The sequence below is a fragment of the Odocoileus virginianus genome, chromosome 10 (genome assembly GCF_023699985.2).
Source record: "Odocoileus virginianus isolate 20LAN1187 ecotype Illinois chromosome 10, Ovbor_1.2, whole genome shotgun sequence".
NCBI lineage: Eukaryota > Metazoa > Chordata > Mammalia > Artiodactyla > Cervidae > Odocoileus > Odocoileus virginianus.
Window position 1 is genome coordinate 3,731,299 of NC_069683.1, and position 72,089 is coordinate 3,803,387.

The 72,089-nt window shown below is 36.7% G+C and overlaps 6 protein-coding genes across 6 annotated transcripts; 4 read left to right on the forward strand and 2 right to left on the reverse strand.

The window, feature by feature from the left end:
- Nucleotides 1-4,250: 4,250 nt before the first annotated feature.
- On the reverse strand, nt 4,251-5,267 carry LOC110144560 (olfactory receptor 5T3-like). The gene has a single exon (XM_020904502.2). It carries the CDS (start codon nt 5,217-5,219, stop codon nt 4,251-4,253), a length of 969 nt encoding a protein of 322 aa, XP_020760161.1. The 5' UTR covers nt 5,220-5,267.
- A 12,567-nt stretch (nt 5,268-17,834) lies between these two features.
- On the forward strand, nt 17,835-18,767 carry LOC110144561 (olfactory receptor 5T2-like). The gene has a single exon (XM_020904503.2). It carries the CDS (start codon nt 17,835-17,837, stop codon nt 18,765-18,767), a length of 933 nt encoding a protein of 310 aa, XP_020760162.2.
- An 11,976-nt stretch (nt 18,768-30,743) lies between these two features.
- Nucleotides 30,744-31,709, forward strand: LOC110144578 (olfactory receptor 5T2-like). The gene has a single exon (XM_020904517.2). The coding sequence runs from the start codon at nt 30,789-30,791 to the stop codon at nt 31,707-31,709; it is 921 nt and encodes a 306-aa protein (XP_020760176.2). The 5' UTR covers nt 30,744-30,788.
- Nucleotides 31,710-41,741: 10,032 nt separating this feature from the next.
- LOC139037224 (olfactory receptor 5T2-like) lies at nt 41,742-42,698 on the reverse strand. The gene has a single exon (XM_070473720.1). It carries the CDS (start codon nt 42,696-42,698, stop codon nt 41,742-41,744), a length of 957 nt encoding a protein of 318 aa, XP_070329821.1.
- An 8,932-nt stretch (nt 42,699-51,630) lies between these two features.
- LOC110144579 (olfactory receptor 8J2-like) lies at nt 51,631-52,584 on the forward strand. Its single transcript, XM_020904518.2, has one exon. It carries the CDS (start codon nt 51,631-51,633, stop codon nt 52,582-52,584), a length of 954 nt encoding a protein of 317 aa, XP_020760177.2.
- Nucleotides 52,585-62,592: 10,008 nt separating this feature from the next.
- On the forward strand, nt 62,593-63,546 carry LOC110144580 (olfactory receptor 8J2-like). The gene has a single exon (XM_020904520.2). It carries the CDS (start codon nt 62,593-62,595, stop codon nt 63,544-63,546), a length of 954 nt encoding a protein of 317 aa, XP_020760179.2.
- Nucleotides 63,547-72,089: the final 8,543 nt, after the last annotated feature.

Here is a 72,089-nt window from a genome sequence, read left to right on the forward strand (position 1 = left end):
GAGATTGAGTCTCAACAACCCTTGAAGTCTTAAATGAATGTTGAGAGGTATAGACATATATGGTGTGCATGTATAATGTATAAAATGAAAACAATTTTCTCTAAACTCTATTTATAGTTGGTCCTAAAAGACGATGCTGTGAAAGTGCTGTACTCAATATGCCAGCAAATTTGGAAAACTCAGCAGTGGCCACAGGACTGGAAAAGGTCAGTTTTCATTCCAATCCCAAAGAAAGACAGTGCCAAAGAATGCTCAAACTGCTGCACAATTGCACTAATCTCACACGCTAGTAAAGTAATCCTCAAAATTCTCCAAGCCAGGCTTCAGCAATATGTGAACGGTGAACTTCCAAATGTTCAAGCTGGTTTTAGAGAAGTTAGAGCAACCAGAGATCAAATTGCCAATATCCATTGGATTGTCCAAAAAGCAAGAGAGTTCCAGAAAAACATCTATTTCTGCTTTATTGACTACGTCAAAGCCTTTGACTACATGGATCACAATACACTGTGGAAAATTCTGAAAGAGATGGGAATACCAGACCACTTGACCTGCCTCTTCAGAAACCTGTATGCACATCAGGAAGCAACAGTTAGAACTGGACATGGAACAACAGAGTGGTTCCAAATAGGAAAAGGAGTACATCAAGGCTGTATATTGTCACCCTGCTTATTTAACTTATATGCAGAGTACATCATGAGAAACGCTGGGCTGGAGGAAGCATGAGCTGGAATCAAGATTGCTGGGAGAAATATCAATAACCTCAGATATGCAGATGAAACCACCCTTATGGCAGAAAGTGAAGAAGAACTAAAGAGCCTCTTGATGAAAGTGAAAGAGAAGAGTGAAAAAGTTGGCTTAAAGCTCAACATCTAAAAAACTAACATCATGGCATCCAGTCCCATCACCTCATGGGAAATAGATGGGGAAACAGTGGAAACAGTGGCTGACTCTATTTTTTTGGGCTCCAAAATCACTGCAGATGGTGATTGCAGCCATGAAATTAAAAGACACTTACTCCTTGGAAGGAAAGTTATGACCAATGATACTTTGACCTGTGGTATTGGAGAAGATTCTTGAGAGTCCCTTGGACTGCAAGGAGATCCAACCAGTCCGTCCTAAAGGAGATCTGTCCTGGATTTTCATTGGAAGGACTGATATTGAAGCTGAAACTCCAATAATTTTGCCACCTGATGAAAAGAGCTGACTCATCTGAAGAGACCCTCATGCTGGGGAAGACTGAAGGCGGGAGGAGAAGGGGATGACAAAGGAAGAGGTGGTTGGATGGCATCACCGACTCGATTGAGATGAGTTTGGGTAGACTCCAGGAGTTCGTTTTGGACAGGAAGCCTGGCGTGCTGTGGTTTGTGGTGTCACAAAGTGTTGAACACAACTGAGCATCTGAACTGAACTGACTTGACCTTAAACATACTATCAATAAACATTACCACCTACTGTCAATATAATTTTTGGAGTTTGAAACTGGACCTAATCTATTTCTATAATTTGACAGTAATAAGAAAATATTTTGATAATGGAATAAAGATATATGATGTTGAACCAAGCTGGAAAAGTCATGCCCATATACCTGGATGGAACATATTGTGTGAGATAACATGAAGTTCTTCATAGGGGTTCCAGAATGGAGAAGTAACTTCATAATGTGTGCTAAGGATTTTCTATAATTAATGTGAGCTTACATCAATCTACCGAACCACAAGATTATAGCTATAACAATAGGGTGTGAAACAAATCACAGAGTGAATGACAACTGCAACATACTTACATCAGCGTATATTTAATATAGATTAGTTTAAATGTAGTGATCAGCATATAGATGATATTAATTATATTTGTAAAATGTTACTTTGATGGGCTCAGTGCAGTCGCTCAGTCGTGTCTGACTCTTTGCAACCCCATGAACAGCAGCACGCCAGGCTTCCCTGTCCATCACCAACTGCCAGAGTCCACCCAAACCCACGTCCATTGGGTTGGTGATGCCATCCAACCATTTCATCCTCTGTTGTCCCCTTCCTCATCCTGCCCTCAACCTTTCCCAGCATCAGGGTCTTTTCAGATGAGTCAGCTCTTCCCATCAGGTGGCCAAATTATTGGAGTTTCAGATTCAGTATCAGTCCTTCTAAAAAACATCCAGGACTTATCTCCTTTAGGATGGACTGCTTGGATCTCCTTGAAGTCCAACGGACTTTCAAGAGTCTTCTCCAACACCACAGTTCAAAAGCATCAATTCTTTGGCACTCAGCTTTCTTTAGAGTCCAACCCTCACATCCATACATGACCACTGGAGAAACCATAGCCTTGACTAGATGGACCTTTGTTGACAATGTAATGTCTCTGCTTTTAAATATGCTATCTAGGTTGGTCATAACTTTTCTTCCAAGAAGTAAGCATCTTAATTTCATGGTTGCAATCACCATCTGCAATGATTTTGGAGCCCAAAAATAAAGTCATCTGCTGTTTCCACTGTTTCCCCATCTATTTCCCATGAAGTGGTGGAACTAGATGCCATGATGTTAGTTTTCTGAATGTTGAGCTTTAAGCCAACTTTTTCACTCTCCTCTTTCACTTTCATCAAGAGACTCTTTAGTTCTTCTTCACTTTCTGCCATAAGGGTGGTGTCATCTGCATATCTGAGGTTATTGATATTTCTCCCGGCAATCTTGATTCCAGCTCGTGGTTCTCCAGCCCAACATTTCTCATGATGTACTCAGCATATAAGTTAAATAAGCAGGGTGACAATATAAGCCTTGATGTACTCCTTTTCCTATTTGGAACCAGTCTGTTGTTCCATGTCCAGTTCTAACTGCTGCTTCCTAAACTTCATAAAAGCTTCTCAAGAAGCAGATCAGGTGGTCTGGTATTCCCATCTCTTTCAGAATTTTCAACAGTTTATTGTGATCCACACAATAAAACAATTTGACATAGTCAATAAAGCAGAAATTGATGTATTTCTGGAACTCTCTTACTTTTTTGATGATCCAGTGGATGTTGGCAATTTGATCTCTGGTTCTTTTGCCTTTTCTAAAACCAGCTTGAACATCTGGAAGTTCACAGTTCACATATTGCTAAAGCCTGGCTTGGAGAATTTTGAGCATTACTTTACTAGTGTGTGAGATTAGTGCAATTGTGTGGCAGTTTGAGCATTCTTTGGCATTGCCTTTCTTTGGGATTGGAATGAAAACTGACCTTTTCCAGTCCTGTGGCCACTGCTGAGTTTTCCAAATTTGCTGGCATATTGAGTGCAGCACTTTCACAACATCATCTTTCAGGATTTGAAATAGCTCAACTGTAATTCTGTCACCTTCACTAGCTTTGGTTGTAGTGCTGCTTCCTGAGGCCCACTTGACTTCAAATTCCAGGATGTCTGGCTCTAGGTGAGTGATCACACCATTGTGATTATCTGGGTCATGAAGATCTTTTCTGTACAGTTCTTCTGTGTATTCTTGCCACCTTTTCTTAATATCTTCTGCTTCTGTTAGGTCCATATCATTTCTGTCCTTTATCAAGCCCATCTTTGCATGAAATGTTCCCTTGGTATCTCTAGTTTTCTTGAAGAGATCTCTAGTCTTTCCCATTTTGTTGTTTTCCTCTATCTCTTTGCACTGATCACAGAGAAAGGCTTTCTTATCTCTCCTGGCTATTCTTTGGAACTCTGCAATCAAATGGGTATAGCTTTCATTTTCTCCTTTGCTTTTCATTTCTCTTCTTTTCATAGCTATTTGTAAGGCCTCCTCAGATAGCCATTTTTCTTTTTTGTATTTCTTTTTCTTGGGGATGGTCTTAATCCCTGTCTCCTGTACAATGTCACGAACCTCTGTCCATAGTTCATCAGGCACTTTGTCTATCAGATCTAGTCTCTAAAATCTATTTCTCACTTCCACTTTATAGTCATAAGGGATTTGATTTAGGTCATACCTGAATGGTCTAGTGGTTTTCCCTACTCTCTTAAATTTAAGTCTGAATTGGGCAATTAGTAGTTCATGATCTCAGCCACAGTCAGATCCCAGTCTTATTTTTGATGGACTAGTAATGTTTTATTCTAGTATACACAAACACTAGTAACCGAAATGGAGCATTTTCTTCTTTATTTGCTTAGCATCAAGATATTGACATTTAATCTTTGAAGCTTTATTCAGCTGTAGCTAATAAATTATTTGCTAATAAATTTGCAGCTAATAAATTTTTGCAGCTAAAGTATTTTAGTACTTTTTAGTGCTAAAAATACACTGTGGTTATAAACCAACTTCTCTCAACATTTTTTTCATCGCCTCTTTTACATCTTTATTCCTTAAACTGTAGATGATAGGATTCAGCATGGGAATGATAATGGTGTAAAATGTTGACACGATCATGTCATGGTTTGAATCATAGCTGGAAGTTGGCCTCATATATGTGAAGAGGATGGTTGCATGATAAATACTCACTCCAGTTAGGTGAGAGCCACATGTAGAAAAAACTTTCCTTCTCCCTTCAGCAGAATGCATCCTCAGAATGGCCAACAGAATGAAACCATAGGAGATCAGGACAATCAGGACAGTGACTATCTCAATAGAGCCCACAAAATAGAAGAGCAGAAGCTGGTTTGTGTGAGTGTCAGAGCAAGAAATAGCGAGGAGGGGAGGGATGTCACAGAAGACATGTCTGATTTCATTGGAGGCACAGAAGGAGAGGCTGAAAGTAGCCACTGTGTGTACAGAAGCATGCAGGATGCCACCAACATAGGAAGCAATGATGAGTGACACATAGACTCTGGGCGCCATGCTAACTGAATACAGGAGTGGGTTGTAGATGGCCACATAGCGATCATACGCCATTGCAGCCAAGAGAAAGCATTCTGTGGTCCCAAAAGTAACAAAGAGAAGCATTTGTACTGCACATCCAAGATAGGAAATAGTTTTATTCTCTGACAGGAAATTAATCAATATTTTTGGAGTGACCACTGAAGAATAGCAGGCATCCAGGAATGATAAGACACTGAGAAAATAATACATTGGGTTTTGGATCCGAGAATCCACAATGACCAACATAACCAGTCCCAAATTTCCTACCAGTGTAAAAAGATAGATTGCCAGAAAAAGTAAAAATAGGTAGACTTGCACCTCTAAATCATCCGTAAAGCCCATCAGTATAAACATGTTTAATTCAGTCACATTTTTCATCCAGATTCGGTATGAATTTAAATCTGATGTGAGCTGTACCATTTTAGTTTTTCTCTATAGGTTCTAAAGGCAGTATTTTGTGAAAATAGAGTCCACCCGACTATATCTTCCTATTTGCTTCTTATCAGGATCTAATGATTTCCTTTGTAGTCATGGAATGGTCACTGATGAAGATCTTGGATTCAAATGGATACATTTTGCAGTTACTAAAAGAAGTTATTACATTCAATTGTTGACTAGATTCATCATGTTAAAAATATCATGTCAATTTAAGTGGTTTATTTTCCAGTTTATTTTTTGTTATATTCTTTACTACCTGTGTTCATATTACATAGCTTTAAAATCAACAAATATAAATAACCATAGGACTATTTCAATCATGAAATATTATAGTGGAAAGCACACAATTAAATACTAGCTTTGCTATAAGGTGCATGAAGTGTCTTTTTATGTTCACAACTGTACAAATAGAAGTAATCACACAAGATTGAATTTGATTTCAATAAGCAAACAATATAAAATTATTTAATAGTAAATGTTTCCAGATAAGTAAGAAATGACATAGATGAAACATATTTCAACTTTTTGTGCAGAGCTGTTTGTTTAAACAAAATCATTTTATATCCCTTTTTCTGGTGATTATATTGTCCCATTAATTTCCATTCAAGAATAGTGGTAAACTGAACAGCAGACAGTATTTTGGAGATTATGTACCCATTTTGCAAAGAATGACAATATGAATGCTAATTTTTTTTCTAAAAATAGGTGTCCTTAAGGTGTTCATGTTGGCTTCTGCAGTTTATCATACTGTTACTGATTTTCAAATTCTATTTTAGTAGCAATGTCAGGTATTTCTATAGTCATACACTATTGTCTCTGCAAAGTTCTTGGATATATTTTTGACATATATTTCTGTCAAAAACATATTTTTTAATATATTATAGTTCTTTATGGGGTTTCTAATATATATGTGAAATTAATGTCACCTGATCATAGACAAAAAATAGTTTGCTAAAAGAATAAAATCTTTATTTGCCACAAAATTGTGTTTGATTTATTTTTTTCCCCTATATCACACTGTTTCTCATTTGGTTGTATACGAATAGAGGGAAGTATTAAAGTTAAAGAGTCAATCACATTTGAACTGAAATTTCAGTTAATTACTGAAACACAGTTAATTACTGGATTCATCACATTCAGTCAGTTCAGTTGCTCAGTCATATCTGACTCTTTGTGTCTGCATGGACTGCAGGATGCTAGGCCTCCCTGTTCATCACATTAAAGGGCAGACTTTGGGCAAGTTAACTTTTATTTTTCCTTCAGCATGTAATTAATAAGCATTAAAAAGTAATGATAAATCTGCCATATACAAGGTAAGGCTGAATTCAATGACATAAGAAATTCATACTTATGATGTTAAACATACTACATTTTTATTGTATTTAGATGTCACACATCAAGAAGAGAATAAATAAAAATCTTTAACTTGCTGTTAGAAGAAAGCCACACCTTTATTTTCCCAGAAACGTTTCCATGGATCCATTTAGAGGCTATTTCTAATGCAAAGAATAAATAGATTGATAAGTTTAAGTTTAAGGATTGCCTGGTGGCTCAGTGGTAAATAATCTGCCAATCAATGCAGGAGACACGAGTTTGATCCCTGGGTCTGGAAGGTCCCCTGGAGAAGAAAATGGCAACCCACTTCCATATTCTTGCCTGGGATATTCCATGGACAGAAAAGCCTGGCAGACTACAGTCCATGGGGTTGCAAAAGAGCTGGGCACGAATTAGGAACTAAACAGCAGAGATGTGTGAGTTTGCAACACCAAAAAATGTTCATTTGATTCTTAGAAAAGTCTAGAGTAAAATAATAATAATAATAATAATAAGTTCTGATTTCTGTATAAATCCATGCAACTTACATAGTAATTAAAAGAAAACAGACAGAAATAATAAAGTATAATTGTTTGAATTGTTATTAAGAAAATTGTTGCTGTTGTTCAGTCACTGAGCGTTACCTGACTCACTACCCCATGGACTGCAGCATGGCAGGCCTCCCTGCCACAGTTCAAAAGCATCAGTTCAGCCCTCTGGGTTCCTTCGGAGCTCAGATAGTAAAGAATCTGCCTGCAGTGCAGGAGACCAGGTTCGATCCCTGGGTCGGGAAGATCCCCTGCAGAAGAATATGGCAATCCACTCCACTATCCCTGCCTGGAAAATCCCATGGACAGAGGAACCCGGTGGGCTGCAGTCCAGGCGGTCGCAGAGTCAGGCGTGACTGAGCGACTAACAGTAACAGCCTTCTTTATGGACTGAATCTTTCATCCGTACATAACTACTGGAAAGACCTCAGCTTTGACTCTATGAAGTTTCTCGGCAAAGTGATGTCTCTGCTTTTTAATACGCTGTCTGAGTCTGTCATTGCCTTTGTTCCAAGAAGCAGACGTCTTCTAATTTCATGGCTGTAGTCACCATCCACAATGATTTTGGAGCCCAAGAAGAGAAAATCTGTCACTGCTTCTATTTTTACCCCTTCTATTTGCCATGAAGTGATGGGACTGGACGCCATGATCTAATTTTTTTTTTTTACTGTTCAGTTTTAAGCCATCATAATAAAACTGTTTATAGAACATCAATTAATATACAAATATGTATTAATAAATTTGGGTGCTACATCAAAATTACATTACTTTTTAAAATTTTGTGTTCTCTTTTTCTCTCCAAACATATCTCCTTCTTTCTTTCTTTTCCTATTTCTTTCTCTCTCAAATCCATGAACTATATATAGAAATATTTACTATAGAGAGTAAGATAAAAAAAAAAAACAAAACAGGAATAAGGCAGACAGAAATAAGCACAGAGAAAACAGGGAGAGGTATGCAAACAAATTTTGAAGACTGCACCAGCATGTGATCCTCTAATGAAGCCATCACAAGATATATGTTCATGGATATGTACAGGAGAAATTTCAGTGACACTGCAATTCAAGATTTGCTTAACTGATATGCTTATAATAAGACAATTATGAGAAATTGAGAACTTTATTGGGAGTTAAAACCCTATACTAAAATCTCAGATTTAGTGCTTACTGACAGCATAAACTTGGGAAAGTTATTTCTGAACCACCAAAAAAAAAAAAAAAAAAAAGACAGAAAGAAAAACTAATTGACCATAATTTTCAGGCATATCTTGTTCTACTACCTGAATATGGTGTCATAGGAGGGAACATTTTAATCAGCTGCATTAAAATATGTTTTATTAGGTAAAGTATTAAGCATTTATGAATGATGCATATAAATTAAACATAACTTCCAAGCTTTATTTAACTCCAATAAAGTGAAAAAGTTTAAATCAAATTGAAAAATAACAGTATTTAGCTAGGTCCCAGACAGAAACAAAAAGCTTATTTTAAAAATAATACACATATTTGTTATATGGCACCAGATAAATATCAAAATACTATTCTATTGAAATTAAACCCAGTACATTACCAATATTCTATGCTATAAGAAACTGCATTAAATGCATTAAAATGCATTTCACTCACTGAAATCTGTCTGTTCTGAAATTAGAATGGTGAATCATCTCCTCTAAAAACTAGCCCTTCCATAAATGTCCTTTGAAAATTAACGGTGTGCTTAAAATTAGAATTTATAAATGGCATTCTGTGAGCCAGTCTAAAAAAACAAAAGCATATAAAAAGCTTGGCTTATGAACTTTTTAAGCTCAGAAAAGGAAAAAGTAAGAATTAGTATTGCTTCTCAAAATAAAAAATATAGAATGTTAAAAAGAAAATGTGGCATGTCAATTTAAAATAATGATGCATTTATTTAAATTTGCCTGTTCCTCTGGCCAGTATAAATTTATGATGATCTTTGATGTCTCCATTCTTACCTTCAGAGCTAAAAGATGAGTTTATTAAAGAAGGTATGCTTTATTCAAAATTATGTCCCATTAGAGAATTTATTTATTTTATTAAAGGGCACTGGAGTTGTGACAGAGAAAAAGTATGATGTTTAACTACTATGTTCAGTTTTTCAAACAGGCTTTTTTGTTAAGTGATATTTGAAAAAATTAGAACTGGTTGTGTTTATGTCTTACTATTTCACTTTAATGGATGGGAACTAGAAATTGTAATCTTTTAACAAAATATAATGAATCTAAAAGATGAAAAAAAAATGTTTCCCAACACTCATGATAAAAAATTTAAAGTACTAGGTGTCCATGAAAGCAGTATTACTGATAGTAAGCTCAATAAGAAGGAAAGTTAGGAGGGCAGCTATTATGTATTATTGAGTGGCTGCTAGGGGTTAGGAATTTTATGCATATTATGTAATGTAATCTATATAGCAACCTGCAAGCTATATAATTCAGCATTATTTTATATTAATAGATGAGAACACCAAGGCTCAACTAGACATATAACTTGACCAGGGTCATGCAGTTCCTAGGAGAACCAGGACTGAAGCCTAGATTTCTCTGACTTCAGAGTCTATACTATTCCTACATGATTGCATTAAAATTTCATTATGACTTGGCATAATTCAAGAAATTTTACAACCTAGAAACTGTATGAGATAGAAACTTTGAATAGTTTAATTCTCTTTTTCTAAGCAATTAAGTTTATTAAGCCAAGAAGTTAAAACACATACACACACATACAAGTGGCTTCTAGATCAATTAACTAGCTATAAAATACATTTAAAATTAGTTTGTATTCTTCTGTCAAAAATTTGTGATTCCAAAGTGTCATATACCCAATGGTTGCTTAATAGTTAATTTTTATTCATTTAATAATTTTCTTAAAATTTAAATGTAACCCCTTAATTGTTCTGCCCCTATACAGAACATTATTTTTCATCAAGGAAATTAATGAAAATATCTAATTTACAATTCTATTGACCAAAATATATATGGAATCCTTTTTATTTTCTTTGCTACGTTTCCTGAAAGGAGTATATTAGATTTTTAATAAAACTTTGATTTAACTCAAATTTCTGTCTTGAAAACAAATATTAAGATACTTATTCCAGTTTCAAATTCAAATGTATATTTTCTAAAGTATATTGCAAGTTATCAAAACACTTTCCTCTTACCTGTGGAAATGAACTCTTCACTCAAGATACTCTGTGAATATTATGTATTTATATTCTTATACTCCACCATCATTTCAAGTTCTTCTTAATGTCTACAGTGAAGTCTCTAGAGGAGAGTACTCTATTTTCTGGGACAGAAGTTTCAAGATGAACTTTTTTCTTGTAAACAAGTGGATGTTTCTGGATAATGAACTACCTGATGAGAATGATTACATCAACACTTTAATTTAAAAAATCCCTCAGTGGAAAAAAAATCTACTACCATAGGACTATTCTAAGCTCTGGTCCTAAATAGCTATATGCTATTAAGTTGATCCCCTGAAGAAGGAAATGGTAACCCACTCCAGAATTCTCGGTTGGGATATCCCATGGACAGAAGAGCCTGACATGCTACCATCCAAATGGAGTCACAAAAGAATTGGACAACACTTAGGACTAAATGACAACAACAACTGAGGTTGATAACCACAATTCTGCAAAATCCACTTGTCTCTTTCTGGAAATAAAGCCTTTCTAACTCTCTAATCCCTTCTCTAAAACATGAAGATAATGAAATCATAACATATGACAACATTTATAATTCTCTGTTGTGGTTCAGTGGCCAGGTCATGTCTGAGATTCTTTGTGACCACGTGGACTGCAGCACATCAGGCCTCCCTGTCCCTCAACGTCTCCCAAAGTTTTCCCAAGTTCATGTCCATCGTATTGGTGATGCCATCCAAACATCTCATCCTCTGACACTCTCTTCTGCCTTCAATCTTTCCCACGTCAGGGACTTTTCCAATGAGTTGGCTGAACCAAAATACTGGAGCATCAACTTCAGTATCAGTCCTTCCAATGAGTACTCAGAGTTGATTTCCCTTAAGACTGACTGGTTTTATCTCCCTCAGGAGAATTCTCAGCACCACGGTTTGAAGGCATCAATTCTTTGGTGTTCTGCCCTTTTGAACACCCAACTCTCACAACCTTTAAGTGACCACTAGGACGACCATACCCTTGACTATACAGACCTTTGTCAACAGAGTAGTGTCTCTTCTTAAATAAGGATAACTATATATATATATATATTTTTTTTTTTTGGTAAATTTTAAATACTACACTTCTAAGTGATATGAGATAGAGTTCATTAACAGTTTAATAAGCGTTGACTTCCCTGGTGCCTCAGTGGTAAAGAATCCTTCCAATGCAGGGGCCACGGGCTTGATCCCCGGTCTGGGAAGATTCCACTTGCCTCAGAGGGCCTACGCCCATGGCCGTGTCTCACAGCTACCGAGCCTGCGCTCTGCTCCACAACCCGGGTTCAGCCCCGGGGGTGGGACGATCCCGAGGAGAAGGGAACGGCTACACACCCCAGTCCTCATGCTTGGAGAATTCCATGAGCAGAGGAGGCTGGCAAGCTACAGCCCATGGGGTCACAAAGAGCAGCTTCCACGCTCACTTTCCGCCCCGCAACAAGAGCAGCCCGCGCACTGCGCCTGGAGGGCAGCCGCCACTCGCCTCATCAGGGCGAAGCCCCTGCAGCGATGCCGATCCGGCACAGCGGAGATGAACAGATCCTTCTGTAAGAAAGTTTAGTAAGAGTGACAAGATGTGAACACGTAGATAGGAAGCACTGAAGGAGAGATGCGACGGCACGCAGGCAACTGTAATATTCTGTGTGATAGAGCATTAGCATGTGAGAGAAACGGAAGAGAGAACGGTCAACTATTTTGAGTGTATAGGGTTTTATATCTGTGGAATGTAAAGATTCCACTTCCTAAAACCGGCTAGTAACACTTTGTGCATAAGTAATTTGTGGCAAATACACAGATACCAAAGTTCTAAATTAAGAGATTACAAGTTAGTAAAAAGGAACGTTGGTTTTAAAATCTGAATGTAAATAAACAGCAGAAAAAACAAAAAAGATAATACTGACAGGTAGCCCAACTCTGAAGAGAGGATCCATCAATTAAATGCAACTCTAAATTGATCTGTATACAGATTTAATACAACTCCAAGTAAAATTAAACAAGTCTTGTTGAAATAGATCTTCTGACTCTACAATTTACATGAAAAAGCAAAGAATTCTGAGAAGGAATAGTAAAGTAGAAATAGTGAGATGTCAATCATTAGAAAAACCTAGAAAAGTAGAACAAAATTTCTTTTTATTCATGTGTAAGTTATATACTATTATATTGATTAGATTGAGCCTTAATTAGTAATTACTAGCTAGAAAAATTATATTATTATATATACTATTAATATACATTTTTTCTAACTACTCCTCCCTTTATGTTTAAATGAGTTGGACATTTTGAATATCCTAAGGAAATAAATATATATATTATAATATATGTTATATTATAACATAAATATATTAATAGATAGATAGATAGATAGATACTCCTCAATCACTCAGTCATGTCCAACTCTTTGTGGCTCTATGGCTGCAGTCCACCAGGCCTGTGGGACTTTCTAGGCAAGGATACTGGAGTAGGTTTTCATTTTCATCCTCTGGGAATCTTCTCAACCTTGATTTAAAACTCACATCTCCTGCATTTCCTGCACTGGAGAGATCATTTACCACTGAGCCACTGGTGAAGCCTATACACACACACACACACACACACACACACACATTTATGTTGAATTAGTGAAGTTAACATTTTAAATTTCATGCTCAAATGATGTCTCCTATGTTTTTATAGTCTTAAAATACTGTCATTTTCTTACTACTTTAACTTTCAGTAGGGGTCTCAAAGTGTCAGACATGACCGAGTGACTAAACTCAAGCCTAATTCATTACAGCTTCTACCTAGAGTTTCTTGAGCCCCATAGCTAGATAGATCTTACTTTACAAACTGGTGTCTACACTTTTGACATTGTATGTTACTATAATAGTACTTTCTGAGACATACTTCTTACAGAAACTCCTCCCTTATTTCAAGTTTCCCTCCCCAGTGTCTTGGCCTAGTTTTTGACATTCATTTCTCAGCTTCCTAAAGGTGAAGCTCAGTCCTTTTGGAAGACAGTCTCTTTTGTGAATTTCTGATATATGCAGTGACCTTGGGTGTCAACAATTTTGGCCTCTTACATTCACTTTGTGACCCAATGATTGAGTCTACATGGGCATGAAGAAAATTATCCATCTGCAATTTGAAATATGTATAGACTTTTCCATGAAGCTAGCTTAATTTTTCTGCAATTCCCACATAGTAAATTGTCTACTTCTTTTAGTGGTGAGTTTGTAAATTGTTAGGTTTCAGTATCATAGCTCGTGTTAATATTTTCCTTTTCATGTGACCCCTGTGCTAGGAGGAAAAGTGTTGATTCCAATAATATGCTGATTTTTAAAGTGACATCTCAGAAATCCTTATTGTGGGACTAATAGAGAAATTTTTGATATTATTTTTTCAAAGTTGTCATCTATTTTTCTTTCACTATTTTCTTTATATTTGACTTGTTTATTTGTTAAACAAGTTGTTTGTATGCTTTGTTTTTAGGAAGTATTTTGGTGGATATTCTGGGCTTATTAATGAGGATTTTCTTCTGCTTGACATATCATTTTCATTCAGTTTTTTATGACTTTATAAAGAGAAGTTATAGGTTCATAGCAAAATTAAAAGGGAGATACAGATATTTTACATGTATGCCCATTATAAATATTCTCCATCAAAGTGGTAATTTTTTACATTTTATAAGCTTACACTGACATATCACAACCACTCAAAGTCCATTATTTACCTTTGGATTCAATCTTGGTGTTGTGTGTTCAATGAGTTTGAAAAATATATATATAATGACATAGATCCATCATTGTAGTCTTATATAGAATTGTTTTCAATGCCTTAAAAGTCCTCTGTGCTCTGTCTCTTTATCATCCTACTTCAAATCTCTGGCAACCATCAATCATTTTATTCCTTGCCTTCTCTGGTTGCCATTTTCTAGGTTTCGATTAATGCATCCTCAAGTTCACAGATTCTTTCTTCTGGCATATCTAGTTTAATGGTAAATTCATTAAAGGTATTCTTCATTTTGAGTATAGCATTTTTGACTTCTAGCATTTCATTTTGGTTCTTTATTAAAGTTTTATCTAATGTTAAAAGATTATATATATATATATATAGCATATATATATATATATATATATACAATATATTTATACATCTGAATACAATTAACTTCTTGAAATATAGTTCTTGTGCTCAGTCATGCCTAAGCATGACTTTGTGATCCCAAGAACTGTGGCCCACCAGACTCCTTGTTCTATGGAATTTTCATGAGAAGAATGCTGGAGTGAGCTGCATTTTCCTCCTCCAGGGGATCTTCCTGACCCAGGGATCAAACCGGCACCACCTTTGGGGACTAACTGAAGTATAAAGTTACGTATATATTTAATACACTTCACTTAAAGTGTTTGGGGATGAGTACACCCATGGAAACATCACCACTATCAAGGTCATAAGCAAATCCTTACCTCCTAAAGTTTCTTTTTTTTTTTTTCTTTTATTGCTGTTATAATTTTAATGTAAGCTCTACCTTCTTAGTAATTTTGAGTATACAAAAGTTTTGTTAATTATAGGCATTAAACTATATAATAGATTACCTGAACTTATTTAATTCAAACAGTTCAAACTTTTTATGTTTGACCATCAACTTCCAATGTCCCCCTTCTCCCAGTCCCTGGAAACCACCATTCTACTCTTTGCTTCTATGAGATTGTCTATTTTAGATAATTCATATAAATGAGATCACCCAGTGTTTGTCTTTCTGTGTCTGATTTATTTAATTTAGCAAAAATATGGATATCCATATTATTGCAACAACAATATTTTCTCACTTATTAAGACTGAATAACATTTCATTATATACATACACACCAGATTTTTAAAATACATTTTTCCATGAATGATACTTTAGTGGTTCTCATATCTTGGCTGTTGGGAGTGATGCTACAAAGAACATGAGTGCAATATCTCACCAAGATTCTAATATCAATTAATTTGTGTAAATACCCAGAAATAATTGGTAGCTTACAAAGTAGGTTTTTTTTTTTTTAATGTTTTGAGGAACCTCTATACTTTTACAATGGCTATACCAATTTACATTTGTATCATCAGTGCCTGAGGAGTTCTTTTTTCATATCTTTGTCAACACTTGTTGTTTTTTTTTTCTTCTTTAATAATAGCCTAACAGATATGAGGTGATATGCAATTGCACTTTAGATTTTCATTTGATAAAATTTATTTGCTACCCAGGGCAATAAAAGATCCAAGGCAATGTCTATAAAATAACTTTGGTAGTTTTTGAAGTAGAAAAAGCATAAACTTTGTGTGACACCACAGACAATTTCAAACATCTAAAGAAACAGAATGCAAAAGTACAAAGCTGGAGTCATCACACATCCTGGTTTCAAAATGTATTGCAAAGCTACAGTACTTGAACAAAACAGTATTGGTATAAAGACAGACATATAGGCCAATGGAGCAGAATAAGGAGCTCACAAATCAATTCACACATATCTAGTTAACTTAATCTTCAACAAGGGTGTTAACAGTACATAGTGGGAAAAGTATACTGTTGGAAAAACTGGATATTCACATGCAAAAGAATGAAAATCAACCCTCATCTTAAACTATGAATAAAAGCCAACTTATGCTGTTCTCCTGAAACATCCCACCCTCGCCTTCTCCCAGAGTCCACAAGTCTGTTCCATACATCTGAGTCTCTTTTTCTGTTTTGCATATAGGGTTATCGTTACCATCTTTCTAAAGTCCATATATATGTGTTAGTATACTGTAATGGTCTTTATCTTTCGCTTAAACATAAGCCATGAAACTATAAAACTCTCAGAAGAAATAAAAGGGAAAAGCCTCATGACATTAAGTTTAGTGGTGATTTCATAGATATGACACCATAAGGACAGGCAACAAAAGCACAATTAGATAAAGGTGAGCACATCACACTAAAATTATGTACAGCAAATGAAAGAATCCACAGAGTAAGAAGGCCTCCAACACAGTAGGAGAACATGTTTGCAGATCACTTAAACAGACTTTTCCCCAAAGAAGACACAAATGGACAACAGGTTAGTATGAAAAAATACTTAACACCACTAGTTATTAGGTAAATAAAATATAAAGCATTATTATAAATCGGAGGCTGACTGACTTTATTTTTTCAGCAAATATTAGTGGGTCATGAATTATCCCAGGACCATTTTCTTTTTTATTGAGTGAGTCATCATGTTGCTAATTTGAACTAGATCATAATTGGAGCATATTCCCCTTGGGGACTCTCCTTTGGTCTCAGCAATAGTTGAGAAGGTAGATATAAGCAGTTTTAATTAATTATACTCATAAGACATCAAAACTGCTTCTGCTGAGGTAAGAGAGATCTTCAAGGCATTTGCTGAATATTTTAGGAGTTTGGACCTAACAAGATCAGATATGCTGTGCAATCCTTTTATTAACAGTTGTTTCCTATCACATAGGTGAATAAATACAACAAAGAAAATACAAAGGATTAAATTTATGTTTATATTTGTTTGTTATTGTTGTCATATTTAGGTACAATTTTTATAAGTGACTTTAATTGTGACTCACATTGTCTAGTTGATAATTCACTGGAACCACAGTAAACAGTATCTAAACAAGTATAATAATTTTTTAAAAATTGTTTTTGTTTTCAGAAAATTTCTTCACATTTTCACCACAGATCTTGAGACAGTTGAAAATCAAAGACTTTAGATATCTGAAAATAATAAATATGACTGATTATTTAGTAAATGAAAAAACACAATATAATGCTAAGTATCTCAGAAATACATTTAAATGAATATAAGTTGCAATATCATTGTTTGATTCAGTCATGGCCCATTATCTTAAAAATCATGATTATTTCATTTGCATACACCCAATAAGGGCTAATAGAGTTAGAAAGAATTTGGAAATAGCACATAAAATGTTACAGTCTGAGAGGTTGCTACTCTGCAAGACCAACCTAATTTAGCATTACCTATTTAACAATATTTTGAAGATTCAGCTTTATTAATGTATTTTATATTACAATATTTGTTCCACTTTGTAAAATCAATATTAATGTTTCATTCTATAGATAAGCAAATTATAAGAAAAGATTTTACACACTACTGAAAGTAACTAGATTGCTGATAACCTATTCCAGGTATCTGCACACAGATACACTAGACCATGTTACTGTATGGGAGAGGAAATTGATTTTAACCAATGATTTGGAGTTTTAAGCTAGTTTAATATGGAAACAACTAATAGGATTCAGTGGTAAACTAGCTGGTTTATCTAGTGGACGTAGACGCATGGATCTGCCCATGAGTGAGGAACACACGTATTTTCCCATTTGAGTCTTCAGTGAGTGGCATGAACGCTTGACCTGCTGTCTTGTCACCATGTTCTGATCTACAACTGGGAAATCATACGCTGGCAAAAAATAAATATGAGGACCCAGATCACATTCCGTTCAGTCACAATGTTATTCACTCTTTTGGTAGGAAATGAATTGCAAGTTTTGAAAAATCTTCGCGTTTGTTCCATGAGGTATCAAGATGAAGAATGTCACCGAAGTAACATCCTTTTTACTGAAAGGCTTCACAGACAATCTTGAACTGCAAATCATCTTATTCTTCTTGTTTCTAGCAATTTACCTCATCACATTGATTGGAAATTTAGGACTGGTTGTATTGGTCATTGTGCATTCCCGTCTCCACAACCCCATGTACTATTTTCTGAGTGTGCTTTCGTCTGTGGATGCCTGCTATTCTTCAGCAGTTATCCCCAAAATGTTAGTAGATTTTATGTCAAAGAACAAAGCCATTTCCTTCCTTGAATGTGCAACACAGATGTTTCTTGCTGTTGCTTTGGGGACCACAGAATGCTTTCTCTTGGCTGCAATGGCGTATGATCGCTATGTGGCCATCTACAACCCACTCCTGTATTCAGTCAGCATGGCGCCCAGAGTCATTGTGCCACTCATCATTGCTTCCTATGTTGGTGGCATCTTGCATGCTTCTGTACATACAGTGGCTACTTTCAGCCTCTCCTTCTGTGCCTCCAATGAAATCAGACATGTCTTCTGTGACATCCCTCCCCTCCTCGCTATTTCTTGCTCTGACACCCACACTAACCAGCTTCTGCTCTTCTACTTTGTGGGTTCCATTGAGACAGTCACTGTCCTGATTGTCCTGATCTCCTATGGTTTCATCCTGTTGGCCATTCTGAGGATGCCATCTGCTGTAGGGAGAAGGAAAGTCTTTTCTACATGTGGTTCTCACTTAACTGGAGTGTCCATTTACCATGGTACAATTCTCTTCATGTATGTGAGACCAAGTTCCAGCTATGCCTTGAACCATGACATGATCGTGTCACTGTTTTACAGTATCGTGATTCCAATGCTGAATCCCATCATTTATAGTTTAAGGAACAAAGATGTAAAAGAGGCAATGAAAAAAGTGTTTTGGAAAAATTTGCTTTATCAATAAAGTATTCTTTTCAGAGTAAATATTAACAAATTGAGACTGAGGTTATGTACATAATAACAAGAAGACACAATGAAAATTTTTTTTACTTTATTAATATATGTCTCTTCTTTCTGGATATTTTAATATAAACATCATAGCTAACCTTCTATCTATGTTATTTTTATATGCAGAAAAATTGTATCATCCATTTGCACCTTAATATTATCCTATTGATAGAGGTGTCCACACAGACACTCATACACACATGCACACACACCTATATACGTTTGTATGTAAAAACATGCTGATTGATATAACACAAGCACACACAGGCATATGTAGATGTAACTTTAGCATATTATGTATTCTTTTCTTCTTTCATCTTGATATAATTTGAGTGTATAGTTCCCAATATTCACAATTGTAATTAACATTGTATCTGACGAGCTTGATCAAATGCCAATAATCAATAGCAAACCCATAGTTCATATGATCCCATACCATGGAGTCATCGGTATCTGAATTCATGTCAAAGCATTCTGATCTGTCCTTAAATTCATTCACTGGCAGCGATCTAATCCCGGTCTGAGGTTTGGGGACCATAGATAACATGTTCAAATCCCTGGTGTTAACTAGCATGCAGATTTGTAAGGATGCATTTCTTCCATTTTTGTTATTTCATTCAGAGCTGGAGTGCTAAACAAATCTTTACTTTCTCACAGAAAATAAAGTCTAGGTGTTGACATTTATCAAGATCACACATTAAAAAAAGACAAACACAATTCAGAGAGTAATGTATAACTGGGCCTGTGTATTCAGCTCTTTCCACAACTGAGTCCCAAACCACCTTTATCGATTTGATTACAGGTCTGGTACTGATTCAGATTTTAGCTCTCTTTTCCTTGGACCCTTTCAACTCCAATATGCCCCTGCATAAACCCCCACTCCTCATGCTAAGGCCCAAGAACCTCATTATGGAAGAGTCTCTCCTACATGCAAGTTTAATCCTTGTTTCCAATAGACCTCATTTTCATTGCAAGGATATGTGTTCTTCAGAAATAACTTTAAAATGTAGTGTTCTCCTTTCCTGCTTTCACTCATTTGTATTTATTAACTTTTAATCACAATTTTGCACAAACTCATTCTCTTCTTAAAGGAGCATCCTTATTTTTAAATACAAGACAATCTTCTGAGATTTAGAGTCCAACCTAATGATACTTGTCTGAATTGGGGTTAAGTATAAATTATAATTCTAAAGTTCTTGTGCAGAATCCTCTTAACTATATAACCTGTATTTGAAAGTGCTAGCAGCTCAGTTGTCTCCATCTCTTTGCAACCCCATGGACTATAGCCCACCAGGCTCCTCTGTCCATGGAATTCTCCGGGCAAGAATACTGGAATGGGTTGCCATTTCCTACTTCAGGGGATCTTCCCGACCCAGGGATCATACCTGGGTCTCCTGCATTGCAGGCAGGTTCTTCTTCACCATTTGAGCCATCAAGGAAGCCCTTATTATATTTATTCCTATACAATGACTCTGCTCTCATTTCTCCTGTTTGGGATACTCTCCTCTGTGCTATTCATACAGTTTCTTCTACTAAATATCAAAACTAAACCATGTTCACTGATATTAGTTATAGTTGCATATCCAAACTATGCAAATATGTTGTTGAATAATGTGTGTATGATTCAGCATTGAAGAGATTCTTAAACAGACATCAACATCACAAAAATAAATATTAATCTTTAAATTTTTAAGTTTTAAAGAAAAATAAACACAAATATAGAAAAAATAAACTAGCTGTAAACAAGAGAAGACAGATACAATTTTGCATCTTATAAAGTTATAAATCATTGACGAGAAGTACACAGAATTGTGTTTTCTCACATGGTGCAATGACAAAGAATCAACCTGCCAATGCAGGAGACACTAGAGATGTGGGTTTGATCCCTGGGTCAGGAAGATTTCCTAGAGAAGAAAATGGCAACACAGTCCAGTATTTTTGCCTGGAAAGCCCATGAACAGAGAAATCTGGTTGGCTACAGTCAGTGGGGTCCATCAAGCTTCTCTGTTCATGGAGCTGCAAGAGTCAGAAGTGATTTAGTGACTTTAGCAAGAATAACTAAAGTGATTTAGTGATTTAGCAACAACAACTAAAGACTTCAAGTTAATTGTATCCATGAAAAATCCATTGCTGTAACAGTCACATTCTGAAATAAAGAGGGTTAGGATTTTAATTTATGTGTATTGGTATATACTCTTCATATATTTACACACACACACACACACACATATATATACTCTTCATATATTTACACACACAGCCCCATAGGCATGGGAACTTCACGTTAAAATATGTGGTATCAACTTTTTTATCATATAATCGAAAGTGGCTATGTTACTGTAGTTGCAATCACTAGTAACATGATAATTACATATCTGACTAGCCTAAGCGAACACAATCTGATCAGCAGGAAAGCCACAGCTCACCTACTCCCGTATCATGTTCCATGGGCTCATTGGTTTGGACTCCAGTGCTAAGCACTCTGCTCCAACCTCAGGTCTCTGCCCGGGCAGCAGTCTATCGCCGGTCTGTGGTTCAGAGACCACATGCATGTGTTCAAATGTGTGTTTCTATTCTTACGTTCTTTGTGGTGGTGCATTTCTCTCTCTCTTATCGTTTTATCCTATACAGGAAGAAATATACAGATCATATAGGAAAGAAATACCAATTTAAGTGCAGAGTTCAAAGAATACCAAGGAGAGATAAGAAAGCATTCCTCAGTGATTCGTGCAAAGAAATAGAGGAAAACAATGGAATAGGAAAGACTAGAGAGCTCTTCTAGAAAATTAGAGATACCAAGGGAACATTTCATGCAAAGATGAGCTCAAAAAAGGACAGAAATGGTATGGATCTAAAAGAAGCAGAAGATACTAAGAAGAAGTGGCAAGAATACACAGAAGAACCATACAAAAAAGATTTTCACAACTCAGATAATCACGATGGTGTGTTCACTCACCTAGAGCGAGACATCCTGGAATGTGAAGTCAAGGGGACCTTAGGAGCATCACTACGAACAAAGCTAATGGAGGTGATGGAATTTTAGTTGAGCTGTTTCAAATATTAAAAATAGGATACTGTGAAAGTGCTGTACTGAATATGCAAGCAAATTTGGAAAACTCAGCAGTAGCCACAGGACTGGAAAAGGTCAGTTTTCATTCCAGTCCCTAAGAAAGGCAATGCCAAAGAATGCTCAAACTACCACACAATTGCACTCATCATGAGAAATGCTGGGCTGGAGGAAGCACAAGCTGGATCAAATATCAGTAACCAAGAGAAATATCAGTAACCTCAGATTTGCAGATGACACCACACTTATGGCAGGAAGAACTAAAGAGGAAGAACTAAAGAGCCTCTTGATGAAAGTGAAAGAGGAGAGTGAAAAAGTTGACTTAAACTCAACATTCAGAAAACTAAGATCATGGCATCCGGTCCCATCACTTCATGGCAAATAGATGGGGAAACAGTGGCTGACTTCATTTTTGGGGGGCTCCAAAATCACTGCAGATGGTAATTGCAGCCATGAAATTAAAAGACGCTTACTCCTTGGAAGGAAAGTTATGACCAACCTAGACAGTGTATTAAAAGCAGAGACATTACTTTGTCAACAAAGGTCCATCCAGTCAAGGCTATGTTTTTCCCAGTAGTCATGTATGGATGTGAGCATTGGACTATAGACAAAACTGAGCACTGAAGAATTGATGCTTTTGAACTGTGGTGTTGGAGAAGCCTCTTTAGAGTCCTTTGGATGCAAGGAGATCCAACCAGTCTATCCTAAAGGAAATCAGTCATGAATGTTCATTGGAAAGACTGATGTTGAAGCAGAAACTCCAATATTTGGCCATCTGATGTGAAGAACTGACTCATTTGAAAAGACCCTGCTGCTGGGAAAGATTGAAGGCAGGAGGAGAAGGGGATGACAGAGGATGAGATGGTTGGATGGTGTCACTGAGTTAATGGACATGAGTTTGAGTAAACTACAGGTGATGGACAGGGCGGCCTGGCGTGTTGCAGTCCATGGGGTCTCACTGTGTTGGACATGACTGAGTGACTGAACGGAACTGAATTTATGGACATTAAATTTATTCAATAATTCATCACAGAATGCAGAGACTGGGCATTAGCATTTACCAGGATTGCACTTAATTCTCAAGGATGACAAAAGACAAGCACAATTCAGAGTTAGGTAGGACTGACTGGCATGTGGAACTCATCCCAAGCTAAGCTCCACCACATTTTCCTGGCTCTCCCTGCAGGCCTGGTCCTGACTCAGCTTTGCCTGATTTTTTGACTCTTTCCGCTCTGTGAACCCTGGTAGATGCCACCTTTCCTCGGTGCGCGGGACAGTGAACAAAGTACAAAAGCATCCCTAGCGTGCTCATATTAAGCCCTGATTCCGATAGACTTCATTTTCATTGCAAGGGCATGTCTTTCAAAATTAGCTGTATCAATATTACATGTATGTTTCCTTCTTTCTTTCAATCCTTCCATTATCATTAGTATTTTTGGGGTGTAAAATGGTTTTAGTTTTAATAGTGCTACCTCGTTAAAATAAAGTCTAAGCTAAATTTTTTCCCTAAAATGGGATTACATTACAAGTTATTACATTCAGTTGTTTACTAAATTAATCATGTTAAAATACCATATCAATTAAAGTGGTTTATCTTCCAGTTTATTTTTTGTTACATTCTTTACCATATGTTTTCATATTTTAAAATTCACTGATATGAATAAATGTAATTCTTTCAATATTGAAATGTTATTGTGGAAAGTATATAACTACATACTAGCTTTGCTACAAGGTGCTTGAAGTGCCTTTTTACATTCACAGTTGTAAAAATGGAAGTAAGTAAGCACACATAGCAAGATTTGGATTTTCTTTAAATAAGAAAATAATATAAAAATTACTTAAGTCTTCCAGATAAATAGAAGATGTCACCAATGAAACATATTTCAAATTATTGTGCAGAGCTGCCTGTTTAAGTGAAATAATTTAATATCATTTTTCTGGCAATTTTCCTATTCCATTAGCTTACATTCAAAACCAGTGTTGAACTGAACAACATACTGTACTTTGGAGATGTACCCTTTTTTGCAAACAATAACAATATAATTTTACGATTTTTTTTTCTAAAAATACATATTATTAAATTGTTCATTTTGACCTCTGCAGCTTATCATACTGGTACTGACTTTCAAATTTTACTAGTAACAAGTGAGGAGCTTCTCAATTCATGTTCTTATCTTTGTACGTTCTTGGAAATATTTTTGAAATATATTTCATTCAAAAACAAATTGTGGATGTTCTTTTGTTACATTACAGTTGCTTATGGGGTTTCCTTCCCCCCCAACATCATTACACTGTTTCTTACTTGGTGGTATTGGAACAAAGGGAAGTTTATGACTTTTTTTTTAAAGTTAAAGACATTCTTGTGTCTGAACTGAAATCTTAGTTATTGAAACAAAATTAATTACTCGACTCATCACATTAAGGGACAAATTTTTGGCATGTTAACTTTTGTTTTTCCTTCAGCTTGTCAAAATTAAAAAATTATTTAAAAGTGGTGAGAAATCTGCCATATACAGGATCAGGTTGAATTTAATAATTTATATAATTTATATTTATGATGTTAAACATGCTACATTTTTACTGAATTTAGTTGTCCATAGCTCAGGAAGAATAAATAAAAAGCTTCAGTTTGCTGTTAGAAGAAAGTCACGTCTTTATTTTCCCAGAAATGTTTCCATAAATCCATGTAGAAGACATTTCTAATGTATAAAATAAATAGATTGATAAACGTGAGTTTAAGGGCTGCCCTGGTTGGTCAGTGGTAAAAAACCTGCCCGCCAGTGCAAGAGACCCGGGTTCTATTCCTGAGCTGGGACAATCCCCTGGAGAGAAAAATGGCAACTCACTCCAGTATTCTTGCCTGGAAAATCCCAAGGACAGAGGAGCCTGGCAGGCTGCAGTCCATGGAGCTACAAAGAGTTGGATATGGCTTAGGGATTAAAAAACAACAATACAGGCATGAGTTTGCCACACCAAAAAATGTTCATTTAATTCTCACAAAAGACTAGTGTGAAATAATAACACAATTAATTTTGATTTCTGTATAAATCCATACAACTTATGTAATAATCATGAGAACACAGAGACAAAAATAATAATGTATCATTAGGTTTGAATTGTTATATTAATAAAATAGTCCATAAAGCATCAATTTGTATTAATTTTATTAGTATTAATTAATTTGCATTAGTATATAAAACATCAATATGTATTAATAAATTTGGAGCATCATCACTATTACCTTAACCTTTAAAAATTCTATTTTATTTTTCTCTCTAAACCTCTCTCCTACTTTCCTTCTCTTCCTGTTTCTTTCTCTTTCTCTCTCAAATCCATGAAACATATACAAAGATATTTACCCTAGAGAGTAAGATAAAAAAAAGAGGAATTCAGTAGAGAAAATAAATACAAATATGCAAACAAATTTTGAAAAATGGACCAGTATGGAGTCTAGCAAGGACTCCATCACAAAATATAAATTAACTGCTAGGTACAGGAGACATTTCAGTGACATTACAATTCTAACCTTTGCTTAATTAATGTGCTTGAAATAAAATAATTATGGGAAATTAAGAACCTTATTTGGAGTTAAAAACCATTGAAATCTCAGATTTAGCACTTAGTGACAGCATTAACTTGGAAAAGTTACTTCTGAACCACACACACACAGAAAAAACTAATTAATTTACCAAAATGTTCAGGTATATTTCGTTCAATTACATGGACATGGTGTAATTTCAGAGCATCTTTTATCAACTGATTAAAATATGTTTCATATGCTAAAATATTATGTATCTGTGAAGTATACATATACATGGAATATAACTTCTAAATTTTACTTAAATCCAATAAAATGAATAGAGAATTTAAAATCAAAGTGTAAAAATAATAGCACTGAGCAATTAATAGGTCCCAAAAAGAAACAAAGAATTTTTTTAAGCTATGCATGCATTTACAAGAGATAAAGCATATAATAAGCACTATTTTATTGATATTAAACTGGGTGAGTCTCAGTATTCTGTGCTATAAGAAACCTTAAAATGTCTTTCTGTCACTTTATTATGCCTGTCCCTAAATTAGAATAGCTAATCACCTTTTCTGAAAATTAGCCCAAGCACGAACATCCTTTCTAAATTAATAGTGTCTCTAAAATTAGAATTTATAGCTTGTATTCTGTGATTCAGTACGCCAAAACCAAAAAACCTTTACTGGTAAATATTTTAAGCTTAACAATGGAAAATTTTAAGAATCAGTACCATTTTTTTAAATAAAAATATAGAATGGTAAGTAAAAATTTGTGGACATGTCAATAAAATGCTGGTATATTTACATAAGTTCTCCTAATACTCTGGTCAGTATAAACTTCTAGTAATCCTTGATGTCTGTTCTTGCCTGTATAGCAAGAAGATGAGTTTATGAATGAAAGTATGTTTTATTCAATTTATGTCCCATTAGAGAATTTATCTATTTCACTATAGAGCACTGGATTCATGATAGAGAAAAGTATGAGGTTTAGCTACTGTCCAACCCCATGGACTGTAGCCAACAAAGGTCCTCTCTCCATGGAATTCTCAGGAGAAAATACCGGACTGAGTAACCATTCCCTTTTCCAGGGGATCTTCCTGACCCAAGGATTCTAAGCTGCGTATCCTACATTGCAGGCCGATTCATTACACTGAGCAACCAGGGAAGCCTACCATTGAGGTGTAACTTATGTAAATTTATATGCGTATTTAAGGCCTCCACTTTAAGCTTTTGGGAAGGGTGCATCCATGAAAGCATGACCACTATCAAGGCCATCAAGATATCCTTATTTCTCAAAGTTTCCTCTGTCTCTTTTATTTTTATTATAATTTTATAATAAAAACACTTAAGATATACCTTGTTAGCAGCTTTGAGTATATGCAACAGAATTATTAACTATAGGGGCTACACTGTGTAGAAGATCTCCTGAACTTAATCTGACTAGAACAACTGAAAGTTTGTATCTTCTGATGATCACTTTTCCCTTTCTGCCTTGCCCCGGTCTCTAGAAATCACCATTCTCCTCTTTGCTCCTATGAGTTTGACTATTATAGATAACTCACATAAGTGAGATCTTTCTGTGTCTGAATTATTTCACTTAACAATATCAGGATTTCCTCCTTTATTGAAGTTAAGTATTGTTTCACTGTTTGTATATGTCAGCTTTTTTAAATCCATATTTTCATAAGTAATTAAGTGGTTTTTATATCTTAGTTATCGTGAATAATGCTGCAGTGAGCAGGGGAGTGCAATAGCTTTCCAAGATTCTAATTCCAGTTTCTTTGTATAAATATCCAGAAATTACTGGTAAATTACATAGTATATTTAATTTCTTAATGAAACTCTACAACATTTTCCACAGTGGCTGTACCAATTTCCTTTATATCATCAGTGCCCAAGAGGTTCTTTCTCCATCTTTGCCAACACTTGTTGTTTTTTTATTCTTCAATAACAGCTATCCTAACAGCTCTGAGGTTATATGCAATTGTATTTTTGATGTGAATTTGATAAAATACCCACACTACCCAGGTCAATGAAAGATTCAAAGCAATGCTTATCAAAATAACATTGGTATTTATTAAAAAGAAAAAAATACTAAATTTTATGTGGTAGTGAGACTTCAAATATCTAAAGAAATCATGTGCAAAAAGTACAAAATTGGAGTCATCAGGTATAAAGACAGACATATAGAGCAATAGAACAAAGAACCTACACATTAATTTGCATATATTTAGTATTGATATTCAACAAGGGTGTCAACAATACACCAAGGGAAAATGATAGTCACTTTAACAAATTGTGTTGGGAAAACTGGGTATTCACATAGAAAAGAATGAAAGTCAACCATCATCTAACATCATCAACATGAATGAAAATCAAAAGACTTAAACCTAAGACCTGAATTTAAAAAACTCGCAGAAGAACATATAAGGGTAAAACTTCATGACACTGTACTTATTAATAATTTCATGGATATGACACCATAAGCACAGGAAACAAAAGCAAACTTAGATAACTGAGAATACATCAAACTAAAAGTCTATACAGCAAAGGAAAGAGTCAGCAGAGTAAGAAGGCAACCTTCACAATGAGAGAAAATATTTGCAAACCCCCCTTGAACAGATGTTTTCTTCAAAGTAGAGACACAGACAACAGGTTAGTATGAAAAAAATATTAACACCAATAATTATCATGGAAATGTGAATCTAAAGTTTTGTTATAAATCAGGGACCAAAGGACTCTATTCAACAAATATTAACATGCAGTCAATCATTCCAGGACTGTTTTCTTCTTTATTGAGTAAATTATCATGTTGCTGTTTTGATTCAGGAAGTAATTAGGACATATTCCCCTTGGAGAATCTCCTGTGGTTTCATTAATAATTGAGTAAGTGGATATAAGCATTTCGAGCTACTGTATCTAAACCTGCCTTTGCTGATTCACAGGTAAGAGGAAACTAACTTCAGGTCATTTGGAGAATAATTTAATATTTGCAAAATAATAATAAGACATCATATCAATATCAGATATGGCATGCAATCCTGTTAGTTGTTGCCTATCACATAGGTGAATAAATACAACAGAGAAAATAGAAGAAATTATATGGTTTTAATTAAATAAGAATGTATTTAACTTTGAAAAATGAACATCAAAAAGCATGTTCATTGTTGTTGTTGTTGTTTGTTTGTTTTGTTTTTGCCAGATGGGGGAAGAATGAGGGGAAAGGTGAGTTAGGGAATTTAGAATGGACATGTACACACACCAATATTAAAATGGATAACCAACAAGGACCTCCTGTGGAGCACATGGAATTCAGCTCAAGGTTATGTGGCAGCCTGGAGGGGAGGGGAGTTTGGAGGAGAAGGGACACATGTACATCTATGGCTGAGTCCCTCTACTGCCCACCTGAGACTATCACAACAATGTTAATCGGCTATATGCTGATAAAAAATAAAAAGTTAAATAATAAAATAAATAAGAAATCTCAAAAATGGAATGTTTTATTTCACTGAGAGTAGCAAGTGGGAAATCAGTTTCAGAATGAAGCCATGGTATTACAGGAGGCTGTGAAAAATGATGAAAAGCAGATGCATCGTGAGGGAGACCTGGGATTGGATCTTGGCTCTGACACTAGCTATGAGAGCATCTATAAAGGGGATATAAAGTAACATGTACAAAACCCATACTGTAGCATGTGCTGGGTGGATAGCTGTTATTATTTTCCCTCTTTGCAAATTTACTGTTTCATGGTTGGATCAAGATATTTGGAATATTTGCCTTCTATTAACATTGTATTTTTAGAAGAAGCTTTATGTTATTTTAGAACCCGATCCTGTATTATTAAATCCTTTGAGAATCAGTCATTTTCTCTTTAAAATTCTGAGTCCTTTCAATATATTCTAATATTGGCTCAATTATACCCAGTATAGCTTTCTTTTGGCATCCAGCAGAAAAGCTTGTTTCAGAGAAATTTATAAATGGCAACCTACTCCAGTATTCTTGCCTGGAAAATTCCATGTACAGAGGATCCTGGGAGTGTGGAGTCCACTGGGTCCTAAAGAGTTGGATATGAATGAGCACACCCACCCACCCACGCACACACCCACACACACACACACACACACACACACACACACACACATTTAACATCAGAAGTCTTTCACTATCTAAACTTAAACTCCCTGTAACATAGAAAATGAAATTATGTGATGTGTGTGTGTATCTTTGGTACTACCAGAATACAAAATTTACAAAGCTTCTTTACTCTCTAAAGAATAAACCAGAGTCATGAAGAGTGAATAGGGAATAAAAATCATCATCAAATTATGATATATTGCATTTCTTCCTAGTAGAATAATGTTTTGGTGTGTATTAAAAATCACAAAGCAAATATATGACAAGTAGATAAGGAATAGAATATCTGGATCAAGGATCTAATCACATATATTTTTAAATTATTAGTTATAGTATTAATTTTGTAATCCAGTATTTGCTAATATTTTAAAAATACATCTGGTGATCAAAGTTCAATTATATGGTCATCCTAAATTTGTAACCAAACAAGACATATTTAAAGGAAATTGTTTTATATATTTATATTTGTTGCTTTGCACATTTAATTGATCTGTGTGGCTGTGTATTATTTTATCTGCTTGATCATTTACATGTATTATTACTTTGAAGAGGGAAAACTTTAGACAGCAATATTAGCATTACACAGGGTTTTTAATCATGAACCTGGCCTATGAACAAGTATTTTCAGTTTCTAGATCCTATGTTATTTGTCTTGAACAAACTGTATCATTGAACTGATGTTAATCATAATGGGGCTAATCTTGTGAATCAAAGTCCCATTTAAAAATAAAAATTCTAATATTGTCAAACATACTAATGTTCTCATTCTACAGTTGACTAGACAGTAATTGCAAGCTATTTTACACTTTTACTGAAAGTTCTGGAGTGTTGCTCTTCTATTCCAATGATCTGTACACTGATATGCTATCTTATGCTTTTGGATATCAGAAAGGAACTATTATTTATTCAATCACTTGGTGTGTTTTAAAGTGATTTAGTATGAGAACAGCTAGTAGAATGCAGTGACACATTAACCAGTTAACCTAATGGTTTTATGAATTACATGGATTTGAGAAGTAAGTGAACACACACATATTGACAGTTGATTCTCCAGTGAGCAGCATGGACACTTTATTCACTGCTTTGTCACTGTCTCCTGATAAGCTACAAGGAAATGAAGCATCCCCCAAAATAAATATGAGAGCATATGTCACTCTCCTTTAAGCCACATTATTGACTCACAATGTTTTTATTATTTTGTAGTAAATGAATTGTAATTTTATGTTTAAATTTGTTCTATGAGGTGTCACCATGAAGAATACCACTGAAGTTACTCTTTTTGTACTGAAAGGTCTCACAGATAATCCTGAAACACAAGTTATCCTGTTCTTCCTGTTTCTAGCAATTTATCTCTTTACTTTGATAGGAAATTTAGGACTGGTTGTATTGGTCATTGTGCATTCCCGTCTCCACAACCCCATGTACTATTTTCTGAGTGTGCTATCATCTATCGATGCCTGCTATTCTTCAGTAATTACACCAAAAGTGTTAGTAGATTTTATGTCAAAAAACAAAACCATTTTACTGCCTGAGTGTGCAACACAGATGTTTCTCTTCACTACTTTTGGGACCACAGAATGCTTTCTCTTGGCTGCAATGGCATATGATCGCTATGTGGCCATCTACAACCCTCTCCTGTATTCAGTTAGCATGGCGCCCAGAGTCTATGTGTCACTCATCATTGCTTCCTATGTTGGTGGCATCCTGCATGCTTCTGTACACACAGTGGCTACTTTCAGCCTCTCCTTCTGTGCCTCCAATGAAATCAGACATGTCTTCTGTGACATCCCTCCCCTCCTTGCTATTTCTTGCTCTGACACCCACACTAACCAGCTTCTGCTCTTCTACTTTGTGGGTTCCATTGAGATAGTCACTGTCCTGATTGTCCTGATCTCCTATGGTTTCATTCTGTTGGCCATTCTGAGGATGCCATCTGCTGAAGGGAGAAGGAAAGTGTTTTCTACATGTGGCTCTCACCTAACTGGAGTGTCCATTTTTCATGGTACAGTTCTCTTCACGTACGTGAGGCCCAGTTCCAGCTATGCCTTGGACCATGACATGGTAGTGTCACTGTTTTACAGCGTTGTGATTCCCATGCTAAATCCCATCATCTATAGTTTAAGAAACAAAGATGTAAAAGAGGCAATGAAAAGAATGTTCTGGAAAATTTGATTTAGCTGTAAAGCATATTTTCACAGTAAAAATTAAAGTTAAAAAAATTGAGCTAAAGTTCTTCTATGCCTCAATATCAAGAAGATATGCTGAAAATATTTTTACATTATGAATGAATTTCTTTTCTCCCTGGATGTTTTAAAATAAAGATTGCAAATAACCCTCTACATATACTATATTTATAGTCAGAAAAAACCCATTTGTTATCATCCATGTGCTTCTCAGTATGTTCCTACCAATATGTGTATATGTTTATGTAGAAGTTGTGCTGACTGACAGAACGCTAGCACGGCCAAGGACATATGTATATATAATCTTTATTTTAAAATGCTGTTTATTATTTTATCTCCATATAGCTTGGATATATAGACTCCAATTTGCAATTATAAATAGTAGTACAATTATAAATGACTAGCTTTATCAAATACTAATTGATCAATAGTAAAACTCAAATGACCTTATAACCTGGAGTCACTGGTATCTGACTTGGCCTCCATTCTTAGATTTATACATTGTCAGTCATCTAATCCCAGTCTGTGGTTTGGGAACCATAAATAACATGTTCAAATTCCTGGTGTTACTACTACTATGCTGATTTGAAGAAGCAGTTCCTCCACAAGCATTATATCCACCTTTGATTTTTCACAGATAATAAAGCCTATTCATTAACACTTACAGAGATCATACTTACATTCAAAAATGACAAAAGAAAACACGTGAGTGAAAATATAAGAGGTTGATTCAAAGGAAATTTAGCTTATATGTTGTTAAATTTTACCTTAAATTAGTGCATCCTATAAGATAAATCCACTGTTTAACATGAATAATGGAAATGTAGTGTCTTTCATGATTTTTCTGTATATTTATGTGTGTGTGTGTGTTTCTTACAAATATTTTTGAAAGGTGAGATTCTGTGACCCAGTGATGGCACTGTCTTACAGTTTTGTCTGTTTGACCAAGATATGTTTATTATGTAACATACAGAAGAGTTAGTAAATAAAAAAAAAACCCTCTTGTACAATAAATAGTAAGCTTCAAATGAGTGATGAAGTTGCAAAATAACACAATGGAAATTGTGAAAAAAAAAAAAAAAACAACAAGAATGAAAGAATCTTAACAATGTTATGTGTGTGTGTGGTCAGTTGTTTCTGACTCTTTGTGACAACAAGGACTCTAGCCAATCTGGCTCCTCTGTCCATGGGATTTCCCAGCAAGAATTCTGGAGTGGATTGCCATTTCCTACTCTTGGGGATCTTCCAGACTCAGGGAGGAAACCCACATTTCCTTTATCTCCTGCATTGGCAGACATATTCTTTACCACTGAATCACCTGGGAAACCCAACATTCTTATAGGAACACTGAATCAATGGCGAGGTTGGCAGAGCTATGAGCAAATGAAGGTATTGTTAACTCTGCTTGGTGCAGACAGTGTCATTGGTCACTTGACAGACAAGATTCAAAGGACACCAGAGGAAGCAACAACATACTATTCAAGAATTTATATCATTGTAACTTCATGGTGACTTCATGGTAAAAAATGTGACTTCACGGTAAAAAATCTTTGGAACTTCCTTTCTATGGTCCACAATTTATCTGTTATTTTATTAATTTTAGAGCAAAGAATATACCATAACTTTATTAATTTTAGGATTAAGTCAATAAAGAATGAAGAGCTGTGCCCTGCACTAAAGTAGTGAAAATTCTAGAAAATGATATGTAGGTTGTCTCTGTTTCTTTATCAAAGTCAAAATCATTTTAATAATCATATTACCATAAAACTATGGGCCTTGGAAAAAAAATCCCATACTTTATTTCAGAATTTCAGGATTGATATTGTGTACATTCATTCCTTCACTTACTCACCATTCATCTCTTTCAGTCAGTCAGTTAGCAAGTAACTTTTGAACATCTACTGTTCAAAAGTAGATTTGGGGCTTATTTTAGAAGCTATTAATACAAAGGCAATTTATTTAGACATACTATATATCCCACAATACTTATAGAACAGGAACTTGCAAAAGGAGAAAGGGCAAAGGATAAAGGGAAAAATATACCCAAATGAATGGAGATTCCCAGAGAATAGCAAGGTAAGAAAACCTTCATAAGAGAGCAATATAAAGAAATAAAGGAAAATAATAGAATCGGAAAGACTTGAGATCTCTTCAAGAAAATTGGAGATACTAATGGAATATTTCATGCAAAGATGGACACAGCAAAGGACAGAAATGTCAAGGACCTAACAGAAATAAAAGAGATCAAGAAGAGGTGGCAAGAATACACAGAACGTTATACAAAAAAGTTCTTAATGAGCCAGATAACCACAGCAGTGTGCTCATTCACCTAGAGCTAGACACCCTGGAGTATGAAGTCAAGTGGGCCTTAGGTAGCATTACTACAGACAAAGCTAGTGGAGGTGATGGGATTCCAGTTGAGCTAATTCAAACCCTAAAAACTGATGCTGTTAAAGTGCTGAACTCAACATGCCTGCAAATTTGGAAAACACGGCCATGGTCACAGGGCTGGAAAAGGTCAGTTTTCATTCCAATACCAAAGAAAGACAATGCCAAAAAAAAATGTTCAAGCTACAAAACATTTGCTCTCATTTCACATGCTACCAAGTTCAATTAAGTTCAGTTCAGTCGCTCAGTCGTGTCCGACTCTTGGCAAACCCATGACTCTCAGCACGCCAGGCCTCCTTGTCCATCACAAACTCCCGGAGTTTACTCAAACTCATGTCCATCGAGTCTGTGATGCCATCCAGCCATCTCATCCTCTGGTGTCCCCTTCTCCTCCTGCCCCCAATCCCTCCCAGCATCAGGGTCTTTTCCAATGAGTCAACTCTTCAAATGAGGTGGCCAAAGTATTGGAGTTTCAGCTTCAGCATCAGTCCTTCCAGTGAACACCCAGGACTGATCTCCTTTAGGATGGACTGGTTGGATCTCCATGCAGTTCAAGGGACCCTCAAGAGTCTTCTCCAACACCACAGTTCAAAAGCATCAATTTTTCGGTGCTCAGCTTTCTTCACAGTCCAACTCTCATGTCCATACATGACCACTGGAAAAACCATAGCCTTGACCAGATGGATCTTTTTTGGCAAAATATTGTATCTGCTTTTTAATATGCTATCCAGGTAGGTCATAACTTTCCTTCCAAGGAGTGAGCATCTTTTAATTTCATGGCTGAAGTGATTTTGGAGCCCCCAAAAATAAAGTCTGACACTGTTTCCACTGTCTCCCCATCTATTTCCCATGAGGTGATGGGACCAGATGCCATGATCTTAGTTTTCTGAATGTTAAGCTTCAAGCCAACTTTTTCACTTTCCTCTTTCACTTTCATCAAGAGGCTTTTTAGTTCCTCTTCACTTTCTGCCATAAGGGTGGTGTCATCTGCATATCTGAGGTTATTGATATTTCTCCCGGCAATCTTGATTCCAGCTTGTGCTTCTTCCAGCCCAGTGTTTCTCATGATGTACCCTGCATATAAGTTAAATAAGCAGGGTGACAATATACAGCCTTAACGTACTCCTTTTCCTATTTGGAACCAGTCTGTTGGTCCATGTCCAGTTCTAACTGTTCTTCCTGACTGGCATACAGGTTTCTCAAGAGGCAGGTCAGGTGTTCTGGTATTCCCATCTCCTTCAGAATTTTCCACAGTTTATTGTGATCCACACAGTTGAAGGCTTTGGTGTATTCAATAAAGCAGAATATGGGCTCAATAAAGGACAGAAATGGTATGGACCTAACAGAAGCAGAAGATATTAAGAAGAGGTGGCAAGAATACACAGAAGAACTGTACAGAAAGATCTTTACAACCCAGATAATCACAATGGTGTGATCACTCACAGAGAGCCAGACATCCTGGAATGTGAAGTCAAGTGGGCCTTAGAAAGCATCACTATGAACAAAGCTAGTGGATGTAATGGAATTCCAGTTGAACTATTTCAAATCCTGAAAGATGCTACCAAGGTAATGCTCAAAATCCTTCAAGTTAGGTTTCAGCAGTGCGTGAATCAAAAACTTGCAGATATACAACCTGGATATGGAAAAGGCAGAGGAGCCAAAGGTCAACTTATCAAACATCTATTGGATTATAGAAAAAGCAAGAGAATTAAAAACAAATCTACTTCTGTTTCATTGACTTTGCTAAAGTCTTTGACTATATGGATTACAACAAACTGGAAAATTCTTTAAAAAAGTGAAAGATTGTTGCTAAACGATAAGATGTCGGGATTCTTGGCCTCTGGAGGAGACAAATTCAATCCGGGGCCAGAGATGAGGCTAGATCGCTCAGAGCTCTTGTGTAATAAAGTTTTATTAAAGTATAAAGGAGATAGAAAAAGCTTCTGACATAGGCATCGGAAGGGGGCAGAAAGAGTACCCCCCTTCTAGTCTTCAGCTGGATGTTATATAGTCACTCACAGTCTGTTAATGAAAAGAAAGGAATGTCTTAAAATTTAGAATGGCACCAGATAATTCATCCCAGGCCATAAAACGATTGAATTGAATCTTGTAGAAGGGCGGATTACCACACAAATAGTTTCGTTTACATAGATTAGGGGAACAATATCTGAGTAAGTAGTTTGGGCCATTTAGCGGAATTTACAGAGTCTGGGGTAAATTAACATATTTTGACAAACATTTCCATAAAAAAATGTATTGGTTAATTCAAGGTTTGAGAATAGTTATCTTCAGGTGAAACCAGGTGTCATGGCAACACAGCATGGTAAGAGAAACCTCCTTTTAAATTTGTAGAGAAGGAAAAAATATCTCTGGTTTGCTTCCTCCTGCCGCTTAAGAGAGATAAAACTGTCTGGCACTTGCAGCCTATTTCCTCTGTTTGGAGACCCCTGGCCTTCCTGCCTGTTACCCTCTCAAAAGTGAGTTGCTCAGTTGTGTCGGACTCTTTGCCCCCTATGGACTGTACCCTGAAAGACTCATCTCTCTATGGGATTTTCCAGGTAAGAATACTGGTAAGAGTTGCTATTTCCTTCTCCAGGGGATCTTCCCAACCCAGGGATCAAACCCGTGTCTCCTGCATTGCAGGCAGACTCTTTACCCTCTGAGCCATCAGGAAAATTCTTAAAGAGGTGGGAATACCAGTCCATCTTACTTTCTGCCTGAGAAATCTGTATGCAGCCAAGAAGCGTTTGGACACGGACTTGGAACACTGCACTAGTTGAAATATGAGAAAGGAATATTAAGGTTGTATATTGTCACTCTGCTTATTTAACTTACATGTAGAGTACATCATTCTAAATGCAGGGCTGGATAACCCACAAGCTGGAATCAAGATGGCAGGGAGTAATATCAACAACCTCAGATTTGCAGATGATACCATTCTAATGAAAAAAACCAGCAGGAACTAAAGAGGTTGAAAGAGCAGAGTGAAAAAGCTGGTTTAAAATGCAACATTCAAGAAACTAAGTTGATAGCATCTGGTCCCATCAGTTTAGTCGCTCAGTTGTGTCTGACTCTGCGACCCCACGGACTACAGCATGCTAGGCCTCCCTGTCCATCACAAACTCCCGTAGTTTACTCAAACTCATGTCCCTTGAGTCAGTGATGCCATCCAACCATCTCATCCTCTGTTGACCCCTTCTCCTCCCACCTTCAATCTTTCCCAGCATCAGGGTCTTTTCAAATGAGTCGGTTCTTTGCATCAGGTGGCCAAAGTATGGGAGTTTCAGCTTTAGCATCAGTCCTTCCAATGAATATTCAGGACTGATTTCCTTTAGGATGGACTGGTTGGATCTCCTTGCAGTCCAAGGAACTCTCAAGAGTCTTCTCCAACACCACAGTTCAAAAGCATCACTTCTTCAGCACTCAGGTTTCTTTATAGTCCAACTCTCACATCCATAGATGACCACTGGAAAAACCATAGCCTTGACTAGATGAACCTTTGTGGACAAAGTAATGTCTCTGCTTTGTAATATTCTGTCTAGGTCGGTCATAACTTTTGTTCCAAGGAATAAATGTCTTTTAATTTCATGGCTGAAGTCACCATCTGCAGTGATTTTGGAGCCCCCCCCCCAAATAACATCTGTCACTGTTGTCACTGTTTTCCTATCTACTTGCCATGAAGTGATGAGACTAGATGCCATGATCTTAGTTTTCTGAATATTGAGTTTTAAGCCAACTTTTTCACTCTCCTCTTTCACTTTCATCAAGAGGCTCTTTAGTTATTCTTCACTTTCTGTCATAGGATGTTGTCATCTGCATATCTGAGGTTATTGATATTTCTCCCGGCAATCTTGATTCCAGCTTGTGCTTCATCCAGTCCAGCATATCTCATGATGTACTCTGCATATAAGTTAAATAAGCAGGGTGACAATATACTGACTTGGAGTACTCCTTTCCCTATTTGGAACCAGTCTGTTGTTCCATGTCCAGTTCTAACTGTTGCTTCCTTACCTGCATACAGATTTCTCAGGAGGCAGGTCAGGTGGTCTGGTATTTCCATCTCATTATGAAATTTCCACAGTTGATGTTATCCACACTACCAAAGGTTTTGGCATATTCAATAAAGCAGAAATAGATATTTTTTTCTGAAGCTCTCTTGCTTTTTTTCCTCACTAAGCAGAAATCAGAAATATAAATAGCTCCAGGGAACTGCACTCGAGTGATTAAATTCATTCTAATGAGGATATCAGAATGTCCAGTGCTCCAGATTCCTCTTTTCTGGGTGTTTCCAGTCATTTATGGAACGATCATGGCAGGGAACCTGGGAATGGTCATCTTCACCAGCTGTGGACTCTCAGCTTCAAACTCCCATGTATTTTTTCCTCTGGCACTTGGCTATCATCAGTTTTGGAAATTTTTCTGTCAATTGCCCCTAAAATGTTGGTTAAATTCTTGGTTACAAAGAAAACCATATCTTACTATGCATGTGCAGCCCAGTTAAGTGGATTCTTAGATTTTGTTGTGGCTGAGATTTTCATGCTGGCTGCCAAGACCTATGACCGCCTGCTCTATCTGTTGGAGGTTTCTCCAGGGATCTGCCTTCTCCTGGTGTCCCTTATACATGTCTGCAGTCTGACCACAGCACTGACGATTCTTCCTGTGTGTTTACCGTGTCGTATTGTTCATCCATGTGCTCAACCAGTTTCATTGTGGTTGTGTCCCTTTGTTGTTGCTGCTGCTGCTAAGTCACTTCAGTCGTGTCTGCCTCTGTGTGACCCCACAGATGGCAGCCCACCAGATTCCCCCGTCCCTAGGATTCTCCAGGTAAGGATGCTGGAGTGAGTTGCCATTTCCTTCTCCAATGCATGAAAGTGAAAAGTGAAAGCAAAGTTGCTCACTCATGTCAGACTCTTTGTGACCCAATGGACTGCAGCCTACCAGGCTCCTCCGTCCATTGGAGTGTCCAGGCAAGAGTACTGGAGTGGGGTGCCATTGCCTTCTCTAGGGAATCTTCCTGACCCAGGGATCAAACCCACATCTCTAGTGTCTCCTGCATTGACAGGGCTAATTCTTTACCATAGCATGATGAGAAACCATAATTCTATGTACTTCTTATATACGTACATACTATGTACATACTTCTATATGTAGTCCATTATTTATAAATTTAACAGATGCATAACTTGTATCTATTTTGTCTTGTTTATGGCTTGTTTTTTCTCCTACATTTGTGTTTATTTTTCTTTAAAACTAAAATTTTAAAGCATAAAATTTATTTTTTGTGACGGTGAATTATGTTTAAGAATCTCTTCAATGCTGAATGATACACACACATACACACACACTATTCAACAACATATCTGCATAGTTTGGAAATGCAACTATAACTAATATCAGTGAACATGGTTTAGTTTTGATATTTAGTAGAAGAAACCATATGAATAGCACCGAGGAGAGTATCCCAAACAGGAGAAATAAGAGCAGAGATATTGCATAGGAAAAGTAAATATTGCTTACCCGATGGCTCAAATGGTGAAGAACCTACCTGCAATGCAGGAGAGCCATGTTATATTCCTGTGTCAGGAAGATCCCCTGAAGTAGGAAATGGCAACCCATTCCAGAATTCTTGCCTAGAGAATTCCATGGACAGAGGAGCCTGGCAGGCTATAGTCCACGTGGTTGCAAAGAGATGAAGATGACTGAGCTACTAGTACTTTCAAATACAGGTAATATAGGTAAGAGGGTTCTGCACAAGAACTGTTGAATTATAATTTAAACTTAATCCCAATTCAGAAAAGTATCATTAGGTTGGACTCTAAATCTCAAAAGATTGTCTTGGATTTAAAAATAAGGATGTTCCTTTAATCAGAGAATGACTTTTTGCAAAGTTGTGATTAAATTAATAAATTCAAATGATCAAAAGCTGGAAAGGAGAACACTGCATCTTAAAGTTATCTCTGAAGGACACATATCCTCACAATGAAAATGAGGTCTATTGAAAGCAAGGATTAAACATGCATGTAGGAGAGACCCTTCTATAATGAGGTTCTTGGGCCTGAGCAAGAGGAGTGGGGGTTTCTGCAGGGGCATACCAGAATTGAAATGGTCCAAGGAAAAGAGAGTTAAAATCTGAGTCAGCACCAGACCTGTAATCAAATCCATAAAAGTGGTTTGGGACTCAGTTTTGGAAAGAGCCAGTTATACATTATTCTCTGAATTGTGTTTGTCTTTTCTCATTTTTTAATTTAAGTGTGATCTTGATAAATGTCAATGCCTGGACTTTATTTTCTGTGAGAAATTAAAGATTTGTTTAGCACTCAAGCTCTGAATGGAATAACAAAAAATGGCAGAAATGCATCCTTACAAATAAGCATGGTAGTTAACACCAGGGATTTGAACACGTTTTCTATGGTCCTGAAACCATAGACCGGGATTAGATAGCTGCCAATGAATAAACCTAAGGATAGATCAGAATGCTTTGAAATAAATTCAGATACCAATGACTCTATGGTATGGGATCATATGAACTATGGGTTTGCTACTAGTTGGCATTTGATCAAGCTCATTAGATATAATGTTAATAGCAATTGTGAATACTGGGGACTTGTCAGGGAATATTTAACAGTAGGACTCCTGTGTGCTGTTTTCCATCTCTCATGAACCCTCTGCTCCTAATCAGTTCCTGGTAACAGAAAGGAGTTGAGCTGCGCACTGCTCCCAGGACTGAGGTCATGAGATGGAATGCATGCATGGATCTCCTTCATTAGCTTTTCCATACAGTGAAAGCAATTATTTACGACCCTCTTCCTTTTGATATGGATTGTCTTCTGGCCTTATGACCTCTATTACTCCTTGTTTCCTTGGTAACTTGTAAGTCTGGTCTTTTGATCTTTATCTTTGCCGAAGAAGTTACCTTGTAAACAGTATATATTACTCACACAGAGTTGAATAAAGCACCCTTGCTCCATCAGAGACTTGGGTCCCCGTATCATTCTTTATCTCTTTCTCTCTTTATCTCTTTCTCTCTCACCCTCTGGCTAATTCTCTGGAGCATGGAAGCCTGCCGAGCTCACTTTCCTGCCCGGGCTTTCAAGACCTCTTCGAGAGGACGCCCTGTGCCTACGTGAGTGGTACAAGCCCTCTCCTAGGGCTTTATTGGTTTTCTGCGTAACCCAGGGAATATTAGCCTCTTTCTCTCTTTCACTGTCTTATCGTCGACTCCAGACCACCAGGTTCCGGTCCATTAAAGGATCGCAACAGAGACTATACATTCAAGTTATATCAAGATGAAAGAAGAAAAGAATGCATAATATACTAAAGAAAAGTTACATCTACATATACCTGTTTGTGTTATATCAATCAGCATGTTTTTACATACAAACATGTATAGGTGTGTGTGCATGTGTGTGTGTGTGAGTGTGTATGTGGACACCTCTATTGATAGGATAATACTACGGTGCAAATGGATGATACAATTTCTCTGCATATAAAAATAACATAGATAGAAGGTTAGCTATGATGTTTATATTAAAATACCCAGGAAGAAGAGAAATGCATTAATAAGGTAAAACTATACAATTTCATCATATCTTCTTAGTATTATGGTACATAACATCACTCTCGATATTTTTACTTAATTTTTACTGTGAAAATATACTTTACTGATAAACCATTTTTTTGGAAAAACTCTCTTCATCGCCTCTTCTACATCTTTGTTCCTTAAACTATAGATGATGGGATTCAGCATTGGAATCACAATGCTATAAATTACAGACACAATCATATCATGATCTGTGGCATAATTGGAACTTGGCCTCACATACATGAAAAGAACAGTACCATGACAAATGGACACTCCAGTTAAGTGAGAACCACATGTAGAAAACACTTTCCTTCTCCCTACAGCAGATGGCATCCTCAGAATGGCCAACAGAATGAAACCATAAGAGATCAGGACACTCAGGACAGTGACTATCTCAATGGAACCCACGAAGTAGAAGAGCAGAAGCTGGTTAGTGTGGGTGTCAGAGCAAGAAATAGCGAGGAGGGGAGGGATGTCACAGAAGACATGTCTGATTTCATTGGAGGCACAGAAGGAGAGGCTGAAAGTAGCCACTGTGTGTACAGAAGCATGCAAGACGCCACCAACATAGGAAGCAATGATCAGTGGCACAATGACTCTGGGTCCCATGATGACTGAATACCGGAGGGGGTTGTAGATGGCCACATAGCGATCATATGCCATTGCAGCCAAGAGAAAGCATTCTGTGGTCCCAAAAGTAACAGCAAGAAACATCTGTGTTGCACATTCAAGGAAGGAAATGGCTTTGTTCTTTGACATAAGATCTACTAACATTTTGGGGGTAACTACTGAGGAATAGCAGGCATCGATAGATGAAAGCACACTCAGAAAATAGTACATGGGACTGTGGAGCCGGCAATGCCCAATGACTAACACAATCAGTCCTAAATTTCCAATCAGCGTGAAGAGGTAAATTGCTAGAAACAAGAAGAATAAGATGATTTGCAATTCAAGATTGTCTGTGAAGCCTTTCAGTAAAAAGGATGTTACTTCGGTGACATTCTTCATCTTGATACTTCATGGAACAGACACAAAGATTTTTCAAAACTTGCAATTCATTTCCTACCAAAAGAGTCAATAAGTAACATTGTGACTCAATGGAATGTGATTTGGGTCCTCATATTTATTTTTTGCCAGAGTATGATTTCCCAGTTGTAGATAAGAACATGGTGACAAGACAGCGGGTCAAGCTTTCATGCCACTCACTGAAGACTCACATGGGAAAATATGTGTATTCATCACTCATGGGCTGAATTTATGCCGTCTAAATCCACTAGATAAACCAGCTAGTTTACCACTGATTCTATTAGTTGTTTCCATATTAAACTAGCTTAAAACTCCAAATCATTGGCTAAAGTCAATTTCCTTCTCCCATACAGTAACATGGCCTAGTATATCCATGTGCAGATACCTGGAATAGGATATCAGCTTTCTAGTTACTTTCAGTAACTGTGTAAAATGATTTGTTATAATTTATCTATAGAATGATTTTAAAATTGATTAAAATTGATTTTAAAAAGTGGGGTAAATCAAAATTGATTTACAAAAATTGTAACATAAACTACATTAATAAAAATGAATATTCAAAATGATGTTAAATAGATAATGCTAAATTAGGCTGGTCCTACAGAGTAGCAGCCTCTCAGACAGCTCATAATATTTTATGAGCTATTCCCAAATTCTTTCTCACTCTTTTAGCCCTTCCTAGGTGTATCCAAAAGAATAATGAAGATTGTTTTTAAGGTGATGGACCATGATTAAAATTATTATATGACAACATATTTCATTCAAATATATTTCTCCATTATTTTGCATTACATTGTGTTTTTTCTTTTACTAAATAATCAGTCATATTTATTACTTTTGGATATCTAAAGTCTTTGATTTTCAACTGTCTTAAGACCTGTGTTGAAAATGTAAAGAATTTTTCTGAAAAAAATACAAAACAAAACTGTTTTTCATAAATTATTATACTTGTTTAGATATTGTTTACTGGGGATCCAGTGAACTGTCAACTAGACAGGCTGAGTCACAATTAAAGTCACTTGTAAAAATTTGTAACTAAACTATGACAACAATGATTAACCAACAGAAATTTAATACTTTTAAAAAAATTTAATATTTTCTTTGCTGTATTTATTAATCTATATGAGAGACAACAGCTATTAATAAAAGGTTTACACAACATATCTGATATTGTTAGGTCCAAACTCCTAAAGTACTCAGCAAATGCCTGAAACTTTCTCTTACCTGTGGATTGGAAAAAGCAGGTTTTGATATACTTTAGATGTAATTAACTGAAACTGCTTATATCTACCTACTCAACTGCTGATCAAACCACAGGAGAGTCCCCAAGGGGAATACACTCCAATTATGATCTGGTTCAAAATAGCAACGTGACGATTCACTCAATGAAAAAGATAATAGTCTTGGAATAATTCATGACCTAGTAATATTTGTTGAATAAATAAAGTCTTTCATTCTCTGATTTATAATTATGCTTTATATTTGCATTTCCCTAATAACTAGTGGTTTTATGTACTTTTTCATACTAACCTGTTGTCCATGTGTGTGTCTTCCTTGGAGAAGATTCTGTTCAAGTGGTTTGCAAACATTTTCTCCCACTCGTTAGGACACCTCCTTACTCTGTTGATTGTTTTCTTTGCTGTATATACTTTTAGTGTGATGTATTCACACTTATCCAATTTTTCTTTTGTGCTTGTGATGTGATATCTATTAAATTATCACTAATCTAATGTCATGAGACTTTTCCTTTATATTTCTCTGAGAGTTTAATAGTGTCATGTATTATATTTAATCTTTAAGTTGACTTTTGTTCTTGGTTTAAGATGAGGGTTGAGTTTTGTTTTTTGCATGTGGATATCCAGTTTTGCCAACACAGCTTATTGAAGTGATTATCTTTTTCCCACTGTCTTTTGTTGACATTCTTGTTGAAGATCAGTTGATTAAATATATGTGAATTGATTTGTGGGCTCTTTATTCTGCTCCATTGGTCTATATGTCTGTTTTTATACCCATACTGTTTGGTTCAAGTACTGTAGCTTTGTAATACATTTTTGAAACCAAGATGCGTGATGACACCAGCTTTGTACTTTTGCACAAGATTTCTTTGGATATTTGAAATCTTATTTGGCATCACATAAAATTTAGAACTTTTTTTCTAATTTAAAAAATACCAATTTTATTTGATAAGCATTGCATTAAATTTTTTATTGCCTTGGGTAGCACAGAAATTTTATCAAATGCAAATCAAAAGTGCAATTGCATATCACCTCACACCTGTTAGGTTATTATTAAAGAAGAAAAAACCTACAACCATAACAATCAGAGAACACAGGAATAAAATGACCAATGGTTGCCAGAGGCTTCCCAGAGCAGGAGGATAAAGAGACAGAGCACAGAGGGCTTCTAGGGCATTGAAAACAATTCTATATAAGAATATGATTATGGATTCATGCCATTATATGTATTCTTGAAACCCATAGGACATACAGCCCCAAGAGTAAAGTCTAATGTAAATAATGGACTTTGAGTGATTACCATGTGTCAATGTGGGCTTATCATATGTAAAAAAATATACCACTTTGATGAAGAATATTAATAAGGCGCATGCATGCAAAATACCTATACCTCCCTCTTAATTTTGCTGTGAACCTATTACTTCTTTTTATAAAAAGTCATTAAGAAATTGAATGGAAAGTATACATCAGGCAAAAGAAAATTCTCATTAATAAGCCAGAATATCCTCCAAAATATTTCCTGAAATAAAGCATAGAAACAGCAGTAAACAAGCTACAATATCGAAAGTAGTGAAAGATGAATAGGTGATAATTTGACAAAATAATATCACAAATTTACTCTATTAATCCCACAATAAGTATTTCTGAAATGTTAGGACACTTTAAAACATTGTCATATTATTGGAATCAAAGCTTTTTCTCCAAGCACAAGAGTCACATGAAAAGGCACAGAACTAGAACAAATAATTTCACAATTTGTATGGAAATACAAAATACCTCGAATAGCCAAAGTAACCTTGAGAAAGAAGAATGGAACTGGAGGAATCAACCTGCCTGACTTCAGACTCTACTACGAAGCCACAGTCATCAAGACAGTATGGTACTGGCACAAAGACAGAAATATAGATCAATGGAACAGAATAGAAAGCCCAGAGATAAATCCACGAACCTATGGACACCTTATCTTCGACAAAGGAGGCAAGAATATGCAATGGAAAAAAGACAACCTCTTTAACAAGTGGTGCTGGGAAAACTGGTCAACCACTTGTAAAAGAATGAAACTAGAACACTTTCTAAAACCATACACAAAAATAAACTCAAAATGGATTAAAGATCTAAACGTAAGACCAGAAACTATAAAACTCCTAGAGGAGAACATAGGCAAAACACTCTCCGACATGAATCACAGCAGGATCCTCTATGACCCACCTCCCAGAATATTGGAAATAAAAGCAAAAATAAACAAATGGGACCGAATGAAGCTTAAAAGCTTTTGCACAACAAAGGAAACTATAAACAAGGTGAAAAGACAGCCCTCAGAATGGGAGAAAATAATAGCAAATGAAGCAACAGACAAAGGATTAATCTCAAAAATATACAAGCAACTCCAGCAGCTCAACTCCAGAAAAATAAATGACCCAATAAAAAAATGGACCAAAGATCTAAACAGACATTACTCCAAAGAAGGCATACAGATGGCTAACAAACACGTGAAAAGATGCTCAACATCACTCATTATCAGAGAAATGCAAATCAAAACCACAATGAGGTACACGCCAATCAGGATGGCTGCTATCCAAAAGTCTACAAGCAATAAATGCTGGAGAGGGTGTGGAGAAAAGGGAACCCTCTTACACTGTTGGTGGGAATGCAAACTAGTACAACCACTATGGAGAACAGCGTGGATATTTCTTAAAAAACTGGAAATAGAACTGCCATATGACCCAGCAATCCCACTTCTGGACATATACACTGAGGAAACCAGATCTGAAAGAGACACATGCACCCCAATTCATCACAGCACTGTTTATAATAGCCAGGACATGGAAGCAACCTAGATGCCCATCAGCAGACGAATGGATGAGGAAGCTGTGGTACATATACACCATGGAATATGGAATTATGTAATAATTATGGAATTATGGAATACTCAGCCATTAAAAAGAATTCATTTGAATCAGTTCTAATGAGATGGATGAAACTGGAGCCCATCATACAGAGTGAAGGAAGCCAGAAAGATAAAGACCATTACAGTATACTAACACATATATATGGAATTTAGAAAGATGGTAATGATAACCATATATGCAAAACAGAAAAAGAGACACAGATGTACAGAACAGACTTTTGGACTCTGTGGGAGAAGGCGAGGGTGAGATGTTTCGAGAGAACATCATGTATATTATCTATAGTGAAACAGATCACCAGCCCAGGTGGGATGCATGAGACAAGTGCTCGGGCCTGGCGCACTGGGAAGACCCAGAGGAATCGGGTGGAGAGGGAGGTGGGAGGGGGGATCGGGATGGGGAATACATGTAACTCCATGGCTGATTCATGTCAATGTATGACAAAACCCACTGCAATGTTGTGAAGTAATTAGCCTTCAACTAATAAAAATAAATTAAAAAAAAGAAAGAAAAGGAAGGTATTAACATGAACTATGACACTGAAATCTACCAATTTACTGTGTGAAAATTAAATGCTTATATGCATTTAAATAATTTGTAGAAGACTCTTGAGAGCCCCTTGGACAGCAACGAGATTAAACCGCTCAATCCTAAAGGAAAGAAGCCCTGAATATTCATTGGAAGGACTGATTCTGAAGCTGAAGCTCCAATACGTTGGCCACCGGATTTAGTTTTAATAGGACTACCTCCTTAAATACAGAGTCTAAGGTAAAAATCTTTCCCTAAATGAGATTACATTACAAGCTATTACATTCAGTTGTTGGCTAAATTAATCATGTTAACATACCATGTCAACTAAAGTGGTTTATTTTACAGTTTATTTTTTGTTACATTCTTTATCATGTTTTCATATTTTAAAATCCAGAGATATGAATAAATGTAGCTCTTTCAATATTGAAATGTTATTGTGGAAAATATACAACTACATACTAGCTTTGTTACAAGGTACTTAAAGTGCCTTTTTACATTCACAATTGTAAAAATGGAAGCAAGTAAGCACACATAGCAAGACTTTTGCCTTTATGTTGTACATTATCTGGTTCTTGTAAATACACCAGGGTTTATCTTGACACAAAAATGGAAGCTTTACATTTGGTTCTATTTCCAATATGTACATTAAAATTCAACATTGGAGCCAGAATCTTGTACTTTTCTCCATTCAAGAGCCGGACACAACACTTCCAAACAATGTAGGGGTAAAATTCAAAACAAAAAGGGTGGACTCAATGGATGCAATAGTTAATCAATGGTTTTCAAGAGTACTCCCTGGCTATCTACAGATTTACATCTTGTGTGACATTTTTGCATAGAGGCTTGACTAATGAAAGTTCATTTTTTCTTTACTTCCCTGTGGGACCTGATCTGTACTGGGAATTTTGATTCTCCTGTTTAAGGACTAGGGCCATGACACAGATTTCAGTGTGAAGATCTTCAGAGACTTCAAGCCCTTGTATAAACCAGTTAGCACACTTCATGCAAAAGCCTCACGAGCAGATCTAGGCAGATCACTCTGCTCAGGTAGGTAAAATCAAATACCGTATTTATTTCAAATTCCAGAAGAGGAGAGCAAGGATACGAGAAATTTCATCAGTTCAAATTAAACTCAGAACTGATGATATCTGGTCCATTCTCTTGCCGAGTCACTCACGTCTCTGCCCACTGATTGCTAAGTGGAAGTGCCGGTGATACATGTAAATACAATGATTTTTAAAACCCTATCGATAGATTGTGGAGAAGGAAATGGCAACCTACTCCAATATTCTTGTCTGGAGAACCCCATGGACACACAAGTCTGGTGGTCTACAGTCCCTTGGATCAGAGAGTTTGACAAAACTGAATAACCAACCCCTATTGATATATTAAACTCTGAGCATTTGTACAGAATAATGATTAGTCCTTTAAATAAGTATATTTTACTTTGAACTATAAGGGAATGTTTTCTGCCATAGAACTGGAGAAATTGGTGAATATTTTAGAGGACACATTACACTAGATAAGAAACTTAAATGTCTTTGAAATATAAGGTTCTTTCCTTATACAATTCTCTCCTACATAAAAATGTTCTCCTTTTAAAAAGCTGATTACACACATTCAGAGTAGACAATAATTGCTGTTAATGCTTTTTTTCTTGTTAAATTAAGAATAGACTTATTATATATGTTATCTCTCAGGGAAATCACTGAGTTGCTATATGTATAGCAAGCAAATACTTTGATTAGAGTGTGTTGCCCCTATGTTTTCCATCAATAACTTACTTATGCATCTATTTTAGATGCAGTTTTAGAAGGCAAGAAATAAGGGACAGTTGTTGTAACACCATTGGATCAGCTCATCAAACATAGAGTTGATGCATGGAATAGATATCCTTAGGCACTTCCCAAGTGGTACAGTGGTAATGAATCTGCCTGCCAACACAGCGGATGCAGGCTAGGTATTCATGAGAGAAGCAATCAACAACAAAAACACCACAGATTTAAGACAGAAGCAGGTTGAGGGAGAGTACATTGGGCTGTTGTTGTTGTTGTTGCTAAATATATAGTTGGATATCATGTGTCCCAGTGTTTCATATATGCAGAATTATAATTCACTTGCTATTGCTAGCTCAACTACGAAAACTCTCAGTAAGGTAGAATGAGTTACTGGAACTGAAATAAAAAACTGCATTTAAAAAATCATTCAAAACATGTTCATATCAATAACTTCTGGTACAAATTATTTTGCTTTCATTGTCACAAGGCTTTGTGCTAAATAGCACACATATGTACACTGTCTCATCTAATCCATACCACACAAGACTATAAATACTTGGAAAAATCATATGGCTATTAGTAAAGTGTTTCCCTGGTAGCTCAGATGGTAAAGAATCCACCTGCAATGCAGGAGATCTGGGTTCAGGTTGATGTATGGAACAGATATCTTAGGCACTTCCCAAGTGGCGCAGTGCTAATGAATCTGCCTGCCAACACAGCAGAGAAGGGAAAGGCTACTCACTCCAGTATTCTTGCCTGGAGGATCATTTGGAGAGATAATCCTGGCAGGCTACAGTCCATCGGGTTACAAAGAGTTGGTCATGATGGAGTGACTCTTACTTTTTCATTAGTTAGGGCACTAACTGCTAACCACCAACTAAACAAACAAACAAACAAAAAAACACACCCAAAACATCATAAAAGCATACTCCTGATAAATATCCTATAGAGGCTCTCGGGCTTTTCTGGTGGCTCGCTGGAAAAGAATCCACCTGCAATGCAGGAAGCTCAGGATATACAAGTCCTGTTCCCTGGGTTGGGAAGATCCCCTGGAGGTGGAAATGGCAACCTACTCTAGGATTCAGACCAGGAAAGTTCCACAGACAGAGCAGCCTGGTGAGCTTCAGTCCATAGAGGCACAAAGATCTGGACACAGCTGAGAAACTGAATATACATGCGTGCATGCACGCCCCCCCCCTCAACACACACACGAGGCTCTTTGAGTAACTGAATCTCACTGAGCCTAAATTATCTCATCAGACATAGAAATAATTAGTGATATACACATTCTGGGACACTCCTGCTGAACAAAGAAATCATTATTCAAAGTGCCTCTGTATGTGCTGGGTGTGGACTACAGTACTAGTAAATAATGTTAGACTCTATGATTTCCATATAGAAGCAAATAGACCAATCAACCTTAAATAAATCAAAACTATACATTACACTTAAAAAAATCATGGGCCTTAAGTTATTTAAAGGGAAAGCATACAGCTTTTCTTTAAATAGGAAAAGAAAGAAAGGGTTGCCAGAACAAAATAAAAAGTCTGAGCTGCTAAAAGACAGAGACTAGACAAGAGCAATTTACTTTACAAAAGAAAGAAAATGTGATTTTCAAAAAGCAAATTCAGAACATCTGAATGATACTAAGAATGAACAGTAGCAGAGTGTAAATTTGCTTGTGGGCAGCTGAATCTGAGGCGTAGTGTAATTATTGTTAAGGAAAAAACAGGCTATTGAATATGTTTCCCACAGAAATACTAAAATAACCAGTATGATGACAATGTATGAGAGGGCGTGAGGGCCTGTAGCAGCGAAGAAAAAAATAACTAGATGTCACTCAAACTCATCAACTTCTTATAGGTACCTCTCTTTCATTCCAAGAAACACAAACACACCGAGAGGCATGATGTGTATATAAATAAATACCTACACATATATAGATGCGGTACATTTTCATGTGTGCTAAGTCACTTCAGTCATGTCTGACTCTCTGCCACTCTATGGACTGTAAACTGCCAGGTTCCTCTGTCCACGGATTCTCAGGCGAGATGACTGGAGTGCCATTTGCTTCTCCAATATACATATATGTGCAGCATATTTGCATGAGATAGTAATATAATGTACATATGTATGTAAATATAAATACATCTCATCATGCAATTTTTGTATGTTTATCCAATAAAAACAATATTCTATAGTACATAAACACATTAATTACTTGGTCAAACAATTCTAAGATCCTGAAATGGAACTCTGGAGAATTTGTATTGCTGAATTTGATGAAAAGATGGAGAGAAAAGACAATTAAGAAAGTTCTGAAACTTTTAAGTGTTTGCCAACAGAAGTGAACTGATTTTAAGTGAAACACTTAACAATATTGGAAAGTAACAAAAGTAGAAACCATTTTACAGTCTCTTAATCACTTTCCATTTTCCCCACTAAGCAGAAATCAGCAAAATACATGGCTCCAGGGAATCGCACTCAAGTGACTGAATTCATTCTAATGGGAATCTCAGATCTTGCAGAACTCCAGATTCCTCTTTTCTGTCTGTTCCTGGTCATCTATGGACTGACCCTGGCAGGGAACCTGGGAATCATCATCCTCACCAGCGTGGACTCTCAGCTTCAAACCCCCATGTACTTTTTCCTCAAGCACTTGGCTATCATCAATTTGGGCAATTCTTCTGTCATTGCCCCCAAAATGTTGGTTAACTTCTTGGTTACAAAGAAAGCCATATCTTACTATGCATGTGCAGCCCAGCTAGGTGGATTCCTGGTTTTTATTGTGGCTGAGATTTTCCTGCTGGCTGCCATGGCCTATGACCGCTATGTGGCTATTTGCAACCCCCTGCTCTATCTGGTGGTGGTTTGTCCGCGGATCTGCCTCCTCCTGGTGGCCCTTATTTACATCTACAGTCTGACCACAGCACTGACGGTCTCCTCCTGTGTGTTTTCTATGTCATACTGTTCGTCCAATGTGATCAACCACTTTTACTGTGACAATGTCCCTTTGTTAGCATTGTCCTGTTCTGATACCTACATTCCAGAAACAGCAGTATTTACCTTTTCAGGGACCAATTTGTTTTTCTCTATGATTATTGTTCTAGCATCCTACTTCAACATCATCCTTGCCATTTTGAGGATACGCTCTTCAGAAGGGCGGCAAAAAGCCTTTTCCACCTGTACTTCTCACATGGTGGCTGTCACTGTATTCTATGGGACTCTTCTCTTCATGTATTTGCAACCAAGGACCAACCACTCATTAGATGCTGATAAGATGGCCTCGGTCTTCTACACCCTGGTGATTCCAATGCTGAACCCCCTCATTTACAGCCTAAGGAACAAAGACGTGAAGGATGCATTGAAGAGATTCCTGGATAACCCATGTCAGTCATTCAGATTAATGCAAATTTAAAACTACAGCTATCTTCATTTAAGAATTAAATCCTGCTAAGTGAAGAGGTTGTAAATTGTTAAAAAATTCCATTAATATCAATAGAGAAAACTTAATCCTTTTCATTCCAACTTCAAGTACCCAATTTTCCCTAATTTAAAAGCCATTAATTGTTCAAAGAAAACACACTAATATAAGTAATACACAATGGGAAGATCCCCAGGGATGGGATGGGGAGGGAGGTGGGAGGGAGATCAGGATGGGGAACACATGTAAATCCATGGCTGATTCATGTTAATGAATGGCAAAAACCACTACAATATTATAAAGTAATTAGCCTCCAACAAATAAAAATAAATGAAAAAAAGAAAATAAAGGCAATCTAAAATAAAATATATGTTAGAAAAGTGTTTTTATAATTTTTGAACAAGAAAGAATAATCCTGATAGTAAGGTGGATTTATGTTGGAATCAATTTTTGGATGGTTGTTAAGAGTCAGATCATCTTCCTTGCCACAGATATGTTGACATTTTGTTTGATTACTAAAAGTTTTGTTATTTTTTACAGCGTTTTACCTATTAAATTATCAACCTTTTTGAACTCATATCTTGCATCTAACCAAATATATATCACAAAAAATACAGCTTTCAGGCATAAAGAAACCTAATAAAAATATACTTTTTCAAAAGAATAATTTGTTGAAACAAATAGGCAAGCACTTCAACCAAGCACCAGTTTTCAAGGAACCAAGATAGAAAAAGGAATTTGTCTGCCAGCTCTCATTTTTATTAGTCAAAGCTTACCCTATGGGATATTATCACCTGTAATTCCAAGTTATACTTACTTGAGTGCTCAAGTGGTTCCAAAACATTCATGTCCAAACTATTATAAAAAAACCTTGTTGGTGGTTAGGGGAGACAGGAAATACAGGACATAGTTATGAAGCAAGGTCTGAGAATACCTGTGAAAGTTAGGAGTGAGGAAAGAACAACTACAGGGTCTCTCATTCTATAGCTGCAGCATAACTAATTATTAAGAGCTGCATAAATATGCATGCACAAATCTAGTATCTCGGTACTGTAAATTCATTTTTAGTGTTCATAATAAAGCTATAATCATATACCATTGCCTCCTTTCAGCTACCAAAGTTTAACTTACATGACGTTATGAAAAGCTGTTTGAGGTATTGTTGTTGTTGTTTAGTAGCAAAGTCATATTTGACTCTATTGCGATCTCATAGACTGTAGTCTCGCATATCTTCTGCCCATGGGATTTTCCAGGCAAAAATACTGGAGTGCACTGCCATTTTCTTTCTACAGGGGATATTTCCAATTCAGGGACTGAACCCAAGCATCCTGCATTGGCTGGTGGATTCTCACCACTGAGCCAGCAGGGCTACAGTTCAGTTCAGTTCAGTCGCTCAGTCGTGTCCGACTCTTTGCGACCCCATGGACCGCAGCACGCCAGGCCTCCCTGTCCATCACCAACCCCAGGAGTTTACCATTACCATGGCTACAGGTATTAGTAAATAAATAATCCCCAAATTTTCTCAATAGATAAACTGACAGAATCACTATGAAACATCTCCAATGTATCTATACACTATGACCTAATAATTTTCAAGTATTATCCAAGACTAGACACATTATTGTGTATGGAACATGTGGAATGAAACTCCAGTATTTTGGCCACCTCATTCAAAGAGTTGACTTATTGGAAAAGACCCTGATGCTGGGAGTGATTGGGGGCAGGAGGAGACGGGGACGACAGAGGATTAGATGGCTGGATGGTATCACCAACTCGATGGGCATGAGTTTGAGTAAACTCTGGGAGTTGGTGATGGGCAGGGAAGCTTGGTGTGCTGCAATTCAAGGGGACGAAAAGAGTCAGACATGACTGAGTGACTGAACTGAACTGAACATGTGGAATAAAAATATGTGACTTGCATCATTATCCATAATAAAGAATATTCAAAAGTAGCTACATATCTATGTAGCTCAAATGTGTGAATCAAATCCATAACAATCAAGATAGTTAATCTCAAACTTTTAAGGTTGAGCAAGAAAAGAGCATACATATACATACATATATGTAACACCAATCACAAACTACATATATATAGACGTATACAAATACATATGTATACAACTACATATGTATATCAGTTCTGTTCTGTTCAGTTCAGTTCAGGCGTTCAGTCGTGTCTGACTGTTTGTGATCCCATGAATCGCAGCACACCAGGCCTCCCTGTCTATCACCAACTCCCGGAGTTTACTCAAACCCATGTCCATTGAGTTGGTGATGCCATCCAACCATCTCATCCTCTGTCGTCCCCTTCTCCTCCTGCCTCCAATCCCTCCCAGCATCAAGGTCTTTTCCAATGAGTCAATTCACTTCTCATGAGGTGACCAAAGTATTGGAGTTTCAGCTTCAGCATCAGTCCTTCCAGTGAACACCCAGGGCTGATCTCCTTTAGGGTGGACTGGTCAGATCTCCTTGCAGTCCAAGGGACTCTCAAGAGTCTTCTCCAACACCACAGTTCAAAAAAATCAATTATTTGGTGCTTAGCTTTCTTCACAGTCCAACTCTCATGCGTATACATGACCACTGGAAAAACCATAGCCTTGACTAGACAGACCTTTGTTGGCAAAGTAATGTCTCTGCTTTTTAAAATGCTATCTAGGTTGGTTATAACTTTCCTTCCAAGGACTAAGCGTCTTTTAATTTCATGGCTTCAATCACCATCTGAAGTGATTTTGGAGCCCCAAAAAATAAAGTGTGACACTGTTTCCACTGTCTCTCCTTCTATTTCCCATGAGGTGATGGGACCAGATGCCATGATCTTAGTTTTCTGAATGTTAAGCTTTAAGCCAACTTTTTCACTCTCTTCTTTCACTTTCATCAAGAGGCTTTTTAGTTCCTCTTCACTTTCTGCCATAAGGGTGGTGTCATCTGGATATCTGAGGTTATTGATATTTCTCCCAGCAATCTTGATTCCAGCTTGTGTTTCTTCCAGCCTAGCTTGTCTCATGATGTACTCTGCACATAAGTTAAATAAGCAGGGTGACTATATACAGCCTTGAGACATACTCATTTTCCTATTTGGAACCAGTCTGTTGTTCCATGTCCAGTTCTAACTGTTGCTTCCTGACCTGCATACAGGTTTCTTAAGAGGCAGGTCAGGTGGTCTGGTATTCCCATCTCTTTCAGAGTTTTCCACAGTTTATTGTGATCCACACAGTCTAAGGCTTTAGCATAGTCAATAAAGCAGAAATAGATGTTTTTCTGGAACTCTCTTGCTTTTTTGATGATCCAGCGGATGTTGGCAATTTGATCTCTGGTTCCTCTGCCTTCTCTAAAACAAGCTTGAACATCTGGAAGTTCACAGTTCACGTATTGCTGAAGCCTAGCTTAGAGAATTTTGAGCATTACTTTACTAGCATGTGAGATGAGTGCAATTGTGTGGTAGTTTGAGCAATTTTTGACATTGCCTTTCTTAGGGATTGCATTGAAAACTGACCTTTTCCAGTCCTGTGGCCACTGTTGAGTTTTCCAAATTTGCTGGCATATTGAGTGCAGCACGTTCACAGCATCATCTTTCAGGATTTGAAATAGTTCAACTGGAATTCCATCACATCCAATGGCTTTGTTCATAGTGATGCTTCCTAAGGCCCACCTGACTTCAGATTCCAGGATGTCTGGCTCTAGCTGAGTGATCACACCATCGTGGTTATCTGGGTCATGAAGATCTTTTCTGTACAGTTCTTCTGTGTATTATTGCCACCTCTTCTTAATACCTTCTGCTTCTGTTAGGTCCATAATATTTCTGTCATTTATTGATCCCATCTTTGTATGAAATGTTCCCTTGGTATCTCTAATTTTCTTGAAGAGATCTCTAGTCTTTCCCATTCTGTTGTTTTCCTTTGTTATTTTCCTCTATTTCTTTGCATTGATCACTGAGGAAGGCTTTCTTATCTCTCCTGGCTATTCTTTGGAACTCTGCATTCAAGTAGGGATATCTTTCCTTTTCTCCTTTGCTTTTTGCTTCTCTTCTTTTCACAGCTATTTGTAAGGCCTCCTCAGACAACAATTTTTCCTTTGTGCGTTTCTTTTCCATGGGGATGGTCTTGATCCCTATCTCCTGTATTATGTCATGAACCTCTGTCCATAGTTCATCAGGCGCTCTGTCTATCAGATCTAGTCCCTTAAATCTATTTCTTACTTCCACTGTATAGTCATAAGGGATTTGATTTAGGTCATACCTGAATGGTCTAGTGGTTTTCCCTACTTTCTTCAGTTTAAGTCTGAATTTGGCAATAAGGAGTTCATGATCTGAGCCACAGTCCACTCCCGATCTTGTTTTTGCTGACTGTATAGCGCTTCTCCATCCTTGGCTGCAAAGAATATAATCAATCTGATTTTGGTGTTGACCATCTGGTGATGTCCATGTGTACCGTCTTCGCTTGTGTTGTATATACATATACATATGTATATAACCAATCACAAAAATATATAAATATCTTAAATTCACTAATATCAATTTCCAAACTACATAAGTAACAGTTATACATATGTAAATATATAATATGTATATGGGGTTTCCCTGTTGGCTCAGATGGTAAAGCATCTGCCTGCAATGCAGAACCTGGGTTGGATCCCTGGTTCAGAAAGACCCCCTGTAGAAGGGAATGGCAGCAGACGCCAGTACTCTTGCCTGGAAAATCCCATGGATGGAGGAGCCTGGTAGGCTACAGTCCATGGAGTTGCAAAGAGTCAGACCCGACTGAACAACTTCACTTTTCATGTATGTATAGAGTGCTTCTCTGGTGGCTGAGTGGTAAAGAATCCTCTTCAATGCAATGGGTTCGATTTCTGGATTAGGAAGATCCAGTGGAGATGGAAATAGCAGCCCACACCAGTATTACTGACTGGGAAATTGCATGGACAGAGGAGCCTGGTAGGCTACAGTCCATGGGGTTGCAAAAAAGTCAGACACGATTTAGAAAGTAAACAAAACAGCAACATATATAGGTATAAATGATTTATATATCCAAGAGCAAAGTGTTAAATGCATTTGATTAAAAAAATGTACATGAGTAAGCCACAAGGACAATATATACCAAGTGAAGTAAGCCGGTCATGAAAGAACAAGTATGAGTGACATCATTTATATCAACCATATAAAATAATCAACACATAGAAGCAGAGAGTGGAAATTGGATTGTCAGAGACAGGGAGACAGGGAAAATGGGATTGCTACCCAATAGGTATAAAGTTTCAGCTATAAAAGATGATGTAATTCTAGAAATTTGTTCTATAACATTGTGCCAATAATTAGCATTAGCATATTGTATATTTAAAAATTGTTAAGAAGGTAAATCTTATATTTATTGTTCTTACCCCAATAAAACTTTAGAAAATTTGGAAGAATAGAGAAATGTTGTATTAATCAGTAGTTATTTCCTCTAGAGGAGGTGGATGGAATGGGATTGAGAGAGGCTGGACTGATGGAAATTAGGCTTACATTTAATTATGTGTTACTTTAAAATAATGAACCCGGTAAGATAAAACTATAGTTTAACATGACTGATCAAATTATAGTGTCCATAATGTCATTTTTCTGCTTATTTATATGTGTGTGCTTCTTATAAATAACTTGAAAGTGAAATTTTGTGATTCTGTGATAGAAAATACCTCTTATACAATAAATAGCAGGCTAAAATGAGAGATCATGTTGTCAAATAAAGCATCAATGAAAGTGAAATGTTGTAAAAGAAGTAGTTAACTAAACAACAGCAATAACATGTATGAGAGCTACACTAAGAATTTCAATTAAAAAATTGATATTCACTGTCTTGACAACCATTCCCACTTTGACCTTATGTTGAAATTATCTGATTTTTTTTTAATATGCGTCAAATACAGCAGGGTTTATTCTTAACTCAAAAATGGAGGCTCTGCAGTTGGTTCTACTTCCAATATTCACATAAGTTGAACATTGGGATCAGAGGTCTGTGCTTCCTAGCCACTGGATTTTCTCCATCCCAGGGCCAGAGACAACACTCTCAGAAAATGTCAGAAGATGTAGAGGTACATTTCAAACCACTCAAAAGATGAAATCACTGTATGCAGGAGTTATTGAGTGTGATTATCCAAGCATGCCCCAGGCTGTCTCCACATTTTTCACCCTGGGGGCAGTTTTTCATGGAGACTTGACTAGTGAATATTCCTTTGTCATTCTTCCCCTGGGGAATCTGACCTGAGCCAGGGGATTCTGGTTCTTCTGTTGAGGAACTGGGCCATGAACAGACATTTCATTGTGAAGGTCTTCAGGGACTTCGGAATCTTGTATAATTCAGTCACCTGTGGCTCAACAGTAAAGAATTCTCCTGACAGGGAGGAGACACAGGAGATGCAGGTTCTATCCTTGGGTTGGGAAGATTCCCCGGAGGAAGGCATTGCAACCCACTCCATGTTTCTTGCCTGGAGAATGGCACAGACAGAGCAGCCTGGCAGGTTACAGTCTCCAAAGAGTCACAAAGAACGGACATGACTGAAGCCATGAGCACAGCACAGAAGCCAGTTAGTGCGCTTCATACCAAGGCCGCAGTAGGGGTCTCGGCAGACCTCTATTTTCAGGTAGGTCAATTTAGAAATCTTGTTTATGACAAATTCTGGAAGAGACAAGCAAGGATATTGAAAACTTAGTCAATTCAAATCAGAACTGGCACTTGCCCTGTGGTTCAGATTCACACTCCAGTGCAGAAGGCATGAGTTGAATTCCTGATTGGAGGAGTAATATCCTGCATGCTTCAGAGCATGGCCAAGGGGAGGAAAAAAAGACAAAAAGTAGTGAAATGCAATCAGAACTGAACTTACATCCACTTTGTTCTCTTTTCAAGTCATTCACTTCTCTACCTGCTGGTTGATTGCAAAGTGGAAGTGCTGGAAATACAGAGTAAGCAGTATTTTCTAGCATTTCCACCCGTAGACTGACTTTTTGCACAGAATAACAAAGTCTGACTAAGGAATTATATTTTACCTTAATTTATAAATGTTTTCTGCAGAATTGATGGATGTTTTAGAGGCACACTACACCACATAGGAAACTCTGTGTTTATACAAGATTCTATGTCTCCAGTAAGATCTGTTCCTACTTAATGCCAGTAAAAACAAGGTTTTCCTCCCTTCCTGTTTTCTGTGTTGCCCAGTGTGATAAACCTGCAGATGGAAAGAGTTTTGGTGTCAGCAGTCATTCTCTGCTGCTGGTGGACACTGAGAGCTCATGTTGAGATGCAGCGTCTGTCCCTAACACAACCCATTTAGGATAAATTCCATAGTCAGAGACCAATGGAGCATACTCTTGAAATCACATCAGCATCTATTTAAAAAATAACTTGCAATATTATTTTTCATTCACATTTTGAGATAAATGATTAACATTTGTATTTTTTAAATTTTATTCACTGAAAATCTGTTACTTTAGAAAATCTACAAAATAGTTCATTTTGAAAATAAATTTGAGAAAACTATTTTTCAAAAATTAAAACAGCTACCATCAGTAGCAAGTTCTAAGTCAGACAAGATTATAAATACATAGGTGAAAACTGGGGCTCTTTTATAGAGACTTTATTTCAGCGACAAGTTCTTACCTAATGAAAAAGCTTTGCATCCTTTATATTTTATGATAAGTGGTAACCAATAATAGACCATGATGCATATCATGGTCTCCGTTTTAAAAGCTAACCTCACAAATTGAAACTACACAATATTTTCTGTTATTGACACTCTTTTTATTCTTGTTAAATTAAGAGTGAGTTTATTGAATAGACTATCTCATTGTGAAACATGCACTGACTTGCTTTATGTATAGCAAACGGATATTTTGCTTTGAGTGTTGCCACTACATTTCCCATCAAAAGCTTACTTATGCATTTATTTTAAATGCAAGGGTAGAAGGCAAGAAATAAGGCATAGATGGTGCAACAACATCAGATCAGCTCATTAGAAGCATATTTGATGTATGGAACAGAGTATCTTTTTAAGAGAAACGAAAAAGGCAGATATAAGAGAGTCAGGTTGTAGGAGAACATATCTGGATTTGTTTAACTGTAGAGCCAGATACCATCTGTCCCTGTGTTTTGAATATGCAAAATTATAATTCACTTAATATTTTCATCTCAACTCTAAAATTTCCAGTAAGGGAAAATGAGTTACTGGGACTGAAATAAGAAACCACATTTTAAAAAGTTATTCAAGAGACTGCCCCGGTGGTTTCAGTGGTTAAAAATCTGCTTGTCAACACTGGGAACACGGGTTCAACTCCTGGTCTAGGAAGATCCCACATACTGTGCTGCAACTAAGTGCATGAACCACAACTACTAAGCCTGTGCTCTAGGGCCTGCAGGCTGCAGCCGCTGAGCCTGCATGCAAGTACTGAAGGCCGCGTGGCTAGTTATGTTATGTTCTTTATTTCCACTTTGTGAGAACTAAGTTTACGTGTACAATATCTCATCTAATTTATAAAACACGAAGACACAATTACCTAGTAAAAATCACGCAACTAATAATTGGTAGACTAACAGATAACCAAAAGACTAATAAACCAAATAAACAAACAAAAATACATAAAAAATTCTAAAACCATCAGTCATTAACTGATATCCTATACAGACACTGAGTAACTTAATTTCACTGAGCTTAAATTGTCTCATCAGACCAAAAAAAAAAAAAAAAAGTTATACTCATCTTCTAGGATGCTTCTGCAAAATAATGAGATGATTATTTCAAAATACTTCACATACTTCTGGGCACAGAGTGTAGATAGAAAGAAAGAAAACAGAATGAAGTCACTCAGTCATGTCCAACTGTTTGTGGCCCCATGGACTATAGTCTGCCAGTCTCCTCCATCCATGGGACTTTCCAGGCAAGGATACTGGAGTGGATTGCCATTTCCTTCTCCAGAGGGAATTGAACCTGGGTCTCCTGCAGTACAGGCAGACTTTTTACCATCTGAAATACCAGGGAAGTGTATACTACATACTAAGTAATGTTAAGCTTTCTATTCATTTATCTATATAAATAAACAAATGGATCAAATTTTCACAAAATCAGAACTGCCCACACTATACTTTTTAAAAATCAAAATGGACTTTAAACCATTTAAGGAAAAGGGGTGTATGTTGGAAAGGAAAAAAAAAAAAGAGCTGTCAGAATTAAACATTAGGAAAGAGTGAGAAATTAAAAGTCAGAATGATAAGACAGGACTGGTTTATTTTATTTGGCAGAAGAAAGGAAATGAGATAAAGGAAAGAAGATTCTGAAGAATTTCTCCCTGATGCTAAGGACCAATATTGAAATATAAGACTGCCTGAGGGCAGCTCAAGCAGAAGTGGTAATGATTATTAAAAATAAAACTGTGTTACTGAAAGTGTTCCCATGGAAAAATGGAAATTCCCAGAAATGATGGCAAGGCCTGGTCTGACATCATGACCTGTAGGAGCTAAGGAAAAATAACTGGATATTTTTCTAGCTCATCAACATCTTATAGGTACCTTTCGTTAATCACTGGAAATACTTTCACAGAGGCAAGTGTATGTGTATTAAGTATGTATTAATTAAATATGTGCTAATATAATTAATATATTCATATTAATATCAATGCGTGGAACAGGATAATAAAATAATGTGCACTTATTCAATATAAACCTTATATAAAACTTATATAAACCTTATATAAAACTTATTCAATATAAACCTGCAGTGAATAATACATTAATATTTTGGTCAAATAGTTGTAAGATCCTAAAACAGGTCTCTGCAGAGTTAATATATGTGAATTTTGTGAAAAGATAGAGAGGAAAACAAGGAAGATCTGAGACTTTTAAGTATTTTTGAGCAGAAGTAAATTGATTTTAAATGAAACATTTAACAATCTGACATCTAACAGAACAAAAATGATTTTATCCTCTGTTAATTTCTTTCCATTTTCCCCATTAAAAGAGGAAATCAAGGAAATCAGCAAAACATATGGCTGCAGGGAATCGCACTCAAGTGACTGAATTCATTCTAATGGGAATCTCAGATCTTGCAGAACTCCAGATTCCTCTTTTCTGTCTGTTCTTGGTCATCTATGGACTGACCCTGGCAGGGAACCTGGGAATCATCATCCTCACCAGCGTGGACTCTCAGCTTCAAACCCCCATGTACTTTTTCCTCAAGCACTTGGCTATCATCAATTTGGGCAATTCTTCTGTCATTGCCCCCAAAATGTTGGTTAACTTCTTGGTTACAAAGAAAGCCATATCTTACTATGCATGTGCAGCCCAGCTAGGTGGATTCCTGGTTTTTATTGTGGCTGAGATTTTCCTGCTGGCTGCCATGGCCTATGACCGCTATGTGGCTATTTGCAACCCCCTGCTCTATCTGGTGGTGGTTTGTCCGCGGATCTGCCTCCTCCTGGTGGCCCTTATTTACATCTACGGTCTGACCACAGCACTGACAGTCTCCTCTTGTGTGTTTTCTATGTCATACTGTTCGTCCAATGTGATCAACCACTTTTACTGTGACAATGTCCCTTTGTTAGCATTGTCCTGTTCTGATACCTACATTCCAGAAACAGCAGTATTTACCTTTTCAGGGACCAATTTGTTTTTCTCTATGATTATTGTTCTAACATCCTACTTCAACATCATCCTTGCCATTTTGAGGATACGCTCTTCAGAAGGGCGGCAAAAAGCCTTTTCCACCTGTGCTTCTCACATGGTGGCTGTCACTGTATTCTATGGGACTCTTCTCTTCATGTATTTGCAGCCAAGGACCAACCACTCATTAGATACTGATAAGATGGCCTCGGTCTTCTACACCCTGGTGATTCCAATGCTGAACCCCCTCATTTACAGCCTAAGGAACAAAGACATGAAGGATGCATTGAAGAGATTCCTGGATAACCCATGTCAGTCATTTGGATTAATGCAAATTTAAAACTGCAACTATCTCCAGTTAAAGGTTTTATTTATTCCTGAAAATTTTGTTAAGTGATGAAGCAATAAATAAAACTCTGCTACTTTTAAGGAAAAGTCTTAATCCTTTTAATCTCATAATTAAATACTAAATTTTCCATACAAAATGCATTGTGACTAAAAAATATACTAGTATAAATAATATAAAATAATTTGAAAATAAGTACTTTAAAAGAATAAAATATAAGTAAAGAAAGGATTTTCAAAATTTCTAAATATGGAAGATAAAAATGAATGCCTGTAGGAAATTTTTTTGGATGTTTGCTATGAGTTAGATTATCTTCCTTGTCAGAAATATCTTTTCTTCAACTACTAAAAGTTTCATAATTTTTTGTAGTGTTTACCCATCAGTTTATCAAACTTTTCAACCAATTGTTATTTTGCATTTAAAATAAACTTATGTCACAGAAAAAAAATAGGCCTGTACAGGAAAATAAAGGTTGAATACAGGATGCTTAAATATACATGAAAATAGGACTTTTGGCAAAACTGACTAAAAATACATATGAAAGTTTATTCAATTTTTTCATCCTTTATGTTTCATACATATACAAGCAAAATATCAATGTTCATTCAAATATAAAATATATAATTGTTTTTCTTAACATAGTCTCATATTAAAAAGTTTTTGTTATAAAATCATAATAGCAAACACTTATTTTAGTGAGAGTCAAGTTCATGAGTTAATTTTCAACTTTACTCACAAATAAGTAGCTTATTTGAAAACAGGAAAGTTGTAGTATATAATGTATGTTTCTGGTCTTCAGGGACAAAGCCAGTAATAACTTGGTACCATTAGCCTTTAGAATTTTATATTTTATTATTTACAGATATATAAAAGTCCATAGGGAATGTTTATTTTCTTTTATTACATTTTTATTTAGCTTCATTAACCTAGGTACTTGCAACCAGAGAAGTTTACTTTCTAGCAGAAAAAAATTGTCTTTGAGTCTGGTTAGGTCAACAGAAATAGGGCAACAGGACTAAACTCACACTTGTATTTCTACCAGTTATCTGCAATCTATTCAATTAATTTAACTTAGAAATTTAAGTTAAGGAAATCAGTCCTAAATATTCATTGGAAGAACTGATGTTGAAGCTGAAACTCCAATACTTTGGCCCCCTGATGCAGAGTTGACTCATTGGAAAGGGATGTTGGGAAAGACTGAAGGCGGGAGGAGAAGGGGATGGCAGAGGATGAGATGGTTGGATGGCATCACTGACTTGATGGACATGAGTCTGAACAAGGTCCAGGAGCTGGTGACAGATAAAGATGCCAGGAGTGCTCCAGTGCATGAGGTCACAGAGTGTTGGACATGACTGAGCAGCTGAACTGAACTGAAGTTAAGAATGAAAACTGTAGTGTTTCCTACTTCTTAATTTGGTTGACATATATGTATTTTCTAAAATAATTATGTTGTCACTTGTATTAGCTTCCTAATGCTGCTATAACAAATCATCACCAATTTGATCACCTGAAGCAATGTGAACTTCTTGTCCCACAATTTTGGAGGTCAGAAGTTCACAATGAGTCATCCAGACCTAAAATCAAGGTATCAGAAGATTGTATTCCTTTCATGACCCAAATAGGGTTCAGTCTGTCTCCTTGCCTCTCCCAGCTCCTGCAGATACCATATACCTTGCCTGACATTTGCCTTCCATCCAACAAAGCCATCATTCTAGCTGCTGCTTTCACTGACACATCTCCTCTGATTCCTACTTAAGCATCTTTCTCTCCCTGTGACTACTTTGGACTCACTCACATAAGGCCTTTTACTTAATCACATTGGCGAATCTCTTTTTTGCTTTAACATTTCCATTGGAGGATAATTGCTTTACACTATTGTGTTGGTTCCTGCCATATGTCACATGAATCAGCCACAGGTATACATATGGCCCCTCCCTCCTGTCCCCCACCCCGTCCCACCCCTCTAGGTTGTTGCAGAGCCCTGGATTGATCTCCTTGCATCATTAATCCATGAACTCCTAACTGGCTATCTATTTTACACATGGTAATGTTTATGTTCACATGGTAATGTTTATATTCCCATGCTACTCTCTCAAATCATCCCATCCTCTGCTTCAGCCAATGAAGATGCAGACATCGAAAAGAGACTTGTGACAAATCTTTTTATTGCACGTTCCATGGCAACATGATCACAGGTTTTGAGGATTCAGACACAAGCATCTTTGTCAGGGTGAAGGGAGGGGTGCATCAGCGTTTATTGACATAGCTGTCAAAACATCTGTAGCTATATTGACATAGTTTGTGAAATGGGGCAATCTAAAATTTTTTGCTTCTTACTCAGTAGTGTTCAATAAGATAGTCTCATGAAAGCTTACAACTATGCACTCTTTCTATATTACTTAGCTCCAAAATCTGTTCCAAACTGTACATAATGCCTTCTTTGAATGAAAGATAAACAAAGGTATTTTGTTCACTTTCCAAATGTGTTACACAGATACACATGTACTCACATGCCACTTATTTCCCAATTATCAAAAATGATGAATCAACTCAATCAATTAACTGTACAGGTACATTAGTCAAGCACTGGTTTTCAATGAAGTAAAAAAAAAAAAAAAAATCTGCCAGCTCTCATCTCTGATTGTTCAAAGTTTACCCTCTGCACATTAAGTTACCCATATTTCCTTCTTATGCCTACCTGAGTGCTCATGAGTTTCCATGGTCTTTGTGTCTAAACAGTGACAACAAAATCTTTCTAGTCGTTAGGGGGAGACAGGAAACTCAGGGCACAGTCAGGAAGCAAGGTTTGGGAATACTGTTGGAAGTTAGGAAATACTTGAAACATCAACGAGAAGGACCTCTCATTCTGTAGCTGCAATAGACAGTAAGTATAATAACTTGAGCCCAGCTCTGTAATACAAGGATACCCTAGGCAGAAAGCACTGCAAATGTGTTAATCTTGGAGGTGGAGGTCTTAAATAAACCCTTTCAAGATCATGAAAATAAGAAAAGCCATTCAAATTTCCCAAAATCAGAATAGCAAATGCCATTTTACAAATTTAAATCCAAAAAGCTACTAAAAGGCCCTGACATTTTCTCAGTAATCCCTTTTGTTTTGAAGGACTATGATCATGTATCTCCATTATTTTACCTATGTCTCAAAACATTCAGGTATAAAAGATGTTTCTAGTTCAATAAATAAAAAGATAATAGAAACTGGTGCCGTTTAGTTTTTTTTTTTTCCCATTTAAAAGCAAACTTGAGTTTTATGGTTTTCAGTGAAGATTTTCTTGTCTCTTGGTCAGAAGAGGTTACTAATGATTGAAAACAGAATAGTTTATGAGCTGTTTATGGATAAATTTAGTTTGAGCAGCTACTCCTCTCACCCTGGAAGTCCAAAAGAATTGAGTCCATTTGTCTGCATTGTCATACCTGCATCTCTACTTTCCAAGGGGCTGTTTCCACAAGCCACTTCTATGGAAATGAAATAGTAAGTCCATTCGAAGAAATCATTCAAAAGACAAGTAGGCTGAACTGAAAATTGTATATATAGGTAGAAGTGGTCAAAATGAAAACAAAAAAGATTTGTTGATCAGTCAATCTCTGCTACAGGATGTATGTGGCAGATTTTGTGTCACTTCAATAATTGTTTCCTCAGCATTATCCAAAACCGTCAGTCTTATCACTATTATAGACATTTGAATATTAAAACTATTTTAAAATATGTGTTATCTGTATCAGTTGACCTGGATACTACTCTGGATAGATATCATTCTATTCCAAATTCAGACCCAATTTGGATGATTATTTTTAAAAAATAATATATTAAGGTAAGAAAACAATTTTAGCTCTAAAAATTTGAATCTGGCTTAATTATTTTTTTTACAGTCCCTTATCATATGAACAGATTATACATATTCATAAGTTGGATGTCCAAAGTATAAAATCTTATGTAGTGATGATAGAATGTATATTGATAAATCTTGGCATCAATTCATATTAATTTTAATAAACTAATTTTGCTTATATTTCTCTTATCAGGGATCCACTCCAGGAGATATTGAGTTGGTCAAAAGTTCCCTCAGTTTTTAAGTGAGGATACAAGATATATTTTTAATTTTGTCCAATAACATTATTGAACAATATATTCACCGTTTCATTTTATTACCTTCTACCACTTCTTAGGTAACTTCGTATTTCCATCTTCGCAAAAGCGTTTGTCTTTTTTGAGAAAGAACGATTCCAGGTACATTTTATAGTCTTCCAGGGAAGTGAGGTTTTTTCCATTAAGAGAATTTTATAAAGAGCAGAATAAATGGAAATCTGAAGGTACAATATCTGGTGAATACAGTAGATAAATCAGAATTTCTCAGCCAAGCTGTAACAGTTTTTGCCTGATCGTCAAAGAAACATGTGGCCTTATGTTTTCCTGATGGAAGATTAAATATTTTCCATTAATTAATTTTGGATGCTTCTCATTGAGTGTTGCTTTTAGCTGATCTAATTGAGAGCAGTACTTGGTAGAATTAATCATTTGGTTTTTCAGGAGAAACTCATAACAGAGGGCTCCCTTCTATTCCCACCATACAAACAACATCTTTCTTTGAATGAAGAGTTGCCTTTGGTGTGGTTGATAGTGGCTCTTTTCACTTGCACTGTGATTTCTTCCATTCCTCATTAGTGTACAGTATCCATTTTTCATCACCCACCACAAATTGTTTTTAAAAAGAATGTTTTTATTATGTTTAAGATGGGAATAGCTTGCAAAAATATGATCATGAAAGCTTTTTTCACTTAAATTATGTGGAACACAAACATCAAATGATTAATGTAACCAGGCTAGTGCAAAAGATGTTCAGTGCGTGATTTGGATACTTCAGTATGTCAGCTATCTCCCACATAGTATAATGCTGATTATTCTCAACCTCTCTATTTGATTTCTGTCAGCTTCTACTGGTCTACCTGACTGTGCAGCATTGTCCATCAAGAAACCTCCAGCACAAAACACAGCAAATCATTTTTGAAACATTTGATCAGTCACAGCACCTTCTCCATACACTGTAAAAATGCTTTTTGGGGTTTCAGTTGTGTTTTTATTTTTCTTGAAATAGTAGAGTGTAATATGCCAAAATGTTGCTTTTTGCTTCCATCTTCAATATTAAAATGACTATACAAAAATTCACCAATTTTGATAATTTTTAAATTCATGTTGATATGACAGATGTTAGGATATAATCCTTTATTGAGCCTATCTTTGCATGAAATGTTCCCTTGGTATCTCTAACTTTCTTGAAGAGATCTCTAGTCTTTTCCACTCTATTGTTTTCCTCTGTTTCTTTGTGCTGATCACTGAGGAAGGCTTTCTTACCTCTCCTTACTATTCTTTGAAACACTGCATTCCAATGGATATATCTTTCTTTTGCTCCTTTGCTTTTGGCATCTCTTCTTTTGTCAGCATTTGTAAGGCCTCCTCAGAAGCAACTTTCCTTTTTTGCATTTCTTTTTCTTGGAGATGGTCTTGATCCCTGTCTCCTGTACCATGTCGTGAACTTACATCCATAGTTCATCCGGCACTCTGCCTATCAGATCTAGCCCCTTAAATGTATTTCTCACTTCCACTGTATAATCATTAGGAATTTGATTTAGGTCATGCCTGAATGGTCTAGTGATTTTCCCCACTTTCCTCAATCATGATCTGAGCCATAATCAGCTCCCAGTCTTGTTTTTGCTGATTGTATAGAGCTTTTCCATCTTTGGCTGCAAAGAATATAATCAATCTGATTTCGGTGTTGACCATCTGGTGATGTCCATGGGTAGAGTCTTCTCTTGTGTTGTTGGAAGAGGGTGTTTGCTATGACCAGTGCATTCTCTTGGCAGAACTCTGTTAGCCTTTTCCCTGCTTCATTCTCTACCCCAAGGCCAAATTTGCCTGTTACTCCAGGTGTTTCTTGACTTTCTACTTTTGGATTCCAGACCCCTATAATAAAAAGGACAACTTTTTTGGGTGTTAGTTCTAGGAAGTCTTGTAGATCTTCATAGAACCATTCAACTTCAGTTTCTTCAGCATTACTGGTCAGGGCATAGACTTGGATTACTGTGATATTGAATGGCTTGCCTTGGAAACAAACAGAGATCAGTTCTGTCATTTTTGAGGCTGCATTCAAGTACTTCATTTTGAATTCTTTTGTTGACCATGATGGCTACTCCATTTCTTCTAAGGGATTCTTGCCCACAGTAGTAGATATAATGGTCACCTGAGTTAAATTTACCCACTCTAGTACATTTTAGTTCACTGATTCCTAAAATGTCAATGTTCACTCTTGCCATCCCCTGTTTGACCACTTCCAATTTGCCTGGATTCATGGACGTAACATTCCAGGTTCTTATGCGATGTTGCTCTTACATCATCAGACCTTACATCATCTATCACCAATTACATCCACAACTGGGTGTTCTTTTTGCTTTGGCTCCATCTCTTCATTCTTTCTGGAGTTATTTCTCCACTGATCTCCAGTAGCATATTGGGCACCTATCGACCTGGGGAGTTCATCTTTCAGTGTCCTATCTTCTTGCCTTTTCATCCTGTTCATGGGGTTCTCAAGGCAAGAATACTGAAGTGGTTTGCCATTTCCTTCTCCAGTGAACCACATTTTGTCAAAAATTTTTTTTCAAGAAGATTAGAAATAACAAGGGGACGTTTCATGCAAAAATGAGCTCGATAAGGGACAGAAATGGTATGGACCTAACAAAAGCAGAAGATGTTAAGAAGAAGTGGTAAGAATACACAGAAGAACTGTGCAAAAAAGATCTTCATGACCCAGATAACCACAATGGTGTGAACACTCGCCTAGAGCCAGACATCCTGGAATGTGAGGTCAAGTGGGCCTTAGGAAGCAGCACTACGAACAAAGCTAGTGGAGGTCATGGAATTCCAGTTGAGCTATTTCAAATTCTAAACGATGATGCTGTGAAAGTGCTGCACTCATTATGCCAGCAAATTTGGAAAACTCAGCAGTGGCCACAGGAATGGAAAAGTTCAGTTTTCATTCTGATCCCAAGGAAAAGCAATGCCAAAGAATGCTCAAACTACCGCACAATTGCACTCATCTCACACGCTTGCAAAGTAATGCTCAAAATTCTCCAAGCCAGTTTTCAGCAATGTGTGAACCGTGAACTTCCAGATGTTCAAGCTTGTTTTAGAGAAGGTAGAGGAACCAGAGATCAAATTGCCAACATCTGCTGAATCATCAAAAAAGCCAGAAATTTCCAGAAAAGCATCTATTTCTGCTTTATTGACTATGCCAATGCCTTTGACTGTGGATCACAATAAACTATGGAAAATTCTGAAAGAGATGAGAATATCAGACCACCTTACCTGCTTCTTGTGAAATCTGCATGCAGGTGAGGAAGCAACAGTTAGAACTGGCCATGGACCAACGGACCATTTCTGAATAGGAAAAGGAGTACGTCAAGGTTTTATATTGTCACCATGCTTATTTAACTTATATGCAGAGTACATCATGAGAAACGCTGGGCTGGAAGAAGCACAAGCTGGTATCAAGATTGCCAGGAGAAATATCAATAATCTCAGATATGCAGATGACACCACCCTTATTGCAGAAAGTGAAGAAGAACTAAAGAACCTCTTGATGAAAGTGAAAGTTGAGAGTGAAAAAGGTGCTTTAAAGCTCAACGTTCAGAAAACAAAGATCATGGTATCTGATCCCATCACTTCCTGGCAGATAGATGGAGAAACAGTGGAAACAATGGCATACTTTATTTCCTGGGCTCCAAAATCACTAGAGATGCTGACTGCAGCCATGAAATAAAAAGACGCTTACTCCTTGGAAGAAAAGTTATGACTAACCTAGACAGCATGTTAAAAAGCAGAGACATTACTTTGCCAACAAAGGTCTGTCTAGTTAAGGCTATGGTTTTTCCAGTAGTCATGTATGGATGTGAGAGCTGTACTATAAAGAAAGCTGAGTGCCAAAGAAGTGATGCTTTTGAACTGTGGTGTTGGAGAAGACTCTTCAGAGTCCCTTGGACTGCAAGGAGATCCAACCAGTCCATCTTAAAGGATATCAGTCCTGAATGTTCATTGGAAGGAATGATGCTGAAGCTGAAACTCCAATACTTTGGCCACCTGATGTGAAGAACTGACTCATTTGAAAAGACCCTTATGCTGGGAAAGTTTGAAGGCAGGAGGAGAAGGGCATGACAGAGGATGCAATGGTTGGATGTTATGTCTGACTCAATGGGCATGAGTTTGAGTAAACCCTGAGTGTTGGTGATGGACAGGGAGGCCTGGCATGCTGCAGTCCATGGGGTCACGATGAGTCGGACAGGACTGAGGACTGAATTGAACTGAGGATACAATCTAACCAAATTATTTCAAATGAAATTAACGTTAAATAGATGGTATTAACATCATCTTATGGGAAAAAATAAACTCTTTGGCTAACCCAGTATATCACAGAAAAGTTCATTCATGGATCTCTGGGGGCCACACACAAAGTCATTAACTGTGGTGACAC

Excerpts from the sequence above, each read along its gene's own strand:
- LOC139037224 (XM_070473720.1), bottom strand. The coding sequence starts at position 42,698 with ATGAAGAATGTCACCGAAGTAACATCCTTTTTACTGAAAGGCTTCACA.
- LOC110144560 (XM_020904502.2), bottom strand. The coding sequence starts at position 5,219 with ATGGTACAGCTCACATCAGATTTAAATTCATACCGAATCTGGATGAAA.
- LOC110144561 (XM_020904503.2), top strand. The coding sequence starts at position 17,835 with ATGAAGAATGTCACCGAAGTAACATCCTTTTTACTGAAAGGCTTCACA.
- LOC110144578 (XM_020904517.2), top strand. The coding sequence starts at position 30,789 with ATGAAGAATACCACTGAAGTTACTCTTTTTGTACTGAAAGGTCTCACA.
- LOC110144580 (XM_020904520.2), top strand. The coding sequence starts at position 62,593 with ATGGCTGCAGGGAATCGCACTCAAGTGACTGAATTCATTCTAATGGGA.
- LOC110144579 (XM_020904518.2), top strand. The coding sequence starts at position 51,631 with ATGGCTCCAGGGAATCGCACTCAAGTGACTGAATTCATTCTAATGGGA.